Raw genomic sequence first — 67,606 nt, forward strand, 5'->3', positions numbered from 1 at the left:
TCCTCCTCACACAGATGCTCCAGGCCCCTCAGCAGCTTTTTAGCTTCTGCTGGATTCTCTTCCGTAGTTCCCTGTCTCTCTTGCACTAGGGAGCCCAGAACTGAAGGCAGTCCTCCAGATGTGGCCTCACTAGTGCAGAATAGAGGGGGAAAAGAACCTCCCTTGACCTGCTGGCCACACTTTTCTTAATGCATCCCAGAAGACCATTGGCCTTCTTGGCCATGAGTGCACATTGCTGGCTCGTGGTGAACTTGTCCACCAGCACTCCCAGGTCCTTCTCCATGGCACTGCTTTCCAGCAGGCCAACCTTTCCCCTGCACCGGTACAGGTTATTCTTCCCCAAGCGCAAGGGAGTTCCCCTGTGGAACTTCATGAGGTTTCTCTCCACCCAGCTGTCCAGCCTGTCCAGGTCAGGCTGTCTGGCAGCACAGTCTGACTGGAGTGTCACTCCTCCCAGTTTTTTGTCATGAGCAAACTGGCCCAAGGTTCACTCTGCCACCTCCAGTGCTGGTCAGGCACTGCCCATGGAGGTGGTGGAGTCACTGTCCTTGGAGGTGTTCAAGAAACACGTGGATTGGGCACTTGAGGACATGGTTTAGTGGCCATGGCTGTGCTGACAGTTGATCTTAGAGGCCTTCTCCTACCAAAACAATTCTCTGATTCTGTGATTCATGCAGCTCATTGATGAATATATTGAACAAGCCACGACCTAGCCATGACCTCTGAGGACCACCACCAGGCAGAGGCCTCCAACTACACACTGCACTGCTGATCACAACCCTCCGAGTTTTGCCCTTCAGCCACTTTCCAACCCACTTCATCTAAGGCAGAGTTCCAAGCCTTCTCTAGGTGTACGTGACGGGCAGCAGAGCCCCTGGCCCGCCCGAGACCTCCGCACAACCCACGCCACCCCGACCCCGCACACCCAGCTCCGCACTTCCGGTCACGAGCGGGCTGGGAGGCGGGTCAATGGGCGTGGTCATGGCGGGGCCGTAGTCACCCGCCCACCGCGCGCGCGCTCCGCGCTCTGCGGCTCTCCTGCCCTAGCCCCACCCCCTTCCGCGCGCTGCCCTCCTCGGTTACCCATAGTGCCGCGCGTGGGGCTGGCACTGACGTGGCCGCCGAGCGCCGCCATCTTGTGTGCCTGGGCGGAGAGCGGCCGAGAGGCGCAAAGCGGGAAGCCGGCTCCGAGCGGGACGGTCTGAGGACAGTCAGAGTCACTGTCCGGGGCAGCAGCTGATCGCCGGTGGGTTCACCGACACTTTCCCTTTCCTTTCCTTCAGCTCTTCTCTCCTGCCCGCCGTCCCATCTCCCCCGCCCACACCCTGCGGCGGTCCGCGGCCGGGTGTGAGGCGCCGCGGCCTTGGCGCTGAGGGGAGGGGGCGGCGGGCCCTGGGGTAATGGGCTCAGTCTCTTCTTTCCGTCCGTTTTTCTCTCCTTCATCACTGCCCTCGGCGGCTGCCAACGGGAGGTGGAAGCCGCAGCTAGGCCGCACTGCAGGCCTTGGGGAGCGGCGGGGCCTGGGTCGGGCGCTGCCCCATTTCACCCCCCTCCTTCCACGGTTTCGGGGCTGGATGGCTGGGCTGGGGTTAGGGGGTGCCAGCCCTTTCTTTGCTGGAGAGGCGTGAGCGGGCGGGGGGGGTGCGGGGGAGAGACAGACACAGTTCCAAGTCCCCAGCAGCTGTACAAGGCCCGGCGCCGCTCCCCCTACTGGGATGCGGCGGGATGGGCTTTTCCCTTCCCCAAACTCGCTCATTTCGGCCTCTGCCCCGCCCGTGAACGAGTCTAAGGAGAGAGGTATTTCCTCCTTTTCCTTTCCTCTCATAGTGGGGAATGTCGGAGATCTGTTAGGCTAGTAGGAGAAATGAGGCTTGAACTAACACGTAGGAAAGAAGGGGTTTTTTTTGCACGGCTTTGACTGCTGAGTAGGACTTCCTGCTGGGCTGAGGGGCTGAAGTAAGAAGTTGAGCTTTAGCCTGGAGCAAACTCTGTTTTACCAGCCATGGCTTGGGTTTGATGGTCTAAGAGATCAGTTTTCCTTGGCATAGCAGCTCCCCTTGGGAGGATATTATATTCTGTCTGAAAATACTATATCTTGTCTTTCCGAGTAGTTAACATGATACTTTGGGCTGATAACCTCTTTCAGATAAAGTGATAGGCCAGCTATGCAAACCTTTTCACAGAGGAGTCCGTTTGCCTCAGCAGAGCACAACTAAAAACCCTGCTGGGTCATAAAACTGTCTAAATGTTGTGTTTGACATTGACCTTGCTACTTTGCTGCTAGGCTCTTGCCAAACCAAATTCCACAGGTTGATTAGAGTTGTATCCAGAGGTCTTGTTTTGAAATGTAGCTTTGTCAATAACTAAAATGCAAACTATTTATATAATACTTTGAACTTTGTTTTGCAAGAAGCAAGGCTTACAACAGCCCTTTGCAGGATATTCTATTAACCTTATTTTTCAGGCAAAGAAGTCAAGTCAGAATATAGTGTCCAAGGTCATTTGGTAATACTGTTATTACTATTTTTGCTCCTCATTTGGAGCACTTCTGCAGGAAAAAAAAACTGTAGCTGAACTAGAGAATTGCTGATGGGTTTTATAATCAAATGATCAGCATAATCCCTCAGAATCTTACAGAGTGGGATCTCAAAGTTTATGGGGCTGGCACAATGCTCTGACTACCTCTGTTAAAACATATCTGCAGTGTTTGAGAACCCTGTTGGGCTGCTTTCCCTGTTGTAATTACATTGGGTGAAAGGGTGAGGAAACTCGCCTCACTTGAACCTCCTAAATTGCTTTGCCAAGTTAATTGACACTTCTGCAGTGGTGGAGCATCAGGAGTAAAAATGACTTGAGCAGATGTCGCTTCTGCTCAGAACATTTGCTGCTGCGATAGTCTGTGATAGATGTAATAGCTGCTGGATCATGTTAAAAGACAAACATCTGAAGGTAAATCAGCCCCCGGTGGTGAGGATTTTTCAGCTTCTCTGGTTGTGAAATAGAGTTGGAATCTGAAAAGGGACTGGGAAGGAGTGGTGTGTTTTTGCTCAGTGTCTGTACTTCCCTCTGTTAGTCATGCTGACCCGAGTCGGGAGAAGGCACTAGTCACGGCTTTTCAAGGCAAACAAAGTGTGTGTGGGAGTCTTTATAATTCACCAAATTGTGTTGAGCTCCAGTTACACCTGTTTGAAAGCCTCTTTAAGCGGTAGTGTTCATATATCTGAGGCACAATTATCAGATAAGCTATTGATTACATTAGCTGGTAGAAGGAGTAGAAGCTCACAACCCAAGATTCCAGCTGCAGTGGTGAAGTTTAAAGAACCACCTTTCTTCAAAAATAAAAGATAATTTAGGGAAAGAAGCTTCTGAGATGTGTAAAGATGGACTTCCAAGCAAGAATTTTTATGGATTTCCACAGCTTTCACAAGGATCTAGATTGCCTTGCTGTGGATGAATTGGGTGAACCAAGTTAACTTTTTCTGAAAAGAAATACTTCCAGTTCTTTATTTAGAAATCTCTTAAAAGTTTGGTACTGGAATGCTGTAGAGCTTGTGTTAGAGCTAACACTGTCCTCAGCCATTATTCCCTTTCTTTAACTGATGAGTAAAGAAGTTTATAATCAGCTTCCTACTACAGCAGCTGTTTTTCTGGGTTATTCAGCATTTTTTTTATCTTTGTGCTTGTGAGTATCCAATTTTATTTCTGGTTTCCACCACATGCAAACATTGAAGGACTATCATACTACTTCTGCTGATGTTTCAGTTCTAATAAAACCCTCATGTCTAATATAGTCCTTATTCATACGCTGATCCCGTACCTACCAACAAGCTGTGCAGGCTCTGCTTTGACATTTCCCCCAACCCAAAAGCCAGTTTTATTGCTGAAGCTCCCCTGTGAGTTCTTGCCATTTTTACTAGGACTGTAAATGTTGACTTACTGCCCAGTTACTGGGAATGAATAACAGGATATTTGGCTTAAAATGTAAGATTTGGAACTTGTGAATAGCTTGGCCCGTGCAACACTTAACCTGAAAAGAAACACTGTAATAACTTTTTCACTGCAGTTTTAACAGGTGAATATGAAATCACAGCTAAACTTTGGGTGTCGCAACCACGTGTTCAGTATTGCTTTATTTCCTGAGCAGCTAGAGGCAGCTTGCAGGGAGGTGATGAATCTGAAAGCGTGGACAGTAACTCATCCTGTATTTCCAAACCTGTCCTTTAAATAAACTGCTTTTCAGATCAGATACATGGCTTTCCTCTGTGTTGGTTTGTGTGGTGTTGAGTTATGCATGGTAGCGTAAAACTGCTTAAATTAGTTGAAGTTTCGCTGTGAAACAGAAGTAGCTTGTTCCTCCTCTTGAAGGTGAGAATAAGGGAAGAATAACTCCAGTTTGGATTTGAGTATCAAGTCAAGCAACAACTGACTGTTATTTTTATTCTGACCAGTATTTTAGGAGTGAGTTGTTCTTGTCTGAGAAACAGCCATGACCCCAAAGGAAATTTTTCCTCTTTTGCCCTTGTTTTGATCTCGTAAGTGGAAGTATTTCCTGTTTGCTTGCCACTATGAGCTCAGTGCTCTCAAGAGAATGCTACAGCACGTGGAAAATGCACTGGCTGGGTAATGTGTATGGACAGCAAGATGTTCAACCTACTTAGGTTGTACAAAGGTGCTACAGAAAGAGCAGCTCCTTGCTGGATTTTCTTTCACCTAGCTTCTCGCTTGCGGTTGACTTGTCCTCCATCTGCCCTGTACATGCAGTCTGCTTCTGGGCGCTTCTTAGCTAGTCACGCAAGCCTTTGATGGCCAAACCCAGCTCTACCTCTTTAGATGAACTACAGTTCTGTGTCTTTTATTTCATGTGTCACGTCAATGTCAGCACCTTTCCTCTAACCTGAAAGACAAACAAGCAGGTTATGACCCTTTAGGACACCGTTTCTATCTCATGCTTGGGAAAAGTACCTCCAGTGGGAAGCAGGGAAAAGTCTTGCAGTGATAGATTTTGGTCTCCACACTTAAGGCTCCCCTAGTTTTAATGGGTGCAGCTATAAAGAGATTGGGAGTTAAGAGCTTTGTGAAAAGGTTCTTGAGGTGGCCTTTGTTACAATGCTAATTAAGTCCAGGATAACTCTGGTGAAGAAAAAAACCTGGACAACTTGGTAGCCATCCTTAAATTTTGTGCATAGTCTAGGCCCAATTATGTTAGTATTGTCTAAAGTCTTAGCTAAGTACTAGTTATTTAAACTAAATTTGAGTGCTAAGACCCCAAAGTTAAAGGTTTTGAGTTGACAAGTTGTCATCTTTCACACAGGTTAACAAGTGTGGAAAGCCAGTAAACAACTTTTAAAAGTAGCAGAATATAACTGCTCTGAAATAGTCATGTGTTGGGCCACCCTGACTATGTGTAGAGTGTTTTGATCAGAATTCACTCTAACAACACTTTAATCTGTAAAGGAATTAATCCAAGTTCAAAAGAAGGCAGCTGTACTTAACTGATGGTGCCTGCTGAGTGCTGGGGTGAGATGCTGCAGCCCTGGATGATTCCTGTGTTTCAGCAGTGTTCTATTGTTGGATCAATTCTCACATCCTCTTTTAAATTGCACTTTATATTGTAGAGAACAAGCTGCCAAGTTACATTTACACTTTAAATTATTTGCCAGTTGTTCTTGCATGTAACACCAGTAACAGCTGTTGGACTGATTTCCCACCCCCCCAAAGGCTTTTTCACCTTTTGTATGCACATGGGTTTGGTGACCATTTGTAGGAATATTTTGCTTCTCAACATTTTAATTTAAAACCTTCTAGATGTGGAAATGTGATATAGGGCCAACCAGTGACAATTGACTGTATTTCAAATAATTTTTTTCTGTTAAATAACAAATTAATGTGTTTTGCTCTCCCCTGACTGACACAAATAGTGTGTTAGTACCAAGTTAGGAATTGTTATGGATTTGGGGCTTTTCCAGGTGTATCCTTCACTGAAGGGGTTCTCAAACACTGGAACAGGTTCCTCAGGGAAGTGGTCTAATACCCATCCCTGGAGGTGGATGCAAAGATCTGGTGCTGAAGGGCACGCTTCAGCGCCAGACTTCATAGAATTAGGTAATGGTTGGACTCAATGGTCTTAAAGGTGCTTTCCAACCAAAATGATTCTATGATTTTATTAGAGATGGAGTTAATGCTCAGGCCACAGTCAAACAGACTTTCCTTTAACTGGAGATGTGCTTTTTGTAGCCAGTCAGTTGTCTTAAGTGCACCAGTTTTACTTGCTGTGGGTGTCTAAGCAAATAGAATGAGGTACAAAAAGCTACTAGGAAAAAGCTCTTCGGTAGACCTGCAACTGTTCCAGGGTTTAGTGTGTGCTTACAGCAGTCATATTTTGACTGATTATGGCTGTGTAGCATTATTGGTAGTGGCACCATGTCTCTCTATCCTTGAAATGGGCATTTAAATCAAAATATGAACATCCTAAGGAATTCCCAGAGACGTCCTTCTGTACTTCTGTATCTCAGTGTGCTGAGATGAGAAGGGACAGATGTGTTCTTGACACCTCTTCACCACTACTGGTATTTTGCAGCTGTAGAGCACAGATTTCCAAAATGGTTGTGCCCAGTGAGTGTGGTTGTGCCACTTGCAAAGTTCTGGGCATCATTTTGTCAGTGTGGGGGCCTTAGGTGACATAGGTGCTTGTACATAGAAGTGAAATAGAAGTATTTCTATGTCACAGGCATAATTTGACTGAATAATGCATGGAGTGTCTTCTGTCTTAGCCTCCAATTGTCTGCTATGGTATGTCTAAAGAAATGGCACAAAGCTAAAGGAAACCATGGCACTTGCCACAGCTTCTGGCTTAGTGAAGTTTGATCTCTGTGGTCAAAAAGAACTCTTTCAGAGGTGCAGAATTAAGGCTATGCAGAGATTTTAAGGTGTAGTCATACTCTGATGTACTTAGACCCTTCTTGTTGAACCTCTGTGGGATGGCTTGTTAACCAGCAACTTGTCCAAGAAGTTTGGAGGTCGAAAAGCTTATTTGACTTCTCAAGATAAGCAGCCTGAATGAAATGACCTGAAAGTGCATTAACAGACAGTTCAATATAAAATGCTGCAGAAGATTAAGTGTTGAATCTTTAGCTTTGAGATCCTCCTTAGAGCTTTTCTTTTAACCACCTACAATTAATAAGAGCAAATTCTCATTGTTACTCCTGGGCCATATCACTTAGGATACACCAAGCTGCCTGCAATAGCAGTCATTCATTTTTAATTCATGAAAAAAATATTCTGCTTGCTTTCCTAATTGCTTATCTAAATGTATCACTTGTTGGAGAACTGGCTGCTGAAAATACCTTGTTTCCTGAAACAAAACGGGAGTCTTAGCCAGTCACTGTGTCCCTTGCTGTTTACCAATGGTGTATTGTGTCTTACCTGAACCTGCCTAACAGGTTTGTAGTGCTGTGAGGATCTTGAGGTGGAGCAGACTGAGCCTAACGTGTGCTTCAGGGCTTCTAAGGGCAAGGAAAACCAACATATAGTTCAGTTTTGGGGTGATCTGGGTTTGTTGGGTAGAGGTGAGCTTCCATTTCTAGAAGCTGAAGATGTGTTGAAAGAACAGGCCCACGCTAAGCTCTGCAAAAATAGCTTGTGCTGTTTGTTTAAATAGTTCCCTTTCATACACAAATCTTCCTCCTTAGCCTGACATACCTCTTTTGAAGCTGTGCTGAAGTACTACAAGCAGCTCCCAAGCCGAAGTCTTTTATGTTTTCAGTCGTTTTATTGAACTCCTGTTTCTAAAACCATGAGTGCAGCAATTACTGACAACATTTAGATTGAGGAAAAGAGAAAGCCTCACTATAGAATGTTGGCAAGATTTGATAGAGATTCCAAATGTTAAGGGTGCCTGAAAAGTGATTGGATTGCTTGGATAATCTTAATTCTTAAATTGCCTCTTATTTCCAGCTTGCGTGTTGGCTGTCATGGTCCAGCTAACAGAGTATTAAGCAGTTAACTCTGAAGCATGGTGGAAGTGATCCCATGAGCCCTCAGCTGACTTGTATTAATGGGCAGCAGCAAGTCCTGGGAAGCAGCTCTGAACTGCTTGTGTTGTGAGAGCTTCTGCTGTGGTGGTGTCCATGCTGTGTGACAGCATGAATAATCTCAAAAGCAGAGACCTGATGGCTGGGCATGCCTGTGGTGGTGGATTGGTTGAGGATTTTAATTTAACTGAAGAAGGAACTTGGGGTGCTTTAGCTAAGAAAACTAATGAAATACTGGCAGGCAAAGTAGGAGGAGGAGAGTGTAATGTACAAAACTATGGAAGTGTGATTCCCTTTTCTGTGGCAATATATGAAGATGATTCTAAGCTGACAGAGGATGGTCCCAGCAGTGGTGAAGACATGACTCTCTTTTTGCTCCAGCAGCATCCAACAGGTCACTGGTGGGACCCAGAATGGTTAGTGGCAGTTCTGCAGATGGCTATTTCCTAGTGTTTTTCTCTCAGTCAGAAGTGATTTTGCTAATTTCTAGTCACCATCTGAACACTCTGCTCTTGCATCAGTGGCTTGTAAGTTGCCCTTCACTGCCTATAAAAATGAATTGGACTTCCTGCAATGTCTCCTACCCTGGAGATCCAAATATGCTGCACAAGTGGTTTAGATCTTAGGGATGTGGAAGAGAAGAGGAAGGAGATGGACCAAAGTGCTTAAATGTCTTAATCTACTTCTTCATGGAATGGTTTGGGTTGGAAGAGACTTTAAAGATGGTAGAATCACTAAAACTGGAAAAGGCCTCCAACATCATTGGGTCCAGCTGTTAACAGTGCTAAGTCCAGCACTAAACCATGCCACTAAGTGCCACATCTACATCTGGTTTGAACACTTCCAGGAGCAGTGACTTCACCTCTTCCTTGGACAAGCCCTTCCCAGGGCTTGACAACCCTGAAGGGCAAGATATTTTCCCCAATATCCCACCTAGATCTCGCCTGGCACAACCTGAGGCTGTTTCCTCTTGTCCTGTTGCTTGTTCCATGGGTGACCAACTCCCACTTTGCTTTCAGGGACTTGTAGAGAGCCAGAAGGTCTGCCTTGAGCCTCCTGTTCTGCAGGCTAAACAACCCCTGTTCATTCAGATGTTTCCAAGAAGACTTGCTCTCCAGACCCTTCAGCTTCCTTGCCCTGCTTTGGACATACTCCCATAGGGTAAAAAAGCAGCTTCAGTGGTGGAGGGCAGATGTGACCTGGCAATAGCTGCCAAGAAAACAAGGCACTAAGGGGATTCACCACTGTTAGTGCCAAGTGTAACAAGTTGCTCAGCAGACTGACTTCTCCAGGGGGTGGAAAGATGTGGATGTAAATGCTGAGATTTTGCTCTGTTACCTGATGACTGCTATTGAGTCAAGCATTTAATCACCTCTTAGGGTTTGTACACATGCAGGAACAAAAGCAATGCATTCTTGTGCAGGGCTCGTAAAGTTCTCCTGCAGCCAAAGTTCTTGCACTCATCTTGAAGGGTTGCAAAGCTCTGGTGCAAGGTTACAGACCAGCCCTGCCTGTTGCTGTTCAGAAGAAGCAGAAGATGGAGGTAGCATGAGCAGAAGGACAAAGGAAAGCCTTCCAGCCTCCCTCCAGCCCAGGCAGAGCTGCTGTTGTGGGCTGGGCAGGGAGATTTCCTGCTGTGTGTGTGATTTGGATAAACAGGGACTCCAGCAAAACTGTTTTCTCCACTTCCTAATGAACTTTCCTGTTTATACAGCTTTCCTATGTTCAAGTGGGACTTGAAATTTGTGGTCATGTGCCAAAAATATGAAGGAAATGGTGGCATAGTCGAACTTCTGAAGTTTGGTTTCAGTTCACAGGGCTGCCCTGCCTGGCTTAGGAAGGAGCTTAGTTTCCCAATTTCCATCTCAGTGAGCTCGAATCAGACAAAGTAACTGAAACTTTAAGTCGAGTTACATCAGCAAGTTGAAGTGGTGATGTCATTCAGGAACTCTGGAGTGGACTCTGAGCTCCACTGTGGAGCTGATAGTGCTGGTTGGGAGGTGGGACTTAGTTTAATGGTCCAGCACTTAACTGCTGGGTTAAAAACCACCTCCAGCATTGCTGCTTAGAGCTTTCCTGGACTTAGTTTAATGGTCCAGCACTTAACTGCTGGGTTAAAAATCACCTCCAGCATTGCTGCTTGGAGCTTTCCTGGAGGTGAGGATGAAAGCCAGAGTTGAAGTGTTCCTAGGACAGTGCTAAATGGAGCAGGACAGGATTCTTATTCTGTGGTGGGATTCTCAGTTCAGTGCTTGGTTTCATTGTCTGAAATAGATCTGCAAAGTTTGTTTCCAGTGAGGACTGCACTTCAAGCACACAGCTTCATGGTGAGATTCAGAATATCTTCAAGAGGTGATTCAAACTTCAGACTATTCTTTCAACTGGGTGGCTTGGCTTCCAGGAAACTCCAGGAAACTTTAAATGCTGGACATCTTGGCTGTATGTGCTTGTGCTGTCTTGAGCTTCTCTTTTCAGTTGGCTCAGCCTCTTCTCAAACTGAGATCCAAGAGCTTCTAGAGAAAGCAACAGCAGAGGTGTAAATTGTCATTATCTCCATGAAAGGTCCTTGTCTACTCCTCACTGTGGAGCTTTATGGGAGCAGAAGAGTGAGATCTTGCTGATCTCAGAGTGGCTGTAAACTGTGTAGTTTTGAGTTTGGAAAAGGGAGAAATGTGTGGAGTTTGTGGTGGGTTGGATGTTGTCCCAAGGGCACAGGGAGTGTCTCTGAGCTGGAGTGGAGAGGCAGTTTGTCTAGGAAGGAAACAGCTCTGAGCAGATGAGAAGCTGAGCTGTATGCTGAGCTTCCTTCTCCAAAGCAGGGCCAGCTGTTGTTGTGCTCTGCAGCAAAAAAGATGAACACAGGCTTAAAACTGTGTTAGCTGCAGGTTGATTAGAAAAAATGTTGATTATGAAATAGTGTGTTTGATGACACTTGAGGCTGCAGATCAATTGTCTAACAATAGGCGGCAAAGTTATTACCTGAAGGGGTCAGGTGGGTTGAAAGCAAACCATAAATTCTGCAAACAATTTTGAGGGCAGCATTTAATAATCAAGTCTCTGAAGGCATATGTGAGCTCTCAAAGCCATGTTGTTTGAGTACAAACTTGGGGCTTATTTGTTCATTTGTTGGTTATGCCCTGTTTGGAGCATAGCTGTTGAGAACTCATGAGTGATATTGTGACTCTTTTCTTCTAGACTTCACTGGCCAGTGAGAACATATCTCTAAGATGGGAAATATTTTTGCAAACCTCTTCAAAGGCCTTTTTGGCAAAAAAGAAATGAGGATCCTAATGGTTGGGCTGGATGCTGCAGGGAAGACTACTATTTTGTACAAACTTAAACTCGGTGAAATAGTAACTACTATTCCTACTATAGGTAAGAGCTTTACACTTCTCTAACTGCTTTGAGATTTGAGTTGTGTTGTTTGCAGCAGGATCTTAGCTGCTACTCTGATTTAGGTAACTTGACTGTCAAAGAAACACTTGGTAAAACCATGGTGTAAAGGTGGCACAGGCAAATGTTCTGGCATGGGAGGAGATTACATGACTCTTCACTCCATGCCCTGTCTTCAGTCACTTGTGGAAGAAGCCTTTATTGGCTACAGAAGGGCAGTCTGCTCTCCCAGAGCATGTTGTGGCATCAGATCAAACTGAGAAGCAAGAACAAGAAATGTGTGATCCTAAAAGCCCACATTTGCCTACTTTGAGGGCTCTAGTGTAAATTTTGCTCGTTTAAAATAGATTTAAACTTGTAAGCTGACTTTTTAATGATGATATTCTAAAGTGTGAGTTGCTAAATACAGTAAGTTCAGAGCTAGTTATGCTTAACTGAGATTTGTGCCATCATTTCTGCTTTAGGTTTCAATGTGGAAACAGTAGAATACAAGAACATTAGCTTCACAGTCTGGGATGTAGGTGGTCAGGATAAGATCAGACCACTCTGGCGCCATTATTTCCAGAATACACAAGGTGAGTTCCAATGCTTAAATCACAGAATCTAAAAGGGGTTTTTTTTGTGTCCTCACTAAGGTAATTTTGCAAGTTTTTTGAGAGGGGAATAGAAATATTTATTACTCAATTGTTTGCTGCTCTGGCTCTTCTGTTAGGGTGGTAGGTTTACAGAGGGATGGGAAGGCACCCAGAAACCAGTCTGCCTTGTCCAGCTGACTCAGAGTGAGCTCAGAATTCTGCTGATCTTCACTCAGTGTCACAGCTCTGCTTTCACTTCAGAGCAGAGTCTTCATTACAGGCTCAAACAGCCTCATGAGTGGAGAGCTTCTCACTTCTTCCACTACTGCACCTTTACACTGTGCACACATCTGAGTCCTGTTACAGGCTTTCAAGAGTTGCTACTCATGGGGAATATACCAAGTGGTTCTGTAGATGACACATATAAATTCCTAACCAGAAACACAAAACAGACCTTTAAGACTGAGTCGAAACAGTAAGCCAGCACTACCAAGTCAACCAATAAAACCTGCCTGTCAACACCTCGTATACACATCTGTTAAATCCCTTCAGGACAAGTGATTCGAACACTTTCCAACATGAGATGACAGTCCAAAGAAAATGGTGTTTTGCTGACATACATTGAATTGCTTTGCATTATTTTCCCTTCAAAACTGCATTCTCACCTTCAAACGTACTGATTGTTGGTAAATACTTTTGCTTGTTTCTAGGTCTCATTTTTGTGGTTGACAGTAATGACAGAGAACGTGTGAATGAGGCCAGAGAAGAGCTTATGAGAATGTTGGCAGAAGATGAGCTTAGAGATGCTGTGTTATTAGTGTTTGCTAACAAACAGGTATGCCCCAGAAAAGTGTAAGACCTCTTGAAACATTTGGTGTGCTGGAGCTTGAACTTGAACTTGACTTTTGTGTCTTCAAGTGTGATAGTAGATAACCCTCAGTAAAGATCCGTTCAGCTCTGTTGAAGACAGCAAACCCATAGATTGAATTTCCCTGTTCTCCTCTGAAAGGAGCATCCTTCTAAAGAGTCCTGGCTGATAGGAATGCTTCTCTTTTCAGTTTTAAGGAAGAATTCTTCCACTTTGAGTTTCAAGGTCAGCTTGGCTCAAGTACAGCATCTGCCCAAGCTTCCTCCAAACAGAGAAATGCAAGAAGCTCCCTGAAATATTCTCTTCAGGTGTTTGAAGGCACTGCTGGTGGTGGTGGAAGCACTGGGCTGACATCGCTATGCTTGTGTTGACCTGTGAGCTCTACTCTTCCAAGCCACAAAGCAAGATGAGAGTTCTGCCTTCTGTTGCTTGTGAAGGCTCTGGTAGCTTAAATCCAAATGTTGAGGGTCTTAAATACGAGTAGTAAATTTACAGCAGGAGTAGCATCCTGCTTCATGGATGGCACAGGCTCAGCTGTGAAGGGTGAAGAAGCCCTAAGTCTTGTCTAGGAATAGGGAAGGTGGACTCTAAACAGAAGCAGCACTAAGCCAGGTGTTATTTCATGGTGAAAGTTGGTTTAGCTCATACCTGCAAGTGCCAAAAACATTGCCTGAGTGGAAACTGCATTAAACAGCCCTTGAATTGTGAGCTGTTTGGGGTTAGCACTGAGAGGCTTGATGACTTAGTCCAGACATCAGCTGCCTAGCTTCTGACATGAGCTGTTCTGTAATAGGTGGTGCTGATGGTGATGTTCAAGCTCTGAGGCTTTCTCAGTAGCTTGAACCTAGAAGGAATGCCCTGAGTTTGTGTGAAGGAGAGGCTCCAAGAACTCTTGACTTTGTTTTACTGGCTTTAAAGCTGCTGATGAAAAGTGCTTCAGGGAGTTGGACATTTGTTGTGAGCCAGCAGGGCAGCCACTGACTCTTGTTCCTCTCTGCAGGACCTGCCCAACGCGATGAATGCAGCAGAAATCACAGACAAACTCGGACTGCATTCTCTTCGTCACAGGAACTGGTACATCCAGGCAACCTGTGCCACTAGTGGAGACGGTCTCTATGAAGGACTGGACTGGTTGTCCAATCAGCTCCGAAACCAGAAATGAAACCATCAACCTTCCTCTTCCCTCTTCTTCCACCCTTCCCTCTTTATTTCCTCCTCTTATTCACCCTTCGCTTTACTCTAATGTGGCAAACTGTGCTACTTTGTGGTATTGAGTGCCGGAAGCTGTTTTCATTTCTTTTGTCACAGTATATATTGCATCATGCTGTAAATGTGGCAAATACAAGCCTGAAAACAGTTAGGTTTCTTATTTAATGTAAATAGTTTTTGTTTCCAATGAGGCAGTTTCTGGTACTCCTATGCAATATTACTCAGCTTTTTTATTGTAAAGAATCCAACTCACTGTTTAGTACTCGGAAGGGATTGAAGTGGGTTAACATAAGGGTTGTCAGCAGGCCTTGTGCAGTAGAGCTCAATACTATCCTGGCTGGGTTGTGAGGTCTGTGAGATCTGTTTTGGTGGTTGCTTTTTAATCTGAATTCTGTATGGTTTTTTTTAAACAGTTAAGGAAAGGTAAAAACACTTCCATGTACCAACATTTGACATAGCTTCTGCTGTCCTGGCTCTTAATGTGGTGGCTTTTGATTCTTTTGCACTGCTGAAACAATGAGCATCTGGTTAAAGAAATGATCATGATTACTAGGTCTGTGGCTCTTTCTGTAGCTCAGCATGTGCTCATGTTTGTTCCTACTTGTTAAAAGATTTGCTGGACCTGGTTTAGGTGAGCTTTGCAGACTCATGCTAAACATTTGATTTTGGTTCAGGTGAGATTTCTCACTTCCATTCAACTGCAATCACTTCCAGAAGTCAACATTTTTAGCCTGTTGTATTTATCAGAAAGTGTTTTGTACTTTCCTTGTGTTGTAAGCCACTCCAGAAGGCAAACCTTTCCACAGAGAGCACAGCCTCTGCTAGTCTTAGGCTCTATAGGCAGAAAGTACTGTACTTAATGTTAAAAATTAACATGAAGAACCCCACCAAACATCAATGTATAGCATCTAGGAAAACAAAACAACCAAACAAAACCAGAACAAACAAACAAAAAAAAGCATGAAAGTTTGGAGAGTCATTCCACTCTAGAAGTTACTCAATCCCATATCTGTATATGTGTGAAAACCCTTGGCATCCCTCATACTGCAAGGTTCAGATTTGCCATCAGAATTAAAAAAAAAAAAAAAAACTTTGGAAAAAAAAAAACTCTTTACTTTTTTTTTTCTTTTGTATTTTGATAAACACTGAAGAAGCTGGAGCTGTTAAACTTTAACTCGAGGATCTATCAGAACTGGTTTATTTAGTGTTGTGGAAACCTTTATCGCTTTCAATCCACGATTAGTAATCAGCTGTTTTGTATACTTGTTTTCAGTTTTCATTTCGACAAACAAGCACTGTAATTAAAGCTATTAGAATTAAAAAAAAAAAATCTCTTAACTATTTCATGTTTTTTATGCCTTGCTGTTCATTTGATCATCTTGGCAGAATCATAACGAAATACTTGTTGAATAAAACGTTTCATGAAACTTGCTCTGGTATCACCTTGCTTTGTATCACCTTTGTGCAGTACCCTGTGCTCCAGCCCTGCAGGTCCTGCAGTGGTTTTGTCACAATCTGCTTCAAAATGTTAACTGTGTTCCCTTCATTTTCCAAATAATGAGTCACTACTGGTTGGGTGAAGGGGTGGGCAGCAGCTTTGGTCCTGTTGACTTCTGCTGGAGTCCCTTGGGTGCCTCAAGGGTGTTGAGCTTGAGTAGCTCCATCTCTTTTTCACAATTGTTCTTCCTCCTCATTCCCCTTAGAATCCTCATGGAACAGTTGAGGTTGGAAGAGACCTTTGAAATCCTCAAGTCTAACCACTTGCTTGGAGCTCCCAATACCACCACTACTGCTAAGCAGATAGTAAGCACTTCTCAACAGCCTTCATGAATTAGAAGATTTGAGGGGGGGGGCAGGAAATAGGATGTCTAGTTTTTAAACATTTTGTTTTGCGTGGTTTCATTCTCCAGCTGCTTCTGGACTGTGCACAGAGCTCCTCCCAGCTGGTCATCCTGCCTTCCACCATCAGCTGCAGCTTCTCCTTGCTGCTGCTCATGCTTGGGCTGCTGGCCAGCTGCTGGCTGTTCTCCTAGCTGGAGCTGCAGCAGATTCCCCATTACACAGGCTGGAGAACTGAGAGGAAAGGTGCATTGTGCAGGTTAGGGAGTGATTTCTGTTGAGATTTGGGGCTGTGGATGGGAGGGGATTACAGCTGTGCTCTTTAGGCTGTTGACCTGGAAGATCTGATTGCTGCCTTAGTTTTGTTTCCTCAGGATCCTTCAAGCAGCGCAGCAGTTGCTTGATGTGTTTGTACAGACCAGCCCTCGTCATGAGGATATCTGGGACTGTTCCCTCATGCACAGAAGTTCATTGATGCAGTGGGTGGCATCTTCAGCTGGTGGGAGGGCAGGTCTAGTCTGGCTTCCCAGCAAGGGCTTCCTGAGCCCTGTGTCTGGTACTTGAGCTTGTCTCAGTACTGAAGAGTAGTAGCGGGCAAATAACTGAGACCTCTAATTCAGAGGATTCTATTGAAGCCCTTCATCTTCCTTTGAATATCCAGCTCTGAATCAGCATCTTTGCATGCATAATAGGATGGGACATCTGTGTTCCTCTTCTGGGAGGGAATTGAACAGGAAGGGCCAGCTCCTCCACTGGCACTGTGATGCTGAAGTGAGCAGAGACCCCCACTTCTCTCATGCCCTGTCCCTAAAACCTACTGTGACACATCCCAACCCCATCAGCAGTGGGAAGGCTCCTATGAAATGATGGTGAGGTTTTTAATAATGCCAAAGAAGGAACTTGAGGTGCTTTTGCTCAGATAACAGAAAGTAATGAAATACTGGCAGGGACAGTCTGGGGAGGGGAATATGGAAGTGTGATTCCCTTTTCTGAACAATAAATGAAGATGATTCTAAGCTGACAGAGGATGGTCCCAGCAGTGGTGAAGACATGACTCTCTTTTTGCTCCAGCAGCATCCAACAGGTCACTGGTGGGACCCAGAATGGTTAGTGGCAGTTCTGCAGATGGCTATTTCCTAGTGTTTTTCTCTCAGTCAGAAGTGATTTTGCTAATTTCTAGTCACCATCTGAACACTCTGCTCTTGCATCAGTGGCTTGTAAGTTGCCCTTCACTGCCTATAAAAATGAATTGGACTTCCTGTAATGTCTCCTACCCTGGAGATCCAAATATGCTGCACAAGTGGTTTAGATCTTAGGGATGTGGAAGAGAAGAGGAAGGAGATGGACCAAAGTGCTTAAATGTCTTAATCTACTTCTTCATGGAATGGTTTGGGTTGGAAGAGACTTTAAAGATGGTAGAATCACTAAAACTGGAAAAGGCCTCCAACATCATTGGGTCCAGCTGTTAACAGTGCTAAGTCCAGCACTAAACCATGCCACTAAGTGCCACATCTACATCTGGTTTGAACACTTCCAGGAGCAGTGACTTCACCTCTTCCTTGGACAAGCCCTTCCCAGGGCTTGACAACCCTGAAGGGCAAGATATTTTCCCCAATATCCCACCTAGATCTCGCCTGGCACAACCTGAGGCTGTTTCCTCTTGTCCTGTTGCTTGTTCCATGGGTGACCAACTCCCACTTTGCTTTCAGGGACTTGTAGAGAGCCAGAAGGTCTGCCTTGAGCCTCCTGTTCTGCAGGCTAAACAACCCCTGTTCATTCAGATGTTTCCAAGAAGACTTGCTCTCCAGACCCTTCAGCTTCCTTGCCCTGCTTTGGACATACTCCCATAGGGTAAAAAAGCAGCTTCAGTGGTGGAGGGCAGATGTGACCTGGCAATAGCTGCCAAGAAAACAAGGCACTAAGGGGATTCACCACTGTTAGTGCCAAGTGTAACAAGTTGCTCAGCAGACTGACTTCTCCAGGGGGTGGAAAGATGTGGATGTAAATGCTGAGATTTTGCTCTGTTACCTGATGACTGCTATTGAGTCAAGCATTTAATCACCTCTTAGGGTTTGTACACATGCAGGAACAAAAGCAATGCATTCTTGTGCAGGGCTCGTAAAGTTCTCCTGCAGCCAAAGTTCTTGCACTCATCTTGAAGGGTTGCAAAGCTCTGGTGCAAGGTTACAGACCAGCCCTGCCTGTTGCTGTTCAGAAGAAGCAGAAGATGGAGGTAGCATGAGCAGAAGGACAAAGGAAAGCCTTCCAGCCTCCCTCCAGCCCAGGCAGAGCTGCTGTTGTGGGCTGGGCAGGGAGATTTCCTGCTGTGTGTGTGATTTGGATAAACAGGGACTCCAGCAAAACTGTTTTCTCCACTTCCTAATGAACTTTCCTGTTTATACAGCTTTCCTATGTTCAAGTGGGACTTGAAATTTGTGGTCATGTGCCAAAAATATGAAGGAAATGGTGGCATAGTCGAACTTCTGAAGTTTGGTTTCAGTTCACAGGGCTGCCCTGCCTGGCTTAGGAAGGAGCTTAGTTTCCCAATTTCCATCTCAGTGAGCTCGAATCAGACAAAGTAACTGAAACTTTAAGTCGAGTTACATCAGCAAGTTGAAGTGGTGATGTCATTCAGGAACTCTGGAGTGGACTCTGAGCTCCACTGTGGAGCTGATAGTGCTGGTTGGGAGGTGGGACTTAGTTTAATGGTCCAGCACTTAACTGCTGGGTTAAAAACCACCTCCAGCATTGCTGCTTAGAGCTTTCCTGGACTTAGTTTAATGGTCCAGCACTTAACTGCTGGGTTAAAAACCACCTCCAGCATTGCTGCTTGGAGCTTTCCTGGAGGTGAGGATGAAAGCCAGAGTTGAAGTGTTCCTAGGACAGTGCTAAATGGAGCAGGACAGGATTCTTATTCTGTGGTGGGATTCTCAGTTCAGTGCTTGGTTTCATTGTCTGAAATAGATCTGCAAAGTTTGTTTCCAGTGAGGACTGCACTTCAAGCACACAGCTTCATGGTGAGATTCAGAATATCTTCAAGAGGTGATTCAAACTTCAGACTATTCTTTCAACTGGGTGGCTTGGCTTCCAGGAAACTCCAGGAAACTTTAAATGCTGGACATCTTGGCTGTATGTGCTTGTGCTGTCTTGAGCTTCTCTTTTCAGTTGGCTCAGCCTCTTCTCAAACTGAGATCCAAGAGCTTCTAGAGAAAGCAACAGCAGAGGTGTAAATTGTCATTATCTCCATGAAAGGTCCTTGTCTACTCCTCACTGTGGAGCTTTATGGGAGCAGAAGAGTGAGATCTTGCTGATCTCAGAGTGGCTGTAAACTGTGTAGTTTTGAGTTTGGAAAAGGGAGAAATGTGTGGAGTTTGTGGTGGGTTGGATGTTGTCCCAAGGGCACAGGGAGTGTCTCTGAGCTGGAGTGGAGAGGCAGTTTCTCTATTTCCTGAACAGGTTGCTCCTGGTGATGTTAATGACTTCTGAGTGTCCAGGCAGAAGAGGTGACTGTAGAGGAGGGAGGATTCATTTCTCAATCTGCCTCTTTTCTCAGTTCTGAAGTAAAATTTGATTCCTAGAAGGAGGTTCCCTCCAACCTTACTGAAAGGGATTGTCTTTAGGTGGTGTTAGCAGGACATGTCCTCAGGGCTTGAAAGGATGGAAACAGCTCTGAGCAAGAAAGAAGCTGAGCTGTATTCAGAGCTTCCTTCCCCAAAGCAAGAGTAGCTGTTGGTGTGCTCAGGGGCAATGAGATGAGCACAGATTTAAAACATTTCAGCTGCAGGTTGATTGGAGAAAATGATTATAAAATGTGTGTTTGGTGGTGACACTTGAGGCTGCAGATCAATTGTCTAATAATAGGGGACGAAGTACCTGCCTGAAGGATAGGTCAGAATTCATGGGTTGAAAGCAAACTGTGAATTCTGCAAACAAGTTTGAGAGCAGCATTTAATAATCAAGTCTCTGAGAGCATATTTGAGCCCTCAGAGCCACCTTCCTTGGTGAGCACAAATTTTGGCTTATTTCTTCACTTTGTTGTGCTTCTTCAGTATGGGGGAAATCTGAGGGGGTGGCCAGAGTGTCTCTAAAGGATTAGTTGGGAACGTCCCTGCTGACTGTGGGGAGGTTGGACTAGATGACCTTTGGAGGTCCCTTCTGGCCCTGACTATGATTCCATGATTAATTCACATTACCAAAGACTGGGTTTGGTGGTAGATTATGCCCTGGTTGGAGCATAGCTGTTGAGAACTCATGAGTGATATTGTGACTCTTTTCCTCTAGACTTCACTGGCCAGTGAGAACATATCTCTAAGATGGGAAATATTTTTGCAAACCTCTTCAAAGGCCTTTTTGGCAGAAAAGAGATAAGGTTGCTAATGGTTGGGCTGGATGCTGCAGGGAAGACTACTATTTTGTACCGGCTTAAACTTGGTGAAACTGTTACTACTATTCCTACTATAGGTAAGAGCTTTACACCTCTCTAACTGATGCTTTGAGATTTGGGTTGTATTGTTTGCAGCAGGATCATAGCTGCTGCTCTGATTTAAGTGACTTGACTGTCAAACATTTGGTGGAACCATGGTGTAAAGGTGGCACAGTCAAATGTTCTGGTGTGGGAGGAGATTACATGACTCTTTTTCACTCCATGCCCTGTCTTCAGTCACTTGTGGATGAAGCCTCTATGGGCCTCAGAAGGGCAGTCTGCCTTCTCAGAGCATGTTGTGGCATCAAATAGATCAGACTGAGAAGCCACAAGAAATGTGTGATCCTGAAAGCCCAGGGTGTCTTGCAGCAAAATCTGCTCTGCATTGTGTAGCTGCATGAATAGCAATTAGAGGTGTTCATTAGTTTGATCACAGTGGTGGTGGGGAGCCGGGGTTCCAGCAAACCCATTGTTTGCCTGCTTTGAGGGCTTCAGTGTACATTTTCCTCATTTAAAGTAGATTTAAATTTTAAGATTTTTCTTTTTTTTGATATGATGGCATTCTAAGTGAGAATTGGTCAATACAGTAAGTTCAAAACTAGTTATGCATACCTGAGATTTGTGCCACAATTTCTGCTTTAGGTTTCAATGTGGAAACAGTAGAATACAAGAACATTAGCTTCACAGTCTGGGATGTGTGCTCCCAGGATAAGGTCAGACCACTCTGGCGCCATTATTTCCAGAATACACAAGGTGAGTCCCAATGCTTAAATCACAGAATCTAAAAGGGGTTTTTTTTGTGTCCTCGCTAAGGTAATTTTGCAAGTTTCTTGAGAGGGGAATAGAAATATTTATTATTCAAAAGATTGTGTTTGTTTGCTGCTCTGGCTCTTCTGTTAGGGTAGTAGGTTCACAGAGGGATGGGAAGGCACCCAGAAACCAGTCTGCCTTGTCCAGCTGACTCAGAGTGAGCTCAGAATTCTGCTGATCTTCACTCAGTGTCACAGCTCTGCCTTCACTTCAGAGCAGAGTCTTCATTACAGGCTCAAACAGCCTCATGAGTTGAGAGTTTCTCACTTCTTTCACTGCTGCACCTTCAGACTGTGCACACATCTGAGTCCTGTCACAAGCTTTCAAGAGTTGCTACTCCTTGGAAAATATCAAGTGGTTTTGTAGATAGGTTCCAAACCAGAAACACAAACTAGCAGCACCTTTCTGCAAGACCAGACTTCCTGTCAGACATGCAATCATGGAATCATTCAGGCTGAAAAAGACCTTTAAGATTGAGTCCAACCATTATCCAAACACTACCAAGCCCACCACTAAACCATGCCCTTCAGAACCTCACCTACACATCTGTTAAATCCCTCCAGGGCAAGTGATTCAAACACTTCTCAACATGAGATGACAGTCCAAAGAAAATGGTGTTTTGCTGATATATACTGAATTGCTTTGCATTATTTTCCCTTCAAAACTGCATTCTCACCTTCAAACGTACTGATTGTTGGTAAATACTTGTGCTGTGTGCCTATCCTGACTGTTTGCTTGTTTCTAGGTCTTATTTTTGTGGTTGACAGTAGTGACAGAGAGCGACTGAGCGAGGCCAAAGAAGAGCTTATGAGAATGATGTCAAATGTTGAGTTTTGCGATGCTTTGTTATTAGTGTTTGCTAACAAACAGGTATGCCCCAGAAGGTGTAAAAACTCCAAACAGGCTTGTGAGTGCTTGAGCTTGAACTTGACTTTTGTGTCTTCAAGTGTGATAGTAGATAACCCTCAGTAAAGATCCGTTCAGCTCTGTTGAAGACAGCAAACCCATAGATTGAATTTCCCTGTTCTCCTCTGAAAGGAGCATCCTTCTAAAGAGTCCTGGCTGATAGGAATGCTTCTCTTTTCAGTTTTAAGGAAGAATTCTTCCACTTTGAGTTTCAAGGTCAGCTTGGCTCAAGTACAGCATCTGCCCAAGCTTCCTCCAAACAGAGAAATGCAAGAAGCTCCCTGAAATATTCTCTTCAGGTGTTTGAAGGCACTGCTGGTGGTGGTGGAAGCACTGGGCTGACATCGCTATACTTGTGTTGACCTGTGAGCTCTACTCTTCCAAGCCACAAAGCAAGATGAGAGTTCTGCCTTCTGTTGCTTGTGAAGGCTCTGGTAGCTTAAATCCAAATGTTGAGGGTCTTAAATACGAGTAGTAAATTTACAGCAGGAGTAGCATCCTGCTTCATGGATGGCACAGGCTCAGCTGTGAAGGGTGAAGAAGCCCTAAGTCTTGTCTAGGAATAGGGAAGGTGGACTCTAAACAGAAGCAGCACTAAGCCAGGTGTTATTTCATGGTGAAAGTTGGTTTAGCTCATACCTGCAAGTGCCAAAAACATTGCCTGAGTGGAAACTGCATTAAACAGCCCTTGAATTGTGAGCTGTTTGGGGTTAGCACTGAGAGGCTTGATGACTTAGTCCAGACATCAGCTGCCTAGCTTCTGACATGAGCTGTTCTGTAATAGGTGGTGCTGATGGTGATGTTCAAGCTCTGAGGCTTTCTCAGTAGCTTGAACCTAGAAGGAATGCCCTGAGTTTGTGTGAAGGAGAGGCTCCAAGAACTCTTGACTTTGTTTTACTGGCTTTAAAGCTGCTGATGAAAAGTGCTTCAGGGAGTTGGACATTTGTTGTGAGCCAGCAGGGCAGCCACTGACTCTTGTTCCTCTCTGCAGGACCTGCCCAATGCGATGAATGCAGCAGAAATCACAGACAAACTCGGACTGCATTCTCTTCGTCACAGGAACTGGTACATCCAGGCAACCTGTGCCACTAGTGGAGACGGTCTCTATGAAGGACTGGACTGGTTGTCCAATCAGCTCCGAAACCAGAAATGAAACCATCAACCTTCCTCTTCCCTCTTCTTCCACCCTTCCCTCTTTATTTCCTCCTCTTATTCGCCCTTCGCTTTACTCTGCTAGTCCTAAGCTCTACAGGCAGAAAGTTCTGTACTTAAAGATGCTTCCCAGCAAGGGCTTCCTGAGCCCTGTGTCTGGTCCTTGAGCTTCTCTTGGTACTAAAGAGTAGTAGTGGACAAATATCTCAGACCTCTAATTCAGAGGATTCTTTTGAAGTTCTTCATCTTACTTTGAATTTCAGGCTCTGAATCAGGACCTTTGCATATTTACTAGGGTGGGACTTCTCTGTTCCTCTTCTGGGAGGGAATTGAACAGGAAGGGCCAACTCTTCTGCTGACATCTGTCACTGTTCTGCTGAGCAGAGACACCTACTTCTCTCATGCCCCATCCCTAAAACCCGCTGTGACACATCCCAACCCCATCAGCAGTGGGAAGGCTCCTCTGAAGTAATGGTTTTCATCCAAGCTGTGTGGTGCCCTCACTGCCATGGCCTGCTTCCCATGCTCCCCATCCTGCTCCTCTATTAGCAAACTTTGCTGCTGGCTGGGGCTAGAGGAAGGAAAAGATGGGGAATGTGCTGATGTTATCTGAGATTAGCTAGGTTTGGGAGCCATGTAGCTGTGCCCTCTGTTCAGGGCAGCACAGGCTTGGCTCTGGGCTCAGCCAGGCAAGAGGCAGTTCACACCCAGGGGAAAGAGCAAACAGGGCTGAAGGCTGCAGCTGGTGCAGTTCCTTCCCAGTCCACCCAGGAACTGGTACAGCAGCTTGTCAGGAAGATAAATGGGCTGGGCAGCTCTGGTGCAGGGGTGGGGCTGGGCTCCTTCACTCCTGCTTGCCTGCCTGTACCTTTGTCTTGTCTGGGTTCCTCAAAACCCTTTTGCTCACATCTTGGCTTTAAGAGTGAAATAGTCATAGGTACCTCCTTCAGACAGTGCAAGGGGTAAGAGCTGCTGCCTGATCAAAGGGCCATAAAATGGTTTGTGTTGGAAGGGACCTCTAAAGGTCATATATCCCAACCCCTCTCCAGGCAGCAGGGACATCTGCAACTAGAGCAAAAGCCCCAAGAGAGCAGCCCCAAGCTTGGTGAGGACGGGTCAGAACCTCCAGCCAGGGAGCTCACAGGCTACCCCACTTGTGCTACACAGGTGGCCATGCACTGGGTCCCCGGGCTGGATTTGGGGCTGCAGCTGCCCAGACCAAGAAAACCTTACCAAGAGGTTGTAAACTCCCCCAAAAAATCCTCCTCTTGGGGTGGAGGATCGGCAGAGCTTGCAGCCTCTCTGCATCATCTCTCGCTGCCCGCATCGGTGGGGTTAAGCACGTGCTGGCAGCCAGGGAGGGGAAGGGGACAGAGGAGCTTTATTTCAGCTCAACACCCCAGTTCCACCGTGTGTGTCCCCACCCAGGGCTTTTGTCCACCCAGACACACAAACCCCCTGTCTCAGACAGGAGAAATTGCATCAGTAAGGACACAAACGAGGCCCTTGTGCTCCGCACGGCCTCTTGGGCAGCTGCTGATGCCCGATCCGGGGTTGCTTGGGACAACCCTTTCCAGCTGGATCAATATTTCTGTTTATTGATGTCAAATTCCCCTTTCATGTTTGGGGGGTTAAAATCTTGGATGAGCTTGCTGCTCCCAGCCCCACCATGGGGTGGACCAGACCAGGACAAACACCTACAGAAGGTGCTGAGGAAGTACTTCAGAGGCTCTCCTTGCTGCCTTGAATTAGGGCAGTTTCCTTTGTTTTAATTAAAAAAAAAAAAAAAAAAAAAAAAAAAGCCATTTTCAACATTTATCACCCTTGACCATAGCTGCCTGATTCTCAAAGTTCCTGATTTTCCCCAATTTGGAGCCAGAGAAGTACTTGTTCCCACAGGGGGTGGGCTGCTTCATCCCCACAGGGGACACAGAGACAAGCTCCATGGTGTGAACTTCCCTGTGGTGTTTTTCTGCCATCCCACAGGAGTCTGGGGGTGATGGAGCCACCTCCACTTGACATTCCACCAGGGACACAGCAGCTCCTGCCTGGGTCTGTCTGAGTTAAAAGCTTTTCTGGGACAAGATGAGGGGAATGCCACCTTGGGGCAGCCTGACCAGAGCTTTGCCCTCTCCTGGGGGTCCCAAGGTGGGGTCTTGAGTGCTCCTCTGCTCACGTGTGTGTGCCCCATGGAACCTCTGTGATTCCCCATGTGAAGCACATCAACCTATGAGGAACACCCATGACTCTTGGAAATCACCTACAGCCCATGGAGGACATCTGCAGCCCTGTGCAAAGCACAGGGAGCACGTCTCACATCACCCTGTGGAGAAGACCAACATCCAAAGAGCACCCCAAAGCCCATGGAGGGCATCACTGCTCCATGTAAAGCATGCATAGCCCTATGGAAAGCAGGTGTGGCACCATGGGGGAGCACATCACCCTGTGGAGAACACCCACAGCCCATAGAGGACATCACAGAGAGCACCTGTAGCCCCATATGAAGAGCCTACCACCCCATGAAGAACATCCATAACCCTCTGAGGGCACCTGTAGCCCATGGAGGGCATCACTCCTCCACAAAGAGCACGTCTAGCCCCATGGGGAGCACCCACTACCCCCCAGAGAACAATCTTGTGACATGAAAAGCATCCAACACTCTATGAACAGCAGAGGTGGCCCCATGGAGAGCCCCACAGCCTGCCCATCATAAAGCCACCAGGTCCAAGATGCAAAACCCTCCCAGCAGTGCACGAAGCCCCAGGTTTTATTTGGCAGATGATGAACTCAAGTGTTTAAGGAAAGAAACTCCCCTTCAGCCACTTTGCTGACAAGTTACTCAGAGGCACTGAAAGAAGGTATTAAAAATAATAATTAATAATAATTAACTGCATCCAAAGTCTCTTTACACAACCATGAAGCATCTGCAGCATTTCCAGCGTCACAGCTGCAGCCATCTCAGTACCCACCCCACAGCATCCTCTGTGCTACATCACACCTGGAAGGAGAAATCCAGGAAGGGAGAAATCCCTGGAAGGGAGCAAGAAGGGTGGACAGGCACCTTCTGTCCCCCACCATGGCTGGGGACAACAGCTGGGGAGCTGCTGGTGCTGCCCTGGGGTTGAAGGCAGGAGCTGCAGGCAGGGAAGGGGAGCACTGGCACCACCCAGTGCCAGGCCCAGCCCCAGCAACCACAGCAGCTCTTTTTTAACGAAATAACCTTAAAACCCAGACAACTCCTGTGAGACCTCCCCAGAACCCTCCCCTCCATCTCAACCCTCTGAGTCGGTGTCGTGGCGCTGCCGGACCCCACGGGCTGGGGGGGACCTGCTCCTGCTCCTCTTCCTGCCCTTGTGCCGCGGGGATGGGTGCCAGCTGCGGGCGTCCCGGCTGCGGCTCTGCCGAGGGGCAGGGCGCTGGGAGGGGCTGCAGCCAGAGCCTGAGCTGCTGGCAGAGGAGTCTGTGTCGTGCCCACGCTGCTGGTCACGCCGTGAGGGCTCAGGGCGTCTCTCGGGGTGGGATTTCCTCCGGTGGTGCCTGTGGGGATCACAGAACCACAGCAACATTCAGGTTGGAAGAGCCCCTCAGGATCACCAAGCCCAGCCCAGAATCCTGCTCTGCAAGGGTCACCCCTAAACCACAGCCCCAGGCACCACAGCCAGACCACCCTGAAACACATCCAGGCCTGGGGACTCCACCACCTCCCTGGGCAGCACATTTCAATGCCTGACCACTCTTGATGGCAAAAAAAATTTCCTAATGTCCAGCCTAAACCTACCCAGTCACAGCTTGAGACCATTCCTTCTTTTCTACCACTAATTACCTGTGAGAAGAGACCTGCAGCAGCCTCTCTACAATGTCCTTTAAGGTAGCTGTAGAGAGCCATAAGGTCTTCCCTCAGCCTCCTCTGTTTCACACTAACCATCCCCAGCTCCTTCAGTCTCTCTTCATCAGATTTATTCTCCAGGCCCTTCACAGCCTCCTTGCCCTCCCCTGCACTGGCTCCAGCACCTCCACATCTCTCTTGTATTGAAGTGCCCAAAACTGGACACAATACTCAAGGTGTGGCCTCACCAGAGCCGAGCACAAGGGAACAAACCCCTCCCTACTCCTGCTGGATGGAGGGGTAAGAGCCAGAAGGGACACTGGGGACACCAATGAGGGGATTATGGGGGTGAAAAAATGGTGTTTGGATTAGTTTAACATCTTGGTCGGTGACATGGACAGTGGGACCAAAAGGACACCCTCAGAGTCTGCAGGTGACACCAAGCTGGGTGGTGTAGTCAACATGCTGGAGGGAAGGGTTATCCAGAAGGACCTTGACAGGCTTGAGAAGTGGGCCTGGGTGAACCTCCTGAGGTTCAACAAGACCAAGTGCAAGGTCCTGCACATGGGTTGGGACAATCTCTGGTATCAATCCAGGCTGGGAGATGAAGGGATTGAGAGCAGCCCTGTGGAGGACTGGGGGGTGTTGGTTGACGAGGAGCTCAGCATCATCTGGCAATGTCAGATCCCTTTCTCTGGAGATATTCAAGACCCACCTGGATGTGTTCCTGTGTGATCTGCTCTAGGTGACCCTGCTCTGGCAGGGGGGTTGGACTGGGTGAGCTTTTGAGGTCCCTTCCAGCCCCTAGAATTCTGTGATTCTGTAATGTGCTCTCACAGCCCAGAAGCAACAACATCCTGGATGCAGGTGGAGAGAGGGGATTTTGCCCCTCTGCTCTGCTCTGCTGAGACCCCATCCCAGTTTCCCAGCCAATGGTGCCCCATGACCAGGGCTCAGCCCCCACCCCAACCCAGCTACCTCTCATCTCGTTCTGGAGAAGAATCGGAGGATGATGGGGCAGCATCCTTCTTGTGATGCTTGTCTTTCTTCTTCTCCTTCTTCTGTTTCTTCTTTTTCTTCTTCTTTTTCTCCTTTTTGGATTTCTTGCCACTTTCTGGTCTGCAGGGAAGAGCCCAATGAGGATCCCTGCCCTGCACATCCCTCTGGCTTCTCCAAATCTCACGTCCATCCCTCTCACACACACACCCCCACCATCTCCCTCCTTGGCCAAAGGTGAAGCTCTCAGTCAAAGAATAAAAATAGGTTTTAGGGGCAAAGCAGAGGGTTGGAAGGTGGTTCAGGAGACATAGAAGCATTTACCTCCCTAAAATAGGCCATTTCTAGTGGTTTCCCACCAAATTGCTGCTCCCTGTTCTCACCTTTTCTCCTCCACCTTCTCCTCCTTCTCCAGCTTCTTCTTGGAGGTGGATGTCTCAGGGCTGCTGGAGACTTTCTGGTGCTAAGGTTGGAAGAGAAGGTGAAAATACAGCATGAGTCCATGAGCTTGTAGCTTGAAATTACAAGAAAAAGGGGCTTCCTTGCTTTGAAAATTAACATGAATTCAGGAAAAAAGAATTGAAATGAAATAAAAATGAAGCTGAATTTGGAAAGAAATAATTAAAACTCAATTAAAAAAAATGTGATTTGAAAAAAAAAAAAGTCATTTGGAAAAAATGAGTTCAATGTAATTGGAAAGAAATAAAAATTAAATTGCCCTTGGGGAAAAAAATAGCATTAGTGAAAATTAAACCCAATTCAGAAAATTAAAATGAAATGAAATTTTGAAGATAATTAAGTAAAAATTCAATTAGATTGGGTAAAAAATAAAAATTCAACTCTTGCAGGTCTCTGTACTATAACCACCAGGTTGAGTTTTAACCAAAGCATCCTGAGGGCAGGGCAGGGCAGGGCAGGGCAGGGATATTTTGCCTTTTTCCATCCATTTTCCTCATCAGGAAGATGTGACCCTACCGTGAAGACCGAGAGCCCCATCTTGGCTGCCTCCTTGTCCTCCTTGGAGAGCATCAACCGCCCAGCACTGCCACTGAGACATCACAAAATGAGAAATACAACAAACAAAGCAGCAGTAAAATGCCAAAACAAACTGAATTGCCCTGAAAATGAGCTGTTTTGGTGTGAGGATCTCTCCCCCACCACCACCAAAACCAAGTACCCGGAGCTGCCCAAGCCCACCAGGCGGTCCACGTCCTTCTCGTCCCGTTCAGCAGCATCCCTCTTGCACACCTCAGCTAGGTCCTGTGTGTGGGGGGAGAATGTCCTGTGACCCTCACAGAAGTTAACTAGAGCCAAGGATGGGGACACTGGCATGGGGTGATGCTGGCGGAACACGTGGTGCCCCTCTTACCTCCTTGCTGAGGCCAGTGGGTTGCCTCTTCACGTTCTTGTAGCCCCTATAAAGCCAAAATGTTGATGCACAACTGGGAGGAGTGGCTGCTCCCCCCATCAGGCTGTGCTGCCATTCCAAGGGACCTGGCCAGACTGAAGTTGGGTGGAGGAAAACCTCATGAAGTTCAGCAAGGGCAAGTGTAGAGTCCTGTACCTGGGATGGAATAACTCCCTACACCAGTACAGGTAAGGAGTGACCTGCTGGAAAGCAGCTCCATGGAGAAGGAGTTCCTAGCTCCAGCTCCTAAGACTGCTGGGGAACAAAAAGTTCACCATGAGCCAGCAATGTGCTCTTGTGGCCAGGAAGGCCAATGGCCTCCTGGGGTGCATGGAGTGTGGCCAGCAGGGCAAGAGAGGTTCTTCTCTTCTACTCTGCCCTAGTGAGACCACATCTGGAGGACTGGGTCCAGTTCTGGGCTACCCAGTTCAACAGGGAACTACTGGAGAGAGTCCAGCAGAGGCTACAAAGATGCTGAGGGGCTTGAAGCATCTCTGTGAGGAGGAAAGGCTGAGTCTGGAGAAGAGCAGACCCAGAGCGGATCTTCCCAGTGCTCAGCAAGAGCTAAAGGGCAGGGAGCATGAGGATCAGGCCAGACTCTTACCAGTGGTGCCCAGTGACAAGGGGCAATGGGCACAAACTTGAACACAGAAGGTTCCATCTGAAGAGAAAGTTCTTTGGTGTAAGAGTGCTGGAGCCCTGGCCCAGGCTACCCAGAGAGTTTGTGGAGTCTCTAGAGAGATTCCAAACCCACTTGGATATTATGACCCTGGGCAACCTGCTGTGGGTGCCTCTACTTTAGCAGGGAGGTTGGACTGGATGATCTCCAGAGGTCTCTTCCATCCCCCACCATGCTGGGATTCTGTGAAAACTGGGTATGGAGGGGTGATGTTTTGCACCCTGTATTTTTGGGGTGTAGACTCACAGGGCTGCCATCATGGCCTCCTGCTCAGCCAGGCGGACAGCAGCCAGCTCCTCCTCACGGGACATCGGCGTGGCTGTCTCCTTCTTGCCCTTGGCATACCAGGTCAGGTCCTTCCCCTTCTGCCACCGGCCCACTGGTGCCATCAGGGAGTTCCCTGTCGGAGAGCAAGACCCCAGCAAATGTCCTCGCACCTAAACCACTCCGTTTGGACCCCAAAACTGTGTTGGGGGACAGGAAGGGAGGGGACAAGCAGGGTGGCTGGCCAAGGTGAGCCCTTACCGAGGTAGTTCTCACGCTGTTTGTCTGTCTTGACATCCTCCCAGCTGAACTGGTCCTGACCCCCCCGGACCCCGCCTCGGGATGAGCCAAACATGGTGCCAGACCCCACAGTGGTGTCACAGCCGGGGTGCTGGTGACCTGCAAAGGGTTGGACGTGGGGGTTACGTCCCAGGTTTGTTGTGTGCCCCCTCCCACAGCTCCTCTTTGCAACCCCAGGGGGAAATCTCCAGAAGGTGGGGGTAAGCAAATGGGTCCCCTTCCAAAACTTGGTTGGGTAAGGACAGTCCTGGCGAGGGATGTGGAGGCTGGGATGGGTGGGAGAAGCTGCAGAACCCAGAAATGGAGGGGTACAGTTGCCAAGTCCCGAGGGAGTGCTTGCAGTGCTGGGGGGGAGGCTGCACGTCCTGTGGGGGTGGCTGTAGGGCTGGGGGGTGGCTGCACGTCCTGTGGGGGTGGTTGCAGGGCTGGGGGGGAGGCTGCACGTCCTGTGGGGGTGGCTGCAGGGCTGGGGGGTGGCTGCACTCCCGGGGGGATGGTTGTAAGGGGATGGTTTCCCGTCCTGGAGGGCAGCTGCTCACCCTGCGGGAGGGATGGGGGGCGCACGTCCTGGGGGGAAGCGTGACCGCGCTCCCCGGGGGTCACTGTACACCCTGAGCCTGTACCCACGGTGGGGGGAGGTCAGAAGAAGACGGCTGCCAACCGCAGGACCACCAACGCCCCCACCCTACCCTCTGCACCCCCGGCTTCCCCCCTCGCCCCCACCACGCACCTCGCGCTCCGCGCGGCTCACGCTCCCTCCCGCCCAGCCTGCGGCCGCTACCACCGCGCTCAGCTGCGAGGGGGTGATACTGCCGCTGCCGCTGCCACTGCCGGCACAGGGCGGGCGGAGGGGGGCGGGAGCAGCGCTGTCACCCCCGTGACCGAAGTCAGGCAAAATACCCTCCACGGAGCTGCGCCAGGGCGAGTTCAGGAAGCTGAACAAGGGCAAGTGGAGAATCCTGCCCATGGAGAGCAATAACCCCCTTCACCAGCACGGGAGAGGCGCTGACCTGCTGCGAAGTTGCCCTGGGGAGACGGACCTGGGAGTGCTGGGGGACGGCAAGCTGCCCATGAGCCACCAATGCGGTCTCATGGCAAAGAGTGCCGATGGTCTCCTGGGGTGCATTCAGCGGAGTGTGACCAGCAGGGCAAGGGAGGTTCTCCTTCCCCTCTACTCTGCCCTAAAGAGGCCACATCTGGAGGAGTGAGTCCAATTCTGGGTTCCCCAGTTCAACAGGGAACTATGCAGAGTCCAGCAGAGGCTATGAAGATGCTGAGGGACCTGCAGCATCTCTGTGAAGAAGGAAGGCTGAGACCTGGGGCTGCTGAGCCTGGAGCAGCCTGAGCAGGGCTCTTCTCAATGCTCAGCAAGAGCTAAGGGGTAGGGAGCAAGAAGATGGGGCCAGACTCTTTTCAGTGATGCCACTCAACAGGACAAGGATCAGTGGGCACAAATTGGAACCCAAGAGGTTTCACTTGAAGATGAGGAGAAAGTTCTTTGGTGTGAGGGTTCTGGAGCCCTGGCCCAGGCTGCCCAGAGAGGTTGTGGAGTCTCTTTCTTTGGAGAGATTCCAAACCTGTGTGGACACTGTGATCCCAAGCACCTGCGTGACCCTGCTTTAGCAGGGCTAGACCTGCAGAGGTCCCTTCCAGCCCCCATCACTCTGTCATTCTGTAACTCATTTCTTGCCTTTATTGAAAACTTTATTCTACATCCTCATTTCTTCCAGAACTTCTTGTAGGTGTCCAAGTCGATGCTCTCGAAGGTCTCCTCTAGCTCAGCCTTGGGCTTGCTGGGGAACTGCCGCCGCAGGCGGGCCTTGCGCTCCGCCTCGGGCAGCGTGCTGCTGTCCAGGGGCAGCTGTGGGGGAACAGCATCAGGCTCACCCTGGGGCCTCACCTCACGCCAAGCCTGCCCCAGCAGCCTCTTGCCTCACCATGAGGATCCTCTTTGGCTCCTTGTAGCGGAGGTGGATGGTGGAGCCGTCAGTCTTGACCAGGAGGACAGGGTAGAGCCGGCCATAATGCTGCCGGTGGAGGTGGGAAATGGAGGCACGGTTGGAGTTGCTGCGGATGGAGGTGGTGATGGGTGGCAGCAGCCTGGGGATGGTGTCCAGACGCAGGGTGCTGGAGGGAAGCAAAGGGCACCACAGTTGGTCAGGATCATGAGATGTCATCATAGTGGGTTAAATGATGGAGGATACAAACCTCCACCACAAACCCCAGCTCCACTGAGGCTCCTGCTGAAGGACCCAGCTGCTCTCCTGGTTCCTGCTGAAGAGCTCAGATGCTCTCCTGGGTGAGAGCATCTCCACCCACACCATGCTTACCTCAGTGCCCAGCTTGCAGCTGCCATCTTAGTGCGAACAAATGAGGCTGGGTCCTCCACAAAGGACTCCAGCAGATGGTGAGGCAGCCTCCTGGGGACACCCTTGGTGTACAAGGAGCTCTCCTGGGCTGGCTATGGGATGACAGCCTCATGTCCTCATCATGGTGCAGACACCCAGGCTGCCATCGTGATCAGCTCAACCGTGGTGCCCTTTTGCTCCCACCCACGATGGCTCCCCAGGATAGCTCCCCCCATCCCAACCATGGTACATCCCCATGACGGGACCCCCTAAATCATGATTCGTCTCTATGATGGGACCCCAAAAATCACCCCCATGTTGTGTTCATCCCTCATCATCATTCCCTCATTCTTAATCGTGGTTCATTCTCCCCACGATGCCCCCTCCACACCTCCAATGTGGTTCAGCCCTCGACAGCCCCTCCCGTTCCGCCCCGCAATGGTTCAGGCCAGGTTGCCTCTCTCCCCGCATCCTCCCGGCTCCCCGCAAGGCGCTGCGGTTCGGCCCAAGGCATCCCCTCGCCACAGCCCCCCCCGATCCCCATCATGGTTCAGCCCCAGGCGCCCCCAGACCCCTCCAATCACCCCCCCACCCCGCACTTATGGTCTGACCCGCCACCCGCCGCTCACGTCACCTCCTCCTCCGGGTCTCCGCCCTCTGTGGGTGACGTCAAGGAGCGCGGCGGGAGCGCAGGGATTGCTGGGATCGATCCCCCCTGCCCCTCCCGGCCTGTCCCCCCCTCGCCCATGAGCTGGCGGCGGCGGCTCGGCGCCATCGCCTGGGCGGCGGGTGAGCGCGGCGGGGTTGCGGGGCTCGGGGGCTCGGCTCGGAGGGACGCAGGCACAGCGGACCAAGGGCTGAGGGGGACCAAGGGTTAAAGAGCTGTAGTCGGCCACGGGCCTCTTCACAGGGGTCCTCGACTGAGAGATTTCAGCCGCCCCCCCTGAGCCCCTCGCAGGGGTCCTGGGTTTAGGGGCACTGGGACCCCTCGAAGGAGTCCTCGGCTATCGGGGACAAGGCGGCTCCGAGGCCACTCACAGTGACCCTCGTTTGACGGGGTCCCGGGTATTTAAGCCTCTCGCAGGGATCCTGGGCAGAGGGAGCCCTGCTGGCCTCGGGGTGATAGCATCAGGGTGCTGAGCCCCTGGCAAGGGTCATCTGCTGAGGGGGCCCTAGCCGTCTCTGGGGGTGCTGAGCCCCCTCATTGCCCCTCCAGGTGATTGCATGAGCTGCTCTTGCCTGTGCAGGATGGGTGTGGGACAGGCTCGAAGCTGTCCCGAGGCTGGTGGTGTCCCCATCCCAGCAGCCGCACCGGGCACTGTGCTGCTCGGTGTGGCGCGGAGGTGTCCCGGTGCCCAGTGGGGTAAACCAAACGAGGATTTGCATGCTGACGTGGTTGGGGTTTGTGGGTGGTGTGCGAGGCGAGACGGGGGTCGGATACCCGAAAGTAAAGTTCTGTGTGGTGAAACGCAGTGTATGAGGGGAGGAGATGGCAGAGTCGCACCCGTCTGAGCTTCGCATCTGCAGGCTTTAACTGGCTGGGTAAATTGCCTTCTCCCCTGTAAAGAGAGACTGAGAGCCCTGGGGCAGTTTAGTCTGGAGAAGAAAAGGCTGAGAGGGGATCTGATCAATGTCTATCAATAGCTGAGGGGTGGTTGTCAGGTTGAGGGGTCCAGGCTCTTCGGTGGTGCACAGTAATAAGACAACAATGGGTTCAAACTTGAACACAGAAGATTTCACCTCAACATGAGGAGAAACTTCTTTACAGTGAGGGTGACAGAGCCCTGGAGCAGGCTGCCCAGGGGGGTTGTGGAGTCTCCTTCTCTGGAGACTGTCCAACCCCACCTGGATGCATTCCTGTGCAGACTACCCTAAGTGATGCTGCTCTGGCAGGGGGGTTGGACCTGATGAGGTCCCTTCCAACCTCTGATATACTGTGAGACTGTGAAACCAGTTGATTGGTTAAATTGGTGCAGTTTTGTAGTAGGACATGGTCTTGGAGGGATGCCTGGACCCAGCTGATTTCTGCAGTGACCTTGAGCAAGTGGTTCTTGTTCCTCCTGCTGCATCACTGCTCCTTGCAAAGTGAGGAGTGTTAACCAGTGCAGCATCTAATTTGTGCTTTTGAAATAATTATTTCCAGGTAAAAGGTGGCAGAGTGATTGTGCAAGCTCTGGGCACAGCAGTAGGGATGCTTGGCTCCTGCTTTAGAATTCTCTTTATCTAAGCAACCTGCTGGCTGTTGGGGCAGCACCTCTGAGGCCGGCATGATCTCTGCATGCTGGGAAACTGCAGGTGAAGCCCTGGAGCTTTCACTCACCCATTCCCTGAGTGAATGAGGCTGCCCTGACAGGTTGTGGAGTCTCCTTCTCTGGAGTCTTTCAAGAGCCATCTGGATGTGTTCCTGTATGACCTGTGCTGGATTCTATGGCCCTGCTCTGGCAGGGGGGTTGAAGGTCCCTTCCAGCCCCTAACATCCTGTGATCCTATGGATCTGGGGCCGTTGCCTTTGGAGCAGCTGGTGCCATCGAGATGCTGAACATTTGCCTGCTCTCAGGCTATGTTAACCTTGGTTGTTTAATTGTAGCTGGCTTAGTTTTTCAGAAAGCATCACAAAATTTGGAAAGGTGGGAGTGGTGGCCTTATAAGGAACCTGCTAAAAATAGAGAATGGGATTTTAATCCTAATCCAGGAGACAATTCTTGGTGCTCCAGGGAAACTCTTTAATCCTCTTTTCTACTTTGTGAGAGGCCTCTACCTTCTCTGCAAAGCCTCTCTGCTAATCAGCATTAATTTTGTTTAACTCTTGTGATGTCTGTCCTTTGCTTTACTGGTTGAGTTCCTGCCTCCCAGGTAAAATCCAGGGTGAGTTTAGCAGACCCAGAAGTGTTGCTCACCCTGGTGATAACCTCCTGTGTGACCACCCCATCTTTGTGCAGCCCAGCAGGATCTATGTAGCTGTTTGTCTTCAGTCCCAGGTGTGGCACCTCCCTCAAAATGAGAGTTTTTACTTGGCCAGCTTGCTGCTTGACTCCAGCTTCCTGTGCCTTTAGTGATACATGGTGGTTGGGCTGGATCCAAAGCCATTTTAGGAGGTGAGAGACCCTCTGTGCTAGATATTGGCAGACTGCTTGCTCTGAAAATGCCAAAATCTGAGCAAGGCGGGGGGGTGGGGGGGGGGAAATGGGCTTCTGCTCAAAATAAAGATGTTCCTGCTGCAACAGCTTGAAGACATGCAGGTGCCTTACTGGGCTGGGGACTGAAGAGGAGATCTAAAAAGCCCCAAATCTGCCGGACTTGGTTTCTCAGGCTTGGTTTTTTTGTGCTTTACTTGTGGTTTTTGAGGGCTTCAGATTGCTGGAGGAAGAGGAGCTATGTTGGGCAGGGCTGGGGAAGTGGAGAAGCCCAGAGGGCAGGAGTATGGGAGTGCAGCCTGGCTTGTTCTTGGGAGCAATTCTTTGGGGTCAGGGCATGTGTTTACCAAATCTGATGCTGGAGGTGAGAACTTCTATGTAGGTTCTTCTCATATTTTGAGGCAGAGATCATCTCTGGTCACCCTTCCATTACATCTTCATCTTTGCCTCTCCACCCTCAGGGATCTGCCCCCAAAACCCTGCCCTGTGGTGGGTGCCTTCCAAAAATGCTCCATGGGAGCTGGATTTGCTCTGGCGTGGCAGAGATTCCCACTTTGCCAGATGGGTGTTTGCCATCTGCTGCCCACGAGAGCCCAGTCCTTCATCTGCCAGTGGAAATGGCCTTTTTTATTTTTCCCCCCTCTAAATTAAGTCTTGTTTTCCTCTTCACATTTCCAGCAAAAGAGGAGGGACATGTTTGGAGAGGAACCACCTGCAAGCCTTCTGGTTTATTTTTAGCCTGTTTGCCAAAGAAATGAGATCTGTTATCACAACCCACGTGGCTTTTCTCACTGTAGTTCTGAGTGTTTGGGGGGGAAAGGGTGTAAAGTAATGGAGAGCATCTCCATCATACTCTGGCACCTCAGCAGTGCTCTTTCAGGAAGAAGAGCACCACCAGCACCAGGGTGGCACAGACCTTGCAGGGTCCCACCATGGAGGTGCTGGGACATGCCATTTGGAGGCTTGGGTTTAGTTCTATGTGAGCAAGAGAAGAAGGAGGCAGGAGCTGTGCAGGCTTCAGTCTAAAGGAGAGGAACATTGCAGGAGGCTTGTGCCAGCAATAGTGTCACCAGCAGGACCAAGACAGGGATTGTCCCCCTGTACTGGGCACTGGTGAGGCCACACCTTGAATATTGGGTTGGGTTTGGGGCCCCTCACCACAAGCAGGACATTGAGGGGCTGGAGTGTGTCCAGAGAAAGGCAATGAAGCTGGTGAAGGGTCTGGAGAACAGGGCTGGGGAGGAGTGTCTGAGGAAGCTGAGGCTGTGTAGCCTGGAGAAGAGAAGGCTGAGGGGAGACCTTCTGGCTCTCTCCAGCTATCTGAAAGGAGTCTGAAGCCAGGTGGGGGTCAGTCTCTTCTCCCAGGTAACGAGTGATAGGACAAGAGGAAATGCCCTCAAGTTGTACCAGGGGAGGTTTAGGTTGGTTATTAGGAAAAATTTCTTCCCTGAAGGGGTTGTCAAGGCCTGTCCCAGGCTGCCCGGGGCAGTGGTGGAATCCCTGCCCTGGAGAGATTTAAAAGCCAGGGAGATGTGGTGCTGAGGGACATGGTTTAGTGGTGACCTGGCAGTGCTGGGCTAACAGTTGGACTTGATGATCTTAAAGGCTTCTTCCAAGCAAACCAATTCTGTGATTCCAGGGTGAAATCCTGGCTAAAGCCAAGGCTGAGGGATTTTGCAGAAGAGCTGCCTCAGCTGTGCAACTGTTGGGTAGTTGTTGGGTGTGTTGTGAGTTCAGCAGCATCATATTTTGGGTTTTATGTCTGATGTGCATGGATGTCATCTAAGAGCTCATCACCAGTTCTTGGTGTCTGTTGGTGCCATCCCTGTAGAAGGATGGTGAGCTGTAGACCTCCCAAGGCCATATCCAACTTGCAGAAGCTGGTGGTCTCACCCAGGAGGTACCCCAGGATGACAAGTTGTGTGCCTTTATGTGGTTGTCTGGAGGGGATGTGTGGCCTGTGAGGTGGTGTGCAGAGACAGAGACCCTTCAGCTCCTTGCCCAAGGCCAAGCACCCAGCAGTGAGGTCTGACTGTAGCTTTCCCAGCAAGAGAGCAGGAAGTGGAGGAGAAACCACCAGAGGAGATTAAAAACCAGTGAGTGCTTTTCATTGGCCATCTTAAAAGTGCATCTGGGTAATTAAGGCTTTGGCAGCTCACAAAGAGCCCAGCTGCTGCTGGCTGCCTCCTGTGTGAGCCTGTCTCTGCTGTGAGGAGCTGAGTTTTGGACCTTGGTGGGAAAGGAGTGAAAGCAGAAGGTAAGGAAGAATTGGAGCCTGCTCCCAGACAGTGCTTTGCCTGCTCCTCCTTCCTCTTCCTAGTCTAGGAATGAATGAAATGGTTGTGAGTGATTGGGCAGCTTCAAGTCCCTTGTTCCTGTCAGTGCCTGTGGAAGGGTGGCTGAAATGTTGAGGCAGGAGAAGTGGAAGCTCTTTTTTCCTCTAGCTGGGGTGTGTGTCCTGGCTAGGATCTGCAGGTAGGGGACAGGGACTTTTTCATCTGGAGCAGTTCTTGCTGGCACAGCCAGATCATGGTGGAGGGGAAGCTGTGGTGGTGACAGAATCTGTGTTGGCATTCAGACTTCATGCATGGGGACTTTTGGTGGAGGCCAGGGAAGCTGGTGTGTGATGAAGGAGCATCAGTTGGGAGCAGATGTGTTGGAAGAAGGGTGAGGAACTTTGTGTAGCTCCTCATTCTTTCCTGGAGTGTTTCACAAGCAATGGCCAGGGCTCAGCTGTTTAATTTTTGTGGGCAAGAGGCACTGGCAGGGGCAGAAGAGAAGGAGATGCTTTAACCCACCAAGCCCCCCCCTGCTTCCTTGCTGTGCACACTCAGGAGCATTTTGCTGGTGAGGAGGTGCAGGAGGGTGAGCTTTGCTCTTTTGGTATTGAACATTTAGCCAAACCCTGTGGTATTGGGAAATTATCAGAGCTGAAGAGTTAAGGGGAGCACAGGCCCCCAAAAGGACTTCCTAGAGTTTATTCAGCCCCATTGTGTTTTTCAGATGTTGAAGCCTAATCCAGCAGCATGGTGATATACACATGGGACTGGTCCTCAGGGAATCATAGACTGGTTTGGGTTGGAAGGTGCCTTTAAAGCTCACCTAGTCCAACCCCTCTGCACTCAGCAGGGACGTTGGCACCTAGAGCAGGTTGCTCAGAGCCCCAAACAACCTGAGCTGGAATGGTTCCAGGGATGGGGTTTCTACCGCCTCTCTGGGCAGCCTGGGCCACTGCATCACCATCCCCAGCATAAGAAATGTCTTCCTTCTCTCCAGTCTAAATCTCCCTCTTTTAGTGTAAACCCATCTCCCCTTGTCCTGTCACAGCAGGCCCTACTCACACATCTGTCCCCATCTTACCAGGCCCTTTAAGCACTGAAATGCAACCAGAAGCTCTCCCTGGAGCTTTCTCTTCTCCAGGCTGAACAACCCCAAATGGCTGATCTTGGTGGCTCTTACACCCACTGGAGCTGCTGCTGGCATCTACTCAGCCTTTGTGTATTAATACCTCATCATTTCTTGCAGGCTGGGATAAACTCTGCTCAGACAAGCAGAAAGCATCCCAGGGGAGCAGAGGGAAAGCTGCAGTGCTGCCTGATGAGTGCAGGGGGGATTTAGGGATAAGGAGGTCTCCAGCTCAGGGTCAGGGAGGCAGCCTGGCTGGATTAGCCTGCCCCACCATCCACAGCTGATTTTGTAAGAGGCAGCATTTGGCTTAATGCTGTTTAAAAAGTGATTTGTAAGGTCAGGGTGACATTGCTATGATCTAATTTAAAATGGAAAGGCATTACAGTGCCTATCAGCTGATTGCTCCTCAGGTCACACCCAGCCCATCAGGTTAAAACTGAAAAGACCCAAAAATTTCCAGGGGCTTTATTTGTTCCAGAAAGTCATTGTATTAGGTGGAGGGGAAAAGGGCTTGTTTGATTTGTCCCTCTTTCTTCATCACCTCTGGTGCAGAAGCTGCTGAATTGCTGTTGATGGATTTTCATCTTTCTTCACGTGTTGATAATTGACCTCTTTTCCTCCCCAGAGAGGCAGGCACAGGAAGACACCCATAGCTGGCAGCAGGGGTTGGTCTCTATGACCTTTAGAGGTCCCTTCCAACCCCTACCATTCTATGATTTTTTTCACTCTGGCTGGCTGCAACAAGGTCTGTGTGTTTTCAGGCTGCCTTATTTTTTTGTTTGTTTTCTGTAACGGGACCCAAACTTTTCTTTCTTGCCATGAGACAGCTTCAGCTGGAGTTTTCCTGGAGCTCCAGGCGAAATGGAAACAACAACCCAAAGCGTGTTTGTATCTTAGATAACCCCAAAGCCTCACAGGAGTGGTCTGCTGGAGGACACACTGAGCTTCTGCTCTAGGTTTCAGCACTGTGTCTATTTAGGTTAAAAACTTTGAGTGTGGATGTTTATCCCTGCACTGATAGGAAACATTTAACTGTCCACCACAGGCTTCTAGTTTGTACTTGTTAGGATGTAAATGGGCAACATAAGTGGTGTGGGGATCTCTTGGGCATCCCTCATTCAGAGCTGCTTGAGTGTAACACTGGCTGATTTCTGCCCTTTTTCCTTGCCAGTGTCTCCTGTAAACCCTCTCCCCATGCAAAGGAAGCAGCTGTGACTGTATCTGTCAGTAAGAACAAGTATTAAGGAGGCATTGCCCCGTGTGTGGGGGCGTCCCACGATGCATCAGAACTGCCTTGAGTAACCCCAGGTTAGTGGCAGCTGGACCCAGTCTCCTCTTAGGTGCATTTAACCTCAGTCCCTTGGGAACAAGTGTTCACACTGCAGCCTTTATCTGTCTGAGGTATTTGTTCCCCAGCTAAAAATCAGGGCCAGCAGCAAGGCAAGGTGGAGCTGTCCTGCTGCATCGCTGCTGGCCTCTGCTGTCTGCTTTCCAAAATGGTATCCAAGTGCTCAGAGCTCCCAGCCTGGATCTTCTGCAGCAGCACGGAGCTGGCAGCTCCCACTGGCTGCAGCAAATTTGCTGGTTTAATAGTTCTTTAGATTTCCTGCCATTTTCTGCTCTCCCAGTTACCTCCTATCAGCTCCAGGCTTGTGGTCTATCACCATTTCAGATTTGCCTGCAGAAGTCCATACCCAAGGGTGAAGGTTATACACTGTTCTGTGGGGCTGAGCACCTCTGGGGATCCACAGCTGTGGTTTTTCATGGATGTTTCTAACCAGGATGGTTTTTTTTGTCTTTCCAGCCATGCAAGGACCAAGACCAGTGGTTCTGAGTGGCCCATCAGGTGCAGGCAAGAGCACTTTATTAAAGAAATTGCTTAAAGATTATGAGAACATCTTTGGCTTCAGTGTCTCCCGTGAGTACCTCTGGGTCTCTGTGGAAGGGCTGTGGAGGAGCTCAGGGCTGAGACCCCCAGAGTCAGCTTCTGTAGCTGTGTTCATGTTCCAAATGCATCTTCTGTGCCTTGTCTGTGTCCTTGTCTGGCTGTGGGCTCTTTGGGATGCTGAAGTAAGTCAGGACACCTTTTACTACTGGCACTGAGTGGCAAGGCTAAGAGTTGTCAGGAGCAGCTCCTTTTCAGGCCTGGTGACTCCTCACCCTTCTAAACACAGCTCAGAGAGGTGATGAGATTTTGCTGAGTGATCCTTGACTCTGAAAGTTACAAAATCCTCCCACACCTGTGCTTCAGAAGCTGATTCTTTCCACCCACCTGCAGAAGCTGGGGGGGATTTTAACAGCCCAGGGGCTGAACAGCAGAGCCTCATTTAAAACTAAAAGTTTTGTGAAGGCCAGCTCACTACCAGCTCAGTCAGTGGAACAGTTCACCCCATCACCTGGTTAGGTTCCTTCTCCTGCCAAAGCTCTGGTGGTTTCATGGCTTCTTTTTTTTTTTTTTTTTTTTTTTTGATGTTGGTCACTTAAGTGATGACCAACATTTTTTATTATTTTTTCCTATCTGAGGCTGTTCCCTGTAATGTGAAAACAACCCCTGACTAGCCACTCACACCTGTCTGCAGTGCTGAACCCCTCCTGCATCACAACACAGTAAGCACAGAGCATTTTCTGGCCTGTTGCAGCACTGTTTTTTTTTTTTTTTTAACTTGAGTGACACCTTAAAGATTACCCTCAAAGTGTGGGTTGTGTCCACAGCTTGCTCACCTGATTTTCCCTAGAGTTCTGCAAGGTTTTTAAGTAGGTTGCCAAAGTGATTTTGCTGTCACAGAATCCCAGCTTGGAAGGGACCTCTCATCCAGTCCAGCCCAGCTGCTAAAGCAGGGTCACCCACAGCAGCTTGCCCAGGATCACAGTGGCCCTCAGGGAGGTTTGGAATCTCTCCAGAGGAGGCTCCACAAACCCCTCTGAGCAGTCTGGGCCATGGCTTCAGCATCCTCACACCAAAGAATTTTTTCCTCATGTTCAGCTGAACCTCCTTGATTCCAGTTTGTGTCATTGCCCTTTGTCCTATTGCTGGGCACCACTGACAAGAGTCTGGCCTCATCCTCTTGCCCCCCACCCTTTAGCTCTTGCTGAGCATTGAGAAGATTCCCCTCTCAGGCTCCTCTTCTCCAGGCTAAACAGCCCCAGGTCTCTCAGCCTCTCCTTGTAAGCTGTCCTAACACTTGGGATACTGCAGATGAAATCCTTGTGTTGAGCTCTGGGAGATCCAGATGTGTTTCACCATGATAACAAATAGTGGGTGTTAAAAATGTAATGAAACAAAACTATCTTTCCTTCTGTGTTGTTCCATCCTGTGCTCTCAATTCAACTGAATCTCTCATCTCACTCCAAACTAAATCTTAACTATTTCCCTCAAGATTTCATCTTGGTAGATGTTTATTTTGCTACACCTGTACAGACCACTTGGCAGTTGGTGCTCTATAAAAGCTTACAGGTGATCAGAGCCTTGTGTTGGGTTAACTCCTGGTCCTAAGTAAAATAATCAGTGTTAACCCTCCATGGGCACCATCAGGCCCTTCTTGGAATGCAGAGCTTCTGCTGAAAATAATCCTAATGGGAACAATTTCCAGCAGGGTCCCAAGGTTTTATCCACCAAAAGAATATCAAAGGCATTAATTCTCCTGCCTTGTGGAGGGATTTGTCCTTAAGTCTGTAGGTGCTGCCACAACCTTTTAAAATGAAGACCTCAGTGAAGTAGGGCAGCTCTGATTCCCCTGATGGAGGCAGAGGTTTGAGTAACAGCTCTAGGATTACACAGGAAAGCTGTAGCAGAGCTGGAAACTGAGCCCAGCCTCCACGCTGGCTGCTTAGCCCCTAACAATCCTCACTGATTGTGCCCAGGTTATTTAGGACTCTTGGCTGGCTATCTTTAGTCCGTGTCCAGGGCTAAACTCCAGCAGTTGCTTTATCACCCAGTGACCCCTCCCTAGCAGAGAAAGGATCAGGAAGAGGAGAGCAGACCCATGGGCTGAACTGAAAATGGGTTTAATGAAACAACACAACTGTTACTAATATAAAGGATACCAAATTATATTCAGCCCAGTGAAGGTTCACAATAAATGGGGAATAGGAGTAAGGGAAGGACTGGGGGCAGAGGAAGAAGGGAGCTCAAGCAGGAGGCTCCTCTTCTTCCACAGACTTCCCCCTTTACACTGAGCATAATGTCTCTGGTCTGGGATACACCTCTAGCCAGCTTGGGTCATTGTCCTGGCCAGCTCCAAACTGCCAAGGACCTGCAGCCATGTCTGGCCTGGGATTCTGTCCCAGCAAAACCAGGCTGGGCCTCCCATGTTGTTGTGTTACACTGCCCAATTCCTGAAGCTTGGATTGCTTTAAATAGATCATAGATGATCAATTTACTCCTTGATCGGGTTCATCTACTCTGTCTGTGGGTTTAGTTCTTTGATACCTTGAAAATTTACAAGGATTTGGTTTGGTTTGGTTTTTTTTTTTTTTCTTCACAGATACCACAAGGCAGCCAAGACCTGGAGAAGTAAATGGCAAAGGTGAGTGTGCTACAGCTGGGCCTGTCCCCTCACACTCAGCAAATAATTCCTCTGACCATCACTTTTTATGAAAGTGCCTGCACAGATCCCTCCAGCAGATAAGTCACAGAATCACAGAACTGTTTGGGTTGGAAAGAACCTTAAAGGATCATCTAGTTCCAATCCCCTGCCTTGGGCAAGGGCATTCCCTAACAGACCAGGTTGCTCAGGGCCCCATCTACAACTTCTCTGGGCAACCTGTTCCAGAGCCTTACCACCTGCAAAGGAAATCATTCCTTCCTCATATCTAATTCTGTGTTTATTGGGTTCATTTCCTTAGGCACATGTTCAGTGATGATATATTTGAGAGTGTAGGTGTGTTTTAAATCCACAAACACACTTCTGCTCTTCATCTCAGTGGCAATGAGACTGTAGCCATCTACAGCTGTTGTGCAGCATGTGCCATGGAGAAGAGAATGAAGAGGGATGGACCTTGGCAGAACAAAATTCAGCTAAGTAGTGAAATGTTAGCAGGGGCAGAGCACATGCTGCCAGTTTTCTTTTTCTAGACACCATCTCTGTGACCTGCTGGCTGAGGTTTTCAGAGCAGGACTCACCCTGGTCCATATTTGGGCAGTGAGTGGCTTGGTTTTTTTCTGAGGTAGCTCTGGTGAGATCCCTCAAAAATGCCCCTGGCTATGGGAAAAGCAACTGCTTAGTGAGATGTCTTTATCTGTCTTAATAGCTTGTGCCCAGCTGCTCTGCTCTTCTCTTTTCTGGTTTGTGTATTTCAGAGAGAACCAAATGAGGTTTGTTCTTAATTTCCTCTGGCAGGTTTCAGTCTGAATTGAAAGGGAGGAAATTTTGCAAGATAGAGAAACATTGCTTTTTAATTTGATTTTTGATGTTCCCTTTTATCTCCCTTTGTCCCATTCTAGTCTTTCATCACAAACACTTTCAAATGAAGGGCCCTGGCAGTCCTGCTGCAGTGTTTTCCACACCTGTGGGAATGGGGAGGAGGGGGAGTTTCCACTGCAGCAGAAAGGGGAAAGGGCATGAAAAAGGGGGTGCAGCAGCTTTGTAGCCACACAAAAAGCACCAAAAGATTTTGAGCAGGTATCTGGACAGTTGGTGTGGAGAGAGGATGTGATGGGTAGGAATTAGGAAGGAGATAATCTGCAGTCTGACAGCATTCTCCAAAGTGGATTTTAAGTTGTTTGTCACTAACTTCCTTCATGGGTAACATTTTGACGACAAACTTTACCTTCAAAACTGTTAATTTCTGGGTGGCTTTCCTGTGTTGCTTCTCCAGATTATCACTTTGTATCCAGAGAGGAAATGCAGAAAGAAATTGATGCTGGTGAATTCATTGAGCATGCAGAGTTCTCTGGAAACATGTATGGGACAAGGTAGGTGGTTCAGGTGCTGTCACTGCTCAACTCCAGTGGTGCTGGGCAGCTAAGAGGGTGGTGAAGGGAACAATATTTTAACTTAGCTACATTATTTTCCCCCAAACACACAGGTTCTCCTTATTTTTGATAGTGGGGTCCTTCACAGCTTTATTAAGACAGCAAAAATAATAAGTGATTGGACAAGAGGAGATGGTCTCAGGTGGTACCACGGGAGGTTTAGGTTGGACATGAGGAACAATTTCTTCCCCAAAAGGTTGTTAAGCCCTGTATCAGGCTGCCCAGGGCAGTGGTGAAGTCCCCATCCCTGGAGGGACTGAAAAGCCATGGAGATACAGTGCTGAGGGCCATGGTTTAGTGGTGACCTGGCAGTGCTGGGTTAAGGGTTGGATTTGATCTTAGAGGTCTCTTCCAACCTGTCATTCTGTTCTGTCACTGTCTCAGGCTGCTCCATTGCTCATCCAGGTTTTGCCAGCCTCTCTAGGAGGAGACAGCAGGTCCCCACTCCAGCCTTGGGGAAGGAAATGATAGCAAGAGCAGAGCAGACTCTGTCCATCTCTGCCGGGGTTTGGGTGCAGAGGAGCCCTGTGAGCTGTAGACCTGCTGTTGAGGGGGACACCCCCAAACCTCCCCTGCTCTGACTGGGTGCTCTGACCCCTTCCCTCTCTCCTCTGTCCCCAGTAAAGGTGCAGTGCAGGCTGTTCAGGCCCAGAACCAGATCTGTGTCCTTGACATCGACATCCAGGGTGTGAAGAACATCAAGAAGACTGAGCTGAACCCCATCTACATCTCCGTGCAGCCCCCATCCATAGCCATCTTGGTGAGCGCTGCCTTCCTTTGCCGTTAGGCACTTAGAGGTAATCAGCACCTTGCTCTCAAGCCACAGGGCTTCCTCCTTCACCCATCTCTGTGTTTTGGAGGGATGTAGAATACGTGGAGAGGACATTTCTGAGTGCACTGTGACCTCCAGCTCCCCAGCCTCTGAGTCCCAGGGTTAAATCCTCCTGTGCTATGGTTTTTGAGTCCTTCCTGTATGGTTTTCATGCCTTGTGTTCTCCCACGTTGGGTTATGGACAGCTTTTAAATGCAGCAGTTGTGCTGAATGCTGGGGAGAGAAGATCTTTGTGCTGAGATTTACCTCCAGGAACTGAAGTTTGAGCAGGGGAAGCTGGTTCCCTGCAGCACCAGAAGTCCTATACCCACCAAGGTCTTAGGGGGCCTGCGTAATGATTGCAGTGTGCCTCTCACCAGTGGAAATCACTGTCGTGGTTCAGAGAGGGATGTGGACTTGCTAAAGGAGTACAAAGTGAAGGCCACAACTCTTGCTCTCAGGAGATCAGGCAGTCTGGTTTCTTGAGTTTGTGGAGTAGGAAACCAGCAGCACCAGACACCATAGCCCAGCAGAGATCGTGTCTCCCAGCACTACCTGCAAACAAAAACAAAGCAAAAAACCCACCAAAACCCCCCATCAACCAAGCAAAAACCCACCAACCCCCCCATCAACCAAGCAAAAACCCACCAACCCCCCCATCAACCAAGCAAAAACCCACCAACCCCCCCATCAACCAAGCAAAAACCCACCAACCCCCCCATCAACCAAGCAAAAACCCACCAACCCCCCCACCAACCAAGCAAAAACCCACCAACCCCCCACCAACCAAGCAAAAACCCACCAACCCCCCCATCAACCAAGCAAAAACCCACCAACCCCCCCATCAACCAAGCAAAAACCCACCAACCCCCCCATCAACCAAGCAAAAACCCACCAACCCCCCCATCAACCAAGCAAAAACCCACCAACCCCCCCATCAACCAAGCAAAAACCCACCAACCCCCCCACCAACCAAGCAAAAGGGAATAAAAGGAGACTGGGAACCAGAGCCCTGGATTGGGAGATCTTGAGCCCAAACTGAGCTTGGCCACTGGTTCGCTCTGGGCTGTAAGTGATCCCCCTCATCCTTTGCAGAGCATTGCTTCACAAGCCCTTGGTGGCCAGCAGCAGCAAATGGCAGACAGCACTGGGGTAGGGGGGTGGCTTCTGCTGGCAGCATTTGGAGTTTGCATCTTTGGAATGTGTTTGTCCTTGGCTTCAGGAAAAAAGACTCCGTGACCGAAAGACTGAGACAGAAGAAAGTTTACAGAAACGTTTGACTGCAGCTCGTGTGGACTTGGAGCTTAGTAAGTCCAGGGACCTTTGAGAGGTGTGCACACTGGGAGGGTATGTGCTGGGGATCTAACAGCCAGTTTGGGGTGAAAAATTGGCATGAATGTTTTGGGTCACAACATTTAGGAGCTGGTTTTTTGCATGAAAGATTTGGATAGCAACAATCTCGTGCAGTGCTCCAGGCTTGGGGAACAGTGGGTGGAAAGCTGCCCAGCAGAGAAAGATCTGGGGGTGTTGATTGACAGCCAGCTGAAGATGAGCCAGGGTGTGCCCAGGTTGCCAAGCAGGCTACCAGCATCCTGGCTTGCATCAACAATAGTGTGGCCAGCAGGTCCAGGGCAGGGATTGTCCCCCTGTACTTAGCACCGGTGAGGTCACCACACCTTGATTGCTGGGTTCAGTTTTGGCTCCCTCACTCCAAGAAAGACATTGATGGGCTGGAATGTGTCCAGAGAAGGGCAAGGAAGCTGGTGAAGGGTCTGGAGAACAGGCCTGGTGGGGAGCTGCTGAGGGACATGGGGTTGTTCAGCCTGAAGAAAAGGACGCTGAGGGGAGACCTTCTGGTTTTCCCTTTAAAGGAAGATGTAGCTTAGTAGGAGTTGGTATCCTCTCCCAAGAAACAAGTGATGGGACAAGAGGAAATGGCCTCAAGTTGTTCTACAGCAGGTTTAAATTGGGCATTAGGAAAAATTTCTTCTCAGGATTGTAAAGACTTGGACCAGGCTGCCCAGGAGGAGTTTCAAAGCCATGTAGATGTGGTGCTGAGGGACATGGTTTAGTGGTGTCTTGTCAGTGCTGGGTTAATGGTTGGACTTGATAATCTTAAAGGCCTTTTTCAGCCTGAAAGATTCCAGTTGACATTCTCCAAGGAGTGCTGGTAGGGCTGGGCCATGAGCTGAGTTAGATCTGAGCACCAAACTGCATCATTTACTGTTTGTGGTAAATGGTTGGCAGAGAAGAGCATTAGCAGTGGCTGAAGTAATAATACTGAAATGTTCCAGGTCACAGATGAGAGATGACATGGAAGAAATGTTCTCCTCTAATTCCTCTGTTCTCTCCTTCGCCAGGTAAAGAGCCTGGCCTGTTTGACTTGGTCATCATTAATGATGACTTAGAAAAAGCCTATTCTGAATTGAAGGAGGTACTCCTGGAGGTGAGTCCTTGGGGGCTTTTCTGCCTCACAGCCCAGGCAGGCCTGACCTCTGGGCTGAGCAGGTGAGGGGCTGTCTATAGGAAGCCACTGAAATGTGACCCCATACCCACACTCAGTCTGGTTTGAGCTGCTAAGTTTTGTAGTTGAGCACAGATGCTGTGTGAATGATGATGGAGCAGTGACCTAAGAGTGGGAAACAGATCTCTGTGAGGAGGAAAGGCTGAGAGACCCTGGGGGTGTTGAGACTGGAGAAGAGCAGCCCCAGAGGGGATCTGATCAATGCTCCAGGGGTTCTGGAGCCTCTGCTACAGGAAGGGTCTGGATGTGTTGGAACATGCCCAGAGAAGGGCCACGAGGATGAGCAGAGGGCTGGAGCTGCTCTCCTGTGGAGACAGACTGAGAGAGTTGGGATTGTAGAGCCTGGAGAAGAAAGGCTCTGAGGAGACCTTCTTGTATCTGAAGGATACAAGTATCCTTCCAGTATCTGAAGGGGGCTAAAGAAAGCTGGGGAGGGACTTCTTAGGGTGTCAGGGAGTGATAGGACCTCTAGAGAGGTTCCATCCCCACCTGGACATTGTGATCCTGGGCAAGCTGCTGTGGGTGACCCTCCTTTAGCTGAGGGTTGGACTATATGATCTCCAGAGGTCCTTCCAACCCCCACCAGTCTGGGATTGTGTAATCCAGCATGATACTATACTGGGTAAGGAACAAAATAAACAGTGTGGAAGAGATGTGCTATTTTTGAAGAGCCTCCAAGTCAAACCTTGCCTTGTCCCTGAAGGCTGATCTCTAAACTCTGAGCTCGGTGCTGTGCAGCTTGGCTGAGGAGATGATCACTTGTGGTCTCCAGAGCCATGAAACTAGGAGTTGTTCCCAAAGAGTAGCAGGTGCTCACTTGTTTTCCTGATCTCCTTGCAGGAAATCCAGAAGACCCAAGAATCCAGGAAGTCCTGAGCTGAGGCTGCTTGGACATTTTAACTTTGCACATCATTCCCAAAGCACGTTGCACCCTTTTATTCCGAGAGACATTCCCTCTAGCCTGAGCCTCCTCCCACGTTGTTCTAGGATGTTTCTATTAAAAAGAAAGAAAACCAAACATGGCCACAGCTGTGTTTCTGTTCTCCACATGCTCAGCACAGGCTCTCCCAGGTTTGTTCCTCAGGCAGATGCTTGGGAAGTGGCCACATGGCATCTGCTGCCCGAGGGCAGAGATGTCCCCTGGGGCTGTAGGGGAGCTGTCAGGCTCAGGAGGTGCACAGATTTCCACCTGCAGACAGCATCTTCCATCTTGTCACAAATATTGGCACCTTCTTGCTCCTTCTGGTTCCTGCTTCCTTTTGCAGATCTGGCTGCAGCTCCTTGGGGTGTTTCTATTGCCCTTGGCCTCTCTGGTGGTGTCTAGTGTGGCCTTTGTGAGCAGATGAGTTTATTTGGTAAGCCTTGAGGAGAAGGTGGCATGGTGGCAGGATGTGAGCTATCCACTGCCTTTTTCCGCTGGAGCAGTATTTGAGTTTCTCCTCCTCAGCCACTGCTGGCAGCAGTCTTGTCATTCAGCTGTACTTCTTGTTCCACTTCAGTTTAGGTGGATTTTTAGATGCTCTGATACCTACACGTTGAGGGAGAAAAAATTTCCTTCCCAAGCTCTGCAGCCTTCTTGATTGCTAAGCTTGAGGGCAGCAATAAATTCCTCTTCCTGGGACAGAGCCATCTGATCCTGCCACTGTTCCTCGGCCTGGTCTCTGGCTTGAGAGGTGGAGAGCTTCCAGCTCTGTCCCCACACCCAAACCCAAATCAAGCTGGTGTCGTGCAGACCATGAACAGCTGGATCATGAAGTGCCAGGCTGTGGTGTTTTGGGACAGGCTCCCTAGGGAGTGGTTCCATCCCCATCCATGGAGGTGTTTCAAGGATGCAGAGATGTGGTGCTAAGGGATGTGGTCTAGCAGCTTACCAGTGGAGTTAGAGGATGGTTGGATCTGATATTAAAGGTCTCTTCCAACCTAAAGGATTCTGTGATTCCATGATTTTTCTCTCCAAAACCACATCTCACCAGGCCAGGCTTGTACCTTACACTCAGCTCTTGGATTTCCTACTCTTCCTATCCCATCTCTCTACTTTACCCAGCAGCTCTGCTCCAACAAGCTTAGTCCCTTTCAGTCCATGTCACCACCACCCAATCTATCAAGCTACACCCTCTGTGTTGTGGACACCAGCAAGCAGAACCAGACCTAAGCAACACTTTCAGCACCACAGTTTGATGATTATGTTGATCACTGACCTCCCTTGGGCTGTTTTCAATGTCTCTTTCCTAGATAAGACTCTGAAATCATTTATGTTGCCATGAGTTCCACGTTGGGAGGTTCTCATTTTGGTTAAACCACCAGGAAAAGGTGTTTTGGAATGGTAAAGGTTGCCCAGAGAGGTGGTGGAGTGACTTGGGCAGGGCAGGCACTTCCAGCCCAGAAAGCCAATCCCATCCTGGGCTGCATCAAGAGAAACATAGCCAGCAGGGCAGGGGAGGTGATTCTCCCCCTCTAGGCTGCTCTCATGAGACCTCACCTGGAGTACTGTCAGCAGCTGGACCTCTAAAGATCTTCTCCAACCTAAACAATTCTGTGAATGCTCCCCAGGAACGTTTCTGGATGTGTAGTCGCTTCCCAGCACCGGGCATTCCCCATCCCGCAGGGGTGAAGCTCTGTGCCCAGGCTCATCCGCGGGTGCTGAGTGACATCTCTGCTGTGACTCGGGGGGCTCGGCCGCGCTGTGCGGGACACGTTTGCAGTGGGGACACCTCCCCTCTAGGTGGCACAAGTGACAGGAGGAACGCGCAGAGCTTGGCCGCCCTGGAGCTGCACAACGCCGAGGCGCAGGACACGCTGCTGACCTCGGTCTGGTGGTCTCCTGCCACCGCGTGGGACCCGTGGTGCTGTCACCAGATGGAAGTGCCCAGCTGCTGCCTGCTCAACCCTCCTGCCGACACCCCAAGACCTCGTGTGGCTGCCAGCCCCCAGCCCAGCCTCCAGGAGAGGTGAGTTTGACCTGGGAAAGGGGAAGGGACAATGCATCAGCCGTGTGACAGCACTGCCAGCACCTGGAAAGCGAGGGGGGAAAAAGGTTGTTTAGATCATTTGTGTCCCTTTTCCCTGGTGGGAACAGAGAAAGGAGTCCTGAAGAGCCTGCCCTGGTTGGGTGACCTGCTTTGAGCGGGCTGCTGGAGTGCAGTGCTGAGTGCCTGCTGCCCAGCGCCGATGCCTGCTGACCCTCAGCCGACCCTCGGCTGACCACAGCTGGTGCAGGGACTGGGAGCAGGTTGCTGGAGCCAGGCTGCTCACCAAGGGGTGACAATGGCTGTTGAGCATCTTCCCTGAGGTGTTTGTGGGTGCTTCGGTGCTTGGGAGGGACCGTGCTGCCCATCAAATGTCATCACTGGGTGGGGGAAGGCACCTGTTGAGAGGCTGAGGCTCCCCACAGTGCACCCTCAAAAAGTGGGGCATTTACTCCAGGAACTGCATCTGCAAAGAGAAATCCCTTTGTGCATCCCTGTTTTCTGTACTGGCTCGTTAGGGATGCAGCCATCCCTGTATCCCTGGGGCATGCAGGGACTGTGCTCAGCATTGTGGCTGTGGCAGCCACCACATTTAGGGTCCTGCATGACCACAAATGGTGTCTGCATGTAGGGATGGGATCAAGGGATCATGGCAAAGTGGGGGTGCAGGAGTCTTCCTGCCCAGGGATTTTCTGTGCTTAAGGTGCTGATCCTGGGGGACCTGATTTCCCATCTAGGAGATCTTCCAGGCAGGATGATGCCAGATATGCCAACCAACAGGTTTGGGGTGTTCTGGGGGGAAGGGTGGGTGAGAGGAAGCGTGAGAAGGAGCTAGAGCTGTCAAGTGTGGGTTTATTTAGCTGTCCCAAAAATGGCCCCATGGGGATGGATTTCTCCCCCTGAGCATGGCTGTGACTCCAGCTGAGGTGTTGGTTGCTCCACTCTGGGGTACCCCCAAGTGAAGGGATGGGTTTGCTCCTGTTGCTTACAGGAATGTCAGGAAAAGGGAGGATTGTTGTTGTTGGTTTGGGAGATTTTTTTTTCCCCCACTGTTTCATCAGACTGGGATAGAATCAGACAGATTTCAGCTTCTTTCAGCTCCATGAGATGCTTAGGGAAGCGTGGCAGCACTTCAGCCTCCATCCCTGCAGGAGGAGGATGCTGAGGGGGGAATGCTCATCCTCATGAGAAGGGTGGGTCAGATGGTATCAGGAGCTGTGCCAGGGAAAAGCTGGGATAAAATCTGCCCTAGGGGCTGTCCCCAGCTGGAGCTGAGGCTGCTTTGGAGCTGATGCCAAGAAAGGTAAAATGCATCCCTTCAAGGGATAAAAATAAATACCCCTTCAAGGGGCAAACATGGGGTTGGTGGTGGCTTTAGATGCAGAGGTGACCTCAGCTTTGACCCAAGGACACAGAGCTGCTGCCTGGGAAGGACATCAAGCAAGGATGCATGAAGGTAGGGAATCCCCAAAGCCAGTGCCCAGATCACAGAATCACAGAATGGTGAGGGGTTGGAAAGGACCTCTGGGGATGGAGTCCAACCCCCCTGCCAAGGCAGATGCACCTAGAGAAGGTCACACAGCAACAAGTTCAGGCAGGTTTTGAATGTCTCCAGAGAAGGAGACTCCACCACCTCTCATCATCCTGGGAGAAGCCAAGAAAAGGCAGGAGCCACACTCCAGGGTAGCTTCAAGCAGCCACAATTCACCCAAAGCCCATCCATCTGTGGCTCCTTCCAGCATCACTGCTCCCATCCTGATGATCCCATGGTCCAGAGACTTGTCCTTGCTGTGGCTTTTCTTAGCATCTCAGTACTTTCGGAGCAGCCCTGATTTTTTTTTTTCATGCTTGCTTCCATGCAAAAAGGTACCAGAGGGCAGAGCCAGCCTGGGAAATAATTGGGTGGCTGAAGTATAAAATAAGCAACCAGGAAAAAAGCAGGACTAGTGGTGGCATCTTGATTGCTCTTTGGTGTCCAGCTCTGTGAACTTTGGGATTTAGCATCCTGAGTGTGAAAGTGTGATGGGACATGTTCGTGTGGTGCCTGAGGATGGCCTGTGCTGGGTAGAGCTGGGGCTGCAGCCACCTGAGTGCTGCCAGAAGTAGTTATCAGGGGAGAAAAACTTCATTGGAAGCCAACCTGGGCCCTTTGTATGTGTTTAGGACCTTCTGGAGAGGTTGTTCTGCACTCCAGTGGGGTTAGTGCTGCCTGACCTCAGCGTGCAGTGGGATCTGAAGCCACCAGGTCTCAGCCCTGCTGGGAAAACTCCTGATTTGGTCCACCAGTGCCTGCTGCTGCTCCCCAGCTCTACCACAGTGCAAAATCCTCTGGCATCTTACAAGCCACATATAAGTGGCTGCCTTCAGATGGGGATTGTGCCCACAGGAGCAGGAGGGGAGTGGGCGTGGTGGGCTGGAGATGGCTTTCCCTAGCTGTGGAATCCAACCACACTGGATTATGGGCTTGATTTTAAGGGAGCTGCAGTTGAGATTGCTTTTTTGCTGGGAAATGTGGTCCTTGCCTGGAGATGCTGATGCCCATGTGTAGCTGTAATGCTGAAGGACATGGTTTAGTGAACCTGGCAGTGCTGGGACAATGGTTTGGCTCAATGATCTTAAAGGTCTTTTCCAACCCAAACAATTCTATGATTCTATGCCCTTTTTGTGCTCTCCCACAGGACAGCCAGGTGACCACCACGTGCTGGCTGCTGCTGCCTCACACTGAGACAACACCACCCACACCAGGTAGGTTCCTTTAAGCCACAATAGCTAACAACCCTGGAGGGAGCTGACCCAACCTGTCAGTACTCCTTGGCCAAAACATTGCTCCTCTGGGCCTTGTTCTCCTTGCCCATGCTGCTGCTGGAAAGCAAGTTGTGGAGCAGGAGTGAGTTTTCTCTCCAGCATGGGGGACCAGGGAGCATCCCAACAGGATGAGATGCTTTAAGGTGCTTGGAGCTGGAGATGGATTAGAATTGTCAGGGTTGGAAGGGGCCTCGAGGATCATCCAGCTCCAACCCCCCTGCCATGGGCAGGGACACCTCACACTACAGCAGGTTGCTCACAGCCACATCCAGCCTGGCTGCAAAAACCTCCAGGCATGAGGCTTCCACCACCTCCCTGGGCAACCTGTGCCAGTGTCTCACCACCCTCATGGGGAAGAACTTCTTCCTAACATCCAGTCTGAATCTACCCATTTCTATTTTTGTTCTATTCCTCCACTCCCTATCACTCCTATCCTCCAATCCTATCACTCCCTGACACCCTCAAAAGTCCCTCCCCAATTTTCTTGTAGCCCTCTTCAGATACTGGAAGGCCACAAGAAGGTCTCCTTGGAGCCTTCTCTTCTCCAGACTGAACAATCCCAACTCACTCTGTCCTCATAGCAGAGGAGCTCCAGCTCTCTGCTCATCCTTGTGGCCCTTCTCTGAACACACTGCAGCACCTCCAGATCCTTCCTGTAACAGAGGCTCCAGAACTGGACACAGAGCTCCAGGTGAGGTCTCCCCAGAGTGGAGCAGAGGGGAAGAATCACCTCCCTTGACCTGCTGGTTGTGCTTCTCTTGATGCAGCCCGGGCTCTGGTTTGCTCTGTGATCAGCTCTGTGAGGATAAGAGCCACCCCAGCAGCCAGCCCAGGAGCTGGGATGTGCCTTCCTTGCTGAGTGCTGTATTTGGGTCAGCCTCATCGACCTGCTGTGCAACTGTGTCATCCCTGGAGAGCGCGGGACGCTGACCCGTGCGCCCGGCCGGGTGGCTTGCACCGTGACAAGCACCAGCTGGGCTGAAACACCACCCTCCTGGCTGCTTCTGCAGCTCAGCCCTGCTCCAAAAATCCAGCCCAGGCTTGGCTTTTCCTGACAAGAGCAGCTGTGACCCTGCTCGACCGTGGCTGCAGCCCTGTCGATAGCCAGAAGCCATCTGCAGTTCAGCTTGCGTGCGGCAGCCGCTGGTACAACCGGGCACACGCTGCAGCTCCCCACATCAGCTGTAGGAGCAGCTTCTAGTCACAGACACCAGCCAGGTAGCAAGGAAAGAAAACAGATGGCACTGTGATACACCTCTGGGCTCTTTGTTCTTCTTATCACTGAAATCCAGCCTGTGATTGCCCCTGTCCTGCCCCCCACGGTGGCAGAAAAGGAGCTTCACTGATGTTGGAGCAGTTTCTGGTGTTTCTAAAGACAGGTGAAAATCTTCCTTCATGCTTTCTCATCATCTTGGCTGCAGCAAACCTGCTGCCTCTCTGGTCCCTGGGTGCCTCTGAGTAGAGTTTGGCTCCCCTGTCTCTCCACCCACCTATTAATAGCTGTATTTATCAACAAGGACTTCCCTTCTCTCTTCTGAGAGATCAGACCCAACTCAGTCTCCTCTTGTGCATTGTATCTTCCAGCCCTGACCAGCTTGGTAGCCACCACAGGACCTTCTCCCTGTCCTCAGTGTGCTCCTCCACTGGATGCAGGTTTCAGATGCACAATCCCTGGAAGGGACCCCCCAGAGCACCCCTCTTTTAACACATTAACCCCCACACCTGTCTGGACGTGTTCCTGTGTGGCCTGCCCTAGGTGATCCTGCTTGGGTACTGGGTTGGACTGGATAACCTTCAGAGGTCTCTTCCAACCTCCACCATTCTGTGATTCTATGATCTCAGCCCAATCTTCCCATCCCTGATGTACTTGAACTAAGATCCTATTTCCTTTCTGTCTTGCGGGAACCTCACACCAGGCAATAGCATAACGGTGTTGGGAAGGCAAAACTGAGCTCTCTCCTGTTCCCCAGATCTGTTATCCCACCCTAGGGCCAGAAGAAAGCCTCCTGGTCCTCTCCAGTGGTGGGATCACAGCTCACAGGATATTAGGGGTTGGAAGGGACCTCCGAAGATCGAGTCCAATCCCCCAGCCAGAGCAGGACTATAGAATCCAGCACAGGTCACACAGGAATGCACCCAGATGGGGAATAATGAGAACAGGATGAAGCCTTTGGGTGCTTGCAGAAGAGCAGAAGCTTCACCCTGTACCACCACACACAGGAACCAGGGCTCTGGGGGGACAATGACAGCATTGAGCGTGGGCGCTGAAACGCTGCCGTATTGTGCCTGGCAGAGAGATGCCCGGGGGATAATCACCTCCTCCTTGGCTTTGTTGCAGGGCTGTGGCTGGTGGTGCTGCAGGGCTTCTCCCCCATCCCCCTGGAGGTCTCTGGTTATGCAGTGAAGACCTGCAGCTCAGACACACCTTTTTTTTTCCTGGCTGTGAAAGGTACGGCTCTGGGGAGGGGTCACTGGTGGGGAGAAAATGAGGATGTGGGGACTCTGTTCCTCCTCCTGGGGGGGAGATGTCATCCTTCATTGACCCTTGTGATATATTTTCATGTATATTATGTTCTCTCCATATAATATTTAGTATATTTTGATATATTTCATGTATGTAGAATGTCAACATTGAGAAATCTTCTCCTCATGTCTGTAAAACATTTTGTGTTGAACCCATGCTTAAACTACAGAAGTGATATCCCTGCCCAAGGCAGGGGGCTTGGAACTAGATGGTCTTTAAGGCCCCTTCCAACCCAAACCATCCCATGATTTTAACTCCAACTCCACTCAAATTCTGGGCAAGCCCCTTAAAATTTGGATCCAGGGTTTTGCTTTAAACTGGACTGAAGGAGACTTGGCTCCAGCTCCCAAACAGAGCGAGGCTGGGATTTTTTTAGGAGCTTATGGAAAGTTGTTTTCCATTCAGGCACCTACAAAAGGATTTCCCCCAAGCAGTTTCTTGTTCACAGTCTGTTTGAAAACCTCCAGTCTGGGCTGAAGTTTTTGACTTGTGACCAGGTCAAGGGCAGCAGCAGCTGCAGGAGCCAGTGCTGAGGCAATGCCTCCCTTCTCCTTCCTCCTCCATCCCTGGAGCATCTTAGGAGCTAATTTTCCTCTTACAAACCCCTTCTGGGAACATGTTCCCCCCTGCACAGGCAGCCAGGCTGTTTCCCAGCTCATTCCACTCTGAAAGCAGCTGGAGAGAAGAAACACACTTGAAAAAATTAGAGGATGAGAACTTGGCTGCCCTATCCCAGCTGTGCTGGGGAGCAGTGACATCCTTTAAAAATCAGGGAAAAGAAATGATTTTGAGTAGTTTCACATGGTGGATGCTACTTGAGAAAGGCTGAGGGGCATGCACTGGGTTCCTGTAGGATTAGGGGACTGAGGAACCATCAAGTTTAAAGTTTTAGGACCATCTTCCTACTGGGTTTGTGAAGTGTTGAAGGTTTTTCTTTAACAGCAGAGAGCAAAACCTCTCTGATTTGGACTCCTGGACTGCAAATCTCTCCTGGCAGCACGGGGCCTTTAAGGAAAACATCAATTATTGTGAGATCAGCCAGAAAATCCTGTGAGCCAAGGAGCATCCAACAGCACACCAAAGGTCACAGGCTCCAGACAAAGGCAATGATTTAAACCCTGCTGAGGGTGTTGGAGTGTGGGGTAACATCACCCCCCTCTTCAAATGGAGACCTGCATGGGGAGAAAAAACCCTCTGGCAGAGAGAAGGAGGGGCTAAGAGGGGAGGAAAATGTCTCCTCTGTCCCCTTCCAGCTGTTCTCTCTTCCAGCTGTTTTCTGCAGAGCAGGGTGATGCTTCCAGCTGTCCCCCTGGCTGGCAAAACAGGGGTGGGAAGGGAGCAGAGGGATGAAGAGGGGCTAGAATGAGGCTGGCAGAGGCACCCAGGCACCATAAAATACTGAAAACAGGAAAGTGGAGCAAGAAGGGCTGGCTTGGAGTGGCCATTTAGACCCAAAAAATTAGGGGGGGGGGGGGGAAAGAGGTGGAAAAAAATAAAAAGGGGAGGGTTTTAGTGTAGCTGTGAGGAGAGGCTGAATTTGCAGAGGTTTTCCTTTCTGCTTCATTCTCTGTCTGACGAGAAGGCAAAAGAAATCCCAGACAAGAAGGAAGCTGTTCCTATCCCCTGGCAACACTTCTGCTGTCCACCTCTCCTGCTCCCAGGAGCTCTCTTTTGGTTATTATTTGCCCTAAACTTGCAGACAATTTCAATTATGTGATTATTTCTTTTCCCCCTTTAGCATTGCTCTTGGCTCCTGAAAGCAGCACCACATCGTTTTGTCTGGACTTCTTTTTTCTTTTTTTTTTTTTTTTTTCCTTTCGGTGCTTACAAGCAAATTCAGGCCCAAAAGGAAGGGAAATAAATCTTTGGTGTCCCAGGGAAGGATGAGTTTGCAGCGTCGGACTTGGAGGAGCTTCTCCCGTCTCGGGAAGCTTCCCTGGTGGAGGTCTCCACGTCATCGCCTGCAGGCTGGTGCAGGGGGAAGAGCTGGGCTGGAAGGAGTGGGAGGGGAGGAGAAGCAGCAGCTGGGGAGCTGCCGGGGCACTGCCTGCAGCGCTGCACACCCCGGCGGGGAAGGATGGGACCCTTTGACGAAGGACTCAGCCCAAAGCTTCTCCGTACGTTACTTTTTGTTTGTTGTTTTTTCCTCCCCCCCTCCTCTGCTTTATTTTGAAGTTTCACCGGATGGCTTTCAGTTGGCTGATTCCCAGCACTCCCCTCCCTCTGCTTGGATCCACCTCTGCTGCCCCCTGCTCTTTGTTTTTTCACCTTTTCCCCATCTCTGGGGTGGGGAAGGTGTTTGCCAGGTCCCCACGGTCTCCTGCTGCCTTTCCTGCCGATGGGGAGAGGCTAAATCTCCCTATTTGGCCTCGCTTTGTGCTCGCTTCGTGCCGGCATAAATCATCCCCTGCTGTGCAGGGCAGAGCAGTTCCCCCTCCTGGCAGTTTGGGATTAAACTCAGGGAAGTCTCTAGGGAGTTTGGGATTAAATTTAGGGAAGTCTCCAGGGAGTTTGGGATTAAACTTAGGGAAGTGGTGGAGTCCCCATCCCTGGAGGGGTTTAAAAGATGTGGAAATGTGGTGTGGAGGGACATGGTTCAGTGGTGGACTTGGTAGTGTTGGGTTAATGGTTGGATCTGATGATTTGAAGGTCTCGTTCAATCAATGAAGCAATTGGAGGGTTAGGGTTTTCCTGATGAAACCCCCTGTGTGCTCTGGGACCTTCTGTCCAGCCCCATCCCAAACCTTCTCCCTGTCTCAGGGCACCAGAGGTGGAGGGAAGGTTCTTCATGGTCTGGTTTTCCTGCTAGTCCTGCTCTTGGTCCCTGGGGTTGTGTTTCTGAGGCATGTTTTAGGGTCTGCAGCCTGCTTGCTTTTGGAGCATCAGCGTAGGTGGTCCATGCTCATGCACCATCAGCTGTCTTTAAAGACAAGGTGTGGGCAGAGACCAGCCTCTGTAGGAGCTCACCCCAGCAGAAGATGCAGATTTGCAGCTGGTGTCTCTAAGCCATGGACAGAAGGTCCTTTGATAAGTTGATGTTTCCTGTGAGGTGCTTTTGTGTTGGTTTGAGGTGACACCCAAGGATGTGAGCACAGATCCTTGCATCTCCAAACACCTCCCAGAGGCTGTCTTCTCTCCTGCACAGCTGGGGAAACTGAGGCATGGGGAGGGCAGTGGCTCAGCAGCATCACCACCAGCAGGAGCTGAACCTGCTCCTTGATAGCCTCATCTTCTTAGCCTGCCAGCCTCCCTGGAGAGAACTCTCCTGTTGGCTACCAAACACACAGGATGCTCCTCTGGGGTGGGATCTCCTTCTCCTGCTTGCACCCCCATCAACACCTCTAGTCCTTAGAGGAATGTCATGTGGAGATGCTGTTGCATTTCCATAGCCTTTATTGGTTCTATCCTCATTCCAACCCTAAGATCTGCCCTTTGGTTGATGGGTGACCCTTGGCTATGTCCTTCCTACCTCCAGGTCACTGGTACAGTTACAGCAAACCTGGTTGCAGCCAGCAATTGTCCAAAGGGATGTCCTGAGAGTGGGAATGGAAGGTTCCTCCTCCATGCTGAGCCTTGTATGTGCTAGGGAGACATTTCTCACCCATACCCCAGGAGGTCTCTCTTCCCATCTCAGTCTCTTCCATCTGTACCAAGCACAAGAGCTGGGCTTAACAAATGTATTCAAGCTGTGCTTAATGGCAGGGAGGGGGTGTGTGAAAACCCCCATAGCCTAAACAGATGGAAACAGAGTCCCCCCTTAAGCCTCAGGAGGCCTCAGGCACCTTCTACTTTCACCCAAATTACCTGCAGATGCCACAGGAGGGCAACCTGTCCTCTGCCCAAAGCCTCCTTAGGCAGCTGGAGGAAGGAAATCCAGCTGTAACCCGACTCAGTGAGTCACAGGCGGGTGGGAACTGGGGGAAGGGGCATGGGGGGGGGGTGGGGTGGGGGGGAATCTGTGCCTGGTCCTCCTGTGAGCTGTGAGAGAGATTTCTGAGACACCCCTTGGGTGTTGTCCAAGACCAGAATACCAGAAGAACTTCTTCAGTGTGTAAGGAGGAGACCTCTCCTTGCCCAGCAACGCAGTGCGGAGGTGGACCACACCACCCAGCCCCTGCCTGCAGGTCCCAGCACTGCACAGGACTCTCCTCTCCCGGAATTTAGGGCTGGTTTGGAGCTTTTCCACCCAAGGTTCATCCAAACCAGCTCCAGGGTCGTTTTTAAGGCTGCTCAGATCCCCTTGACCTGCTCTGTTGCTCGGAGATGGTGGTGATCTGTCACCTACACCGCCGCGGTTTCTGCTCCTTGCTGCCAAGAAAAGAGGAAAGAAAGGAGTTGGTGTGGGGTTGGAGATCCCCACCAGCAGAACGTGGGGCTTATAGAGGAGAGGGGAGATGGATAGAAAAGGAGAAGCCCCACCCTGTGCATTAATTAAGATGTGGGGGTAAGTTGCTGTTTGTCTCCTAACTCCTTCACCTCTCACCTTGCCAGAGCCATTTGTTTATCTCCCTGATGGTGGCAATTTTTTCATGCTGTTGGGGTGGTCAATCAGCTTACCCTGAAGGTGAGGACCTTGGGGCTGCTTGCCAGGTGTCCTGGGCTGTCCCTGGGGCATGAGGTGGCTCTGTACAGGGCAATTTTTGCATCCTGCATGGTCTCAGAAGAGGTCCTGTGAGACCTTCACAGCCTCTCTGTGGACAGACAGTGGTCTGTCTCCTTGCTCACCTAGCAGTCTCCTGGGGCAGCTGCCATCTTTTGTGAGTGCAGAGGTGTGGGAGATGTTGGGCAAGGAGGGACTGATGGGAATCTCAAGCACTGAGTTGTATAACTGCAGGACAAGAGAGGCTGAAGGTACAGCAGGAGATCATGGAGTAGGGCCAGGTTTGGTGCTGGGTGAAGCTGCCCAGGGCCCTGTCCAGCTGAGTTATCTCTGAGGGTGGAGATTCCATCAGCTCTCTGTGCCAGTGTTTGTCATGGAGACATTTTTATTTGGTATCCAGCTGAACTTTTCTGTTTGCCTCTTGTCCCTTTGTTGTGTACTTTGAGAAGCATCTGAATGATCCTGGTGTCTCCTGAGGCTGCATTTCTCCTTTGCTTTGTTATTTCTGACCACAGCTTCCTTCTCAAACAGACCCTTGGCCAAGAGCTTTACAAGAGTGTTTGATTTGTGCAAAGAGCTTTTCAAACACGAGCTGGAGGACGGCAAAGCAGTGAGCCACAGATGGCACATGTGAGGCCACCAGCCAGCTGCTGGTGGGATGGTAGTGGACAAGAGCATCCTGGGGTGCTTTGAGAAAAGTGTGGCCAGCAGGGCTGGGGAGGTTCTTCTCCCCCTCTACTCTGCCCTGCTGAGACCACACCTGCAATCCTGTGTCCAGTTCTGGGCTCCCCAGTTCAAGAGAGACAGAGACCTGCTGGAGAGAGTCCAAGGGAGAGCCAGGAGGATGCTTAGGGGACTTGAGCATCTCCCCTGTGAAGAGAGACTGAGAGCCCTGGGGCTGTTTAGTCTGGAGAAGAGAAGGCTGAGAGGGGATCTGATCAATGTCTATCAATAGCTGAGGGGTGGGTGTCAGGAGGAGGGGGCCAGGCTCTTTTGGGTGGTTCACAGTGATAAGACAAGGAACAAGGGGTTCAGACTTGAACATAGAAGGTTTCACCTCAACATGAGGAGAAACTTCTTTCCAGTGAGGGTGGAGAGCCCTGGAACAGGCTGCCCAGGGGGTTGTGGAGTCTCTTCTGGAGACCTTCAAACCCAGCTGGATGCATTCCTGTGCAGACTCCCCTAAGTGATGCTGCTCTGGCAGGGGGGTTGGACCTGATGATCTCTGGAGGTCCCTTCCAGCCTCTAACATTCTGTGATTCCATGAAAAGCACAGGAAAAGGGTCCAGAAATGTGACTTCCAGCCACTGGTCCTGGGCATCTTTGGGAGTTTAAATCCCTTTTCCTGAGTCAGTGCAGAGTTAATCCAAGCCATGCCCCTAAGTGATGTTCTCCACCCGTTTCAGCCCTGGAGATCATCCTGCTGTGGGTCCGGAAGCTTCTGCTTTGGAAAGCTGATGGTGGTTCAAACCTGAGCCTGAGCTGAATTCCTCCAGGCACGTTTTTATTAGCCTTTTTTTTAGTCCTTCCTGCCAGGACAATGGTGTTGCTCTTGCTCTGCCCAGCCCTTTCCTCTACATTCCCAGACAGAAATAGTTAACTGGATCCAGCAGCAGATGAATGTCCTCGTTTCCTTCCCAGCGGGGGCAGCTCCCCCTTGCCCCAGGGAGGAGCCACTATCTAGTGAGATGATGCAAGAGCAGACCATGTCTCCCTCACCCTGGCAGTTTGGGTGACCCAGTGGCCCCTGCAAGTGCTGCCAGTTCCCTCAGGGGCTTTCTGTAGCAGCAGAGCAGCCCTTTGCTCCCCTCTTGTGATCCCTGGGGTGGGATGGGAGCACCTCGTGGCTCCGGGGAAGATGTGAGCCAGCCCCAGCTCTGCAGAGTTTCAAGTCAAAACAGATTAAGCTAATAAAAATGAAGGGATGGTGGAGAAGAGGGGAGGGGAGGAGAGGGAGAAAAGATGACACTGTGGGCATTGCAGAGCAATCCCTCTTGCAGGAAGAACCTCATTTGACAGTGTGGCTTCTCCTGGACTTGTGGTTGGGTCTCCCAGGACTACCAGGGCCAGGACCCTGTGCTGATCCCAGCAGCCAGGCCCCACAGGCTGGTCTTGGTTGCTCACATGTAGGTGTTTAAGATCATCTGAGATGCCATAGCCCATTAGCTTTGCTGGGGCTGTGGGGAACCCTGCTGGCTGCAGAGATGCTCCAGCTGCCAGAGCAGCTGGGAGGAGCTGCTCATGTAGCCACTTCTCCAAGGGCACCCAGAGCAAGGCTGCCTTTCAATGGGGCTTTGTTGTGTGCTTGGCTTGGCTTTGCAGGAGGTGCAAACTCCCTGGACAAAGCATTTCTCTTGCTGTGGGGCCAGGGAGAGATGGGTGAGAAGAGATCAGCTACAGCTTCTGCTCCTGGCTGAATGGACCCAGGATTTTGCACAGGATAGACAGAGTGTTCAGTGGGGAGTGCTGGCTTGGTGAAGCTGCTGCAGCCAAGACCTGCTCAACACAGCCATGTGAGTGAAAAGGTGAGCAAAGCTCTCCTGGTCATCCCTGGGGTAGAGGGGATTGCATGCTGCTGTGATTTCAGGAGAGGGGGAGCATGGTTTGAGGGTGTCAGGGAGTGATAGGACGGGGGGGAATGGAGCAAAACTAGAAGAGGGGAGATTCAGATTGGATGTCAGGAAGAAGTTTTGCACCATGAGGGTGGTGAGACACTGGAAGAGGTTGCCTGGGGAGGTGGTACAAACCCCATCCCTGGAGGGTTTTAAGGCAAGGCTGGATGTGGCTGTGAGCAACCTGCTGTGGTGTGAGGTGTCCCTGGCCATGGCAGGGGGGTTGGAACTGGATGATCCTTGAGGTCCTTCCAACTCTAACAATTCTATGATTCTATGATTCTCCCTCAGCCTGGGAGGTGGCCTGGGGCTGATGCCAGCTGTGCTGCTGCACACTGTTGGTCTTTTGGCAGGTAGGACCCATGGCAGGAAGACCAGAGCTGGGGCTGGTCCCTGCAGGAGGCTGCTCCAGACCTGCCCCTTCTCAGTTCTCTGGGTTGCTGTAGGGTTTGCCCTGGGTTGTTGTACATTGCTGAGGCTGTCTCTGTCTGGGGATCAGAGGAACATTAGGAAGAAGTTCTTTACTGTGAGGGTGGTGGAACACTGGAACAGAGTGCCCAGGTAGGTGGTGGAGGCCCCATCCCTGGAGACATTCAAGGTCACCTCAGCAACCTGTTCTAGCTGAAGATGTCCCTGCTTATTGCAGGGGGGTTTGGACTAGATGGCTGTTAAAGATCCCTTCCAACCCAAAACTACTCCGTGGAAGCTCTGGTGGCACATGCAGGAGGTTTTGGTGTCCATGGGGCACTTCTGAAGCTGGTTTGCAAGATACCAGCTGTGAATAAGGTTCTGGCAGAGAGGGATGCCCTGGAAAATGAGATGAGATGGGATGGGTGCAGCCAGGTCGGAAGAGCAGCAGGGAGAAGTCAGCAGTTTTCTGCAAGCAGCACTGTCTCCCATGGCAAACACAATATGAGGTTTCACCTGCTGGCCAGGGCAGCTTTGGGCATGGAGCTCATTTATTTAGCCCTCCATGAGCAGAGCTCACCTGGAGATCCTGAGCTGGGAGGAGGAGGAGGAAGCTCTGCTCCAAGCAGCTGCTTGCTTGCAAGCTTTTGCATCACACATCTCTCCTCTTCTGCACCTTGTGGCTGTGGAGCCTCCTGGCATCTCAGAGTGCTTTTTGAGCCATTCCAGCAGGTTTTCCTGGTTCTGGTGAGGGTGGACTCCTCTGAGGGATTTGCAGGGAGTGTTTTTAGGCTGTTTCTATTGGCAGGCTGCAGTTTGTGTATGCTTTGAGACCTTTATTGAAGTCTCTTATCACTGGGGCTTAAAACCAAGCAAGCCCTGCTGCAAGTCCTGCTGAGGAAAAGGCTCAGTTTAGGGCTTGGGCTGCTGTGTGAAATCCTTGGCCTTCTGCCTTGCTGCTGCAGCCTGCAGTCCCCATGGGGAAGGAGAGGTGATTTCACCCCTCAGCACAGTGGGGATCCATCCAGATTTAGCTCTTATGCCAGTGAAGGACATAGTTGGCACCAGGAGAGCCAGAGCATGATGCCTGGGGCTCCTGTCCGTGCTCACAGCCTCCCTGACCTGGCAGAACAAGATGTTCAGCAGATGCAAGAGGCATCAGCTTGGGAAACCTCCAAACCCAATTGCTTAAATGTGCTTTTTTTTTTTTTTTTTTTTATAACCAACCAGCTCCTCCACACACTCAGACACAGGGCAGTACCTTGTACTGGAGATACCAAAGCAGCTTGCTTCCACCCCCATCACCCCTCTCACTGCACCTTTGCTGAACCATGGTTCAGTAAAATCAGAGACTTGAAGGAGATCCCACCAGCCTCTGTGGAATTTGGAGTAATCCAACCTTACAGATGCCTCACCCAAAAAACCTCCACCCTGCTCTTCTAACGTTTTCCACTGAAAGGCAGGGCTGTCCCTCTCCCACTAGACCTGCAGCTGAGGTCTGAGACTGGTGGTCTTCAGATGCCAGCAATGGATTGATCTTGGGGCACAACGAGCAATGCATCCATCTGCCATGGTATCTAACTGATGATCAGTGTCCAGCATCATGGGTGCTGAGCAGTGGTAGGTGAACAGTGGGGAGCAGTGGGAGCTGTCCCTGCCCATGGCAGGGGGGGAGTTGGGACTAGATGATCTTTAAGATCTCTTCCACCCCAAACCATTCTGTGATTCTATGATATTTTTAGGGGTAGTTAAAAATGTAAAGCAGGAAGAAAGTGGTGCAGGAGGATGCTGTAGCTTGGCCAAGGTGTGCTTCTGGTCTCCTGGTTGCTGAGAGCACCCAGTGAAATGCAGAGGAGCTGGAGACTGAGCTGTGTCCCAGGGCAGCCCTTAGAGGTTGGGCAGGTGTTGAGCTTAGCTCCAAGGAAGGTTGAGCACCCAAGTTTAGGCAAGTAAATCCCACCCAGGTACTTAAAAACAGTCTTGGAGGATACTAAGAAAGATCTGTTCCATCTGAGGAGAATCCCCTACACTGCACATGGTCCTGCCTCCACATCACCCCACAATTGCTCCATACCCCTGCAACCCTTTTCCTGGAAACATCCACTGGGAGTCTCCTTCCAGGCAAAAGGGTGCTTTTTCCAAGATAATTGATTAGGAAAGATCCTGACTTGCTTTAAACCTCCTGCTACCATCAAACATCTCCTCCGACCAAAATGCTTCTGTGAGATCACAGAATCACAGAACTAACCAGGTTGGAAAAGACCTTTGAGATCATCCAAGTCCAACCTATCACCTTTGAGATCATCCAAGTCCAACCTATCACCTTTGAGATCATCCAAGTCCAACCTATCACCTTTGAGGTCATCAGGTCCAACCTATCACCTTTGAGATCATCCAAGTCCAACCTATCACCTTTGAGATCATCAGGTCCAGCCATTAATGCAGCACTGCCAGGGCACCACTAACCCATGGCCCTCAGCACTGCTTTCAAATCCCTCAAGGGATGGGGACTCCACTACTCCCCTGGGCAATCGGGGCCAGGTCTTGACAACCCTTTGGGGGAATTAATTTTTCCTAATGTTGTTCAACCTCTCCTGGGGCAACCTGAGGCCATCCCCTCTCATCCTGTCACTTGTTCCTTGGGAGAAGAGACCAACCCCCACCTGGCTCCAACCTCCTTTCAGGAATTGTAGGAAGTCAGGAGGTCTCCCCTCTACCTCCTTCTCTCCAGGCTGAACAACCCCAGTTCCCTCAGATGCTTCTCACAAGGCTCTAGGCCCTTCACCAGCTTTGTTGTTCTTCTTTGGACATGTT

General features: G+C 49.8%; 5 protein-coding genes across 6 annotated transcripts; 3 read left to right on the top strand and 2 right to left on the bottom strand.

Moving 5' to 3' along the window:
- Nucleotides 1–1,164: 1,164 nt before the first annotated feature.
- Nucleotides 1,165–15,463, top strand: LOC128973808 (ADP-ribosylation factor 1). The gene is made up of 5 exons (XM_054390246.1): nucleotides 1,165–1,246; nucleotides 11,226–11,405; nucleotides 11,888–11,998; nucleotides 12,709–12,833; nucleotides 13,867–15,463. Exons 2-5 carry the CDS (start codon nucleotides 11,258–11,260, stop codon nucleotides 14,026–14,028), a joined length of 546 nt encoding a protein of 181 aa, XP_054246221.1. The 5' UTR covers nucleotides 1,165–1,246; nucleotides 11,226–11,257; the 3' UTR covers nucleotides 14,029–15,463.
- Nucleotides 15,464–20,202: 4,739 nt separating this feature from the next.
- Nucleotides 20,203–23,291, top strand: LOC128973809 (ADP-ribosylation factor 1-like). 2 transcript variants are annotated; one of them, XM_054390249.1, is made up of 4 exons: nucleotides 20,203–20,375; nucleotides 20,980–21,090; nucleotides 21,893–22,017; nucleotides 23,045–23,291. In XM_054390249.1, exons 1-4 carry the CDS (start codon nucleotides 20,228–20,230, stop codon nucleotides 23,204–23,206), a joined length of 546 nt encoding a protein of 181 aa, XP_054246224.1. In that variant the 5' UTR covers nucleotides 20,203–20,227; the 3' UTR covers nucleotides 23,207–23,291. The 2 variants fall into 2 exon arrangements, with proteins under 2 accessions (XP_054246224.1, XP_054246222.1); XM_054390247.1 differs by lacking the exon at nucleotides 20,980–21,090 and having other exon boundaries at nucleotides 20,228–20,375.
- Nucleotides 23,292–26,477: 3,186 nt separating this feature from the next.
- On the bottom strand, nucleotides 26,478–30,733 carry C20H1orf35 (chromosome 20 C1orf35 homolog). The gene is made up of 8 exons (XM_054389950.1): nucleotides 30,640–30,733; nucleotides 30,361–30,514; nucleotides 29,397–29,442; nucleotides 29,205–29,287; nucleotides 29,003–29,075; nucleotides 28,411–28,490; nucleotides 28,010–28,150; nucleotides 26,478–26,742 (listed from the first exon to the last, which is right to left on the bottom strand). Exons 1-8 carry the CDS (start codon nucleotides 30,731–30,733, stop codon nucleotides 26,478–26,480), a joined length of 936 nt encoding a protein of 311 aa, XP_054245925.1.
- A 1,638-nt stretch (nucleotides 30,734–32,371) lies between these two features.
- On the bottom strand, nucleotides 32,372–33,655 carry MRPL55 (mitochondrial ribosomal protein L55). The gene is made up of 4 exons (XM_054390187.1): nucleotides 33,638–33,655; nucleotides 33,009–33,139; nucleotides 32,616–32,805; nucleotides 32,372–32,539 (listed from the first exon to the last, which is right to left on the bottom strand). Exons 2-4 carry the CDS (start codon nucleotides 33,032–33,034, stop codon nucleotides 32,396–32,398), a joined length of 360 nt encoding a protein of 119 aa, XP_054246162.1. The 5' UTR covers nucleotides 33,035–33,139; nucleotides 33,638–33,655; the 3' UTR covers nucleotides 32,372–32,395.
- A 117-nt stretch (nucleotides 33,656–33,772) lies between these two features.
- Nucleotides 33,773–49,858, top strand: GUK1 (guanylate kinase 1). Its single transcript, XM_054390160.1, has 8 exons — nucleotides 33,773–33,815; nucleotides 41,373–41,486; nucleotides 44,053–44,094; nucleotides 45,386–45,482; nucleotides 46,164–46,302; nucleotides 47,576–47,660; nucleotides 48,714–48,799; nucleotides 49,718–49,858. Exons 1-8 carry the CDS (start codon nucleotides 33,773–33,775, stop codon nucleotides 49,751–49,753), a joined length of 642 nt encoding a protein of 213 aa, XP_054246135.1. The 3' UTR covers nucleotides 49,754–49,858.
- Nucleotides 49,859–67,606: the final 17,748 nt, after the last annotated feature.

Source organism: Indicator indicator, chromosome 20 (assembly GCF_027791375.1).
Source record: "Indicator indicator isolate 239-I01 chromosome 20, UM_Iind_1.1, whole genome shotgun sequence".
Taxonomy (NCBI): Eukaryota; Metazoa; Chordata; class Aves; order Piciformes; family Indicatoridae; genus Indicator; species Indicator indicator.

Excerpts from the sequence above, each read along its gene's own strand:
- LOC128973808 (XM_054390246.1), top strand. The coding sequence starts at position 11,258 with ATGGGAAATATTTTTGCAAACCTCTTCAAAGGCCTTTTTGGCAAAAAA. Across the intron at positions 11,406-11,887 it reads AACTACTATTCCTACTATAG|GTTTCAATGTGGAAACAGTA; the intron begins GTAAGAGCTTTA and ends TTTCTGCTTTAG. Across the intron at positions 12,834-13,866 it reads TAGTGTTTGCTAACAAACAG|GACCTGCCCAACGCGATGAA; the intron begins GTATGCCCCAGA and ends TCCTCTCTGCAG.
- C20H1orf35 (XM_054389950.1), bottom strand. The coding sequence starts at position 30,733 with ATGTTTGGCTCATCCCGAGGCGGGGTCCGGGGGGGTCAGGACCAGTTC. Across the intron at positions 28,151-28,410 it reads GAGAAGGTGGAGGAGAAAAG|ACCAGAAAGTGGCAAGAAAT; the intron begins GTGAGAACAGGG and ends TCTTCCCTGCAG. Across the intron at positions 26,743-28,009 it reads TCTCCAGAACGAGATGAGAG|GCACCACCGGAGGAAATCCC; the intron begins GTAGCTGGGTTG and ends TGATCCCCACAG.
- GUK1 (XM_054390160.1), top strand. The coding sequence starts at position 33,773 with ATGAGCTGGCGGCGGCGGCTCGGCGCCATCGCCTGGGCGGCGG. Across the intron at positions 45,483-46,163 it reads GGAAACATGTATGGGACAAG|TAAAGGTGCAGTGCAGGCTG; the intron begins GTAGGTGGTTCA and ends CTCTGTCCCCAG. Across the intron at positions 47,661-48,713 it reads TCGTGTGGACTTGGAGCTTA|GTAAAGAGCCTGGCCTGTTT; the intron begins GTAAGTCCAGGG and ends CTCCTTCGCCAG.
- LOC128973809 (XM_054390249.1), top strand. The coding sequence starts at position 20,228 with ATGGGAAATATTTTTGCAAACCTCTTCAAAGGCCTTTTTGGCAGAAAA. Across the intron at positions 20,376-20,979 it reads TACTACTATTCCTACTATAG|GTTTCAATGTGGAAACAGTA; the intron begins GTAAGAGCTTTA and ends TTTCTGCTTTAG. Across the intron at positions 22,018-23,044 it reads TAGTGTTTGCTAACAAACAG|GACCTGCCCAATGCGATGAA; the intron begins GTATGCCCCAGA and ends TCCTCTCTGCAG.
- MRPL55 (XM_054390187.1), bottom strand. The coding sequence starts at position 33,034 with ATGGCAGCTGCAAGCTGGGCACTGAG. Across the intron at positions 32,806-33,008 it reads GCTGCAAGCTGGGCACTGAG|CACCCTGCGTCTGGACACCA; the intron begins GTAAGCATGGTG and ends GCTTCCCTCCAG. Across the intron at positions 32,540-32,615 it reads AGCCAAAGAGGATCCTCATG|CTGCCCCTGGACAGCAGCAC; the intron begins GTGAGGCAAGAG and ends GTTCCCCCACAG.